Source organism: Sesamum indicum, linkage group LG8, assembly GCF_026168435.1.
Source record: "Sesamum indicum cultivar Baizhima isolate 11 linkage group LG8, ASM2616843v1, whole genome shotgun sequence".
NCBI lineage: Eukaryota > Viridiplantae > Streptophyta > Magnoliopsida > Lamiales > Pedaliaceae > Sesamum > Sesamum indicum.
In genome coordinates this window covers 4,892,733-4,964,821 of record NC_142664.1, presented here as the reverse complement: position 1 = coordinate 4,964,821, position 72,089 = coordinate 4,892,733, and the positions used below count along the sequence as shown (strand labels likewise).

General features: G+C 33.2%; 2 protein-coding genes, 1 long non-coding RNA gene and 2 pseudogenes across 3 annotated transcripts in view; 1 reads left to right on the top strand and 4 right to left on the bottom strand.

The window, feature by feature from the left end:
- LOC105167763 (protein COFACTOR ASSEMBLY OF COMPLEX C SUBUNIT B CCB2, chloroplastic) overlaps positions 1-5,249 on the bottom strand; it is a 14,664-nt gene extending 9,415 nt beyond the window's left edge. Inside the window, exons 1-3 of the long non-coding RNA XR_016066740.1 lie at positions 4,846-5,249; positions 4,633-4,751; positions 4,401-4,471 (exon numbers count right to left, since the gene is read on the bottom strand). This is a non-coding gene — a long non-coding RNA (protein COFACTOR ASSEMBLY OF COMPLEX C SUBUNIT B CCB2, chloroplastic). The remainder of the gene's footprint in view (positions 1-4,400; positions 4,472-4,632; positions 4,752-4,845) is intronic.
- A 9,031-nt stretch (positions 5,250-14,280) lies between these two features.
- On the top strand, positions 14,281-17,533 carry LOC105167792 (dihydrodipicolinate reductase-like protein CRR1, chloroplastic). The gene is made up of 10 exons (XM_011087606.3): positions 14,281-14,319; positions 14,430-14,552; positions 14,877-14,951; positions 15,114-15,179; positions 15,252-15,347; positions 15,498-15,617; positions 16,706-16,798; positions 16,949-17,050; positions 17,131-17,217; positions 17,304-17,533. The coding sequence occupies exons 1-10, from the start codon at positions 14,281-14,283 to the stop codon at positions 17,334-17,336; spliced, it is 834 nt and encodes a 277-aa protein (XP_011085908.1). The 3' UTR covers positions 17,337-17,533.
- Positions 17,534-34,722: 17,189 nt separating this feature from the next.
- LOC105167791 (ethylene-response factor C3) lies at positions 34,723-39,368 on the bottom strand. The gene is made up of 3 exons (XM_020695708.2): positions 39,121-39,368; positions 35,116-35,544; positions 34,723-34,969 (listed from the first exon to the last, which is right to left on the bottom strand). The coding sequence occupies exons 1-3, from the start codon at positions 39,128-39,130 to the stop codon at positions 34,953-34,955; spliced, it is 456 nt and encodes a 151-aa protein (XP_020551367.1). The 5' UTR covers positions 39,131-39,368; the 3' UTR covers positions 34,723-34,952.
- Positions 39,369-45,490: 6,122 nt separating this feature from the next.
- LOC105167789 (ethylene-responsive transcription factor 1B pseudogene) lies at positions 45,491-45,991 on the bottom strand (annotated as a pseudogene).
- Positions 45,992-65,663: 19,672 nt separating this feature from the next.
- LOC105167788 (ethylene-responsive transcription factor 1B pseudogene) lies at positions 65,664-66,265 on the bottom strand (annotated as a pseudogene).
- Positions 66,266-72,089: the final 5,824 nt, after the last annotated feature.

Sequence of the window (72,089 nt, the reverse complement as noted above, 5' to 3'; positions counted from 1 at the left end):
CGGAGCAGCAGTAGTGAATCAACAGCGCAGCAGCACAGAATGAACAATGTAGCAGCAGTGAACGAAACAGCAAAAAATCCGACGAAATTCACAGAAAATCCGACGAATTAAACACTCAGATCAGCCTCCAAACCAATAGAAATCCAGAAACAACAATAGTAATCCAATAGCAACAATAGCGAACCAACAGATGAACAACAACACGCAGCAGCAGAAACTATGAAAGAAATTGACGAAATTCGCAGAAAATTTGACAAATTAGAGAAATTCCATACGAAATTTAGCTTCCAAAACCAAAACCAACAGCAAGCAAACCAAATCTACCAAATTCAGAGATGAAATCCTTCACAAACCCTCGCAAAAATTCAGAAAAAATGCACGACAATCAACACTTGAGCCAACCTCAATTCTTAATGAAAATCCAAATTGAAGGATGGTAAATGTTCCCCATGTGATGGGGAATCGATTGATATAAATGGCAGCCAAAAAATTCGTCGGAACAACGGTGGAATGAACGAGAGAAGTAGCCGGCAAGAAACATGGCAAAAAGCTGCGAACGCCTTTCAACCGCAGATCTACGGCGCATTGCTTCTTCGACAGCCACACGCGCGGCATGGTGGTGACTGTCTTCAGACAGCGGGAAGAAAAAATCCGGCGACCGGCCGGCAGCGGCAGCAGGGCATAATTAATGTAGTGTGTGTGCAAAAAATTGAGAAGGTTTTTTCTATTTTTGGAAGTCAGTATTAGATTTAGATTGTACTCTTTCAGAAAATACTAACACAAGTCTCCTCAGATAGGGTTCAAACACAGCATTCATAAGAGCCTGGAATGTTGAGGGGGCATTGCATAGCCGGAAGGGTATAACCAAGAATTCATAGTGCCTACTGTGTGTAATGAAGCTGGTCTTGGGGATGTGCTCCTTCCTCATTCTAATTTGAAAATAGCCTGACCTGATATCAACTTTAGAGAACTTAGCACCATGTAACACATCCAACAGGTCATCAATTACAAGAATAGGGAAGTTATCTTCCACTATAAGCTTGTTAAGGTACCTATAGTCAAGACACATCTTCCATCCTCCATCTTTTTTCTTTACTAGTAGAACTAGGAAAGCAAAAGAGCTTTGACTAGGCCTTATAATACCACTATCTAGCATTTCCTTGACAATCCTTTCTTTTCTAGTCTTTTGACCATAGGCACACTTATAGGGGTGTAGTTTCTGGGTATTGCCTCTGGAAGTAGCTCAATGCAGTGTTGAATCCTCCTCTCTGGTGGCAATGAATGTGGATCCTGGAATAGAACATCATACAGTTGCAACAATTCCAGCACCTTTGTGTTTTCTGCCTCCCCTTGTGGTGTCCTATGGCTTAGCAACAGTTCCTCTTGTATCTCAGGGCTTTTCCTCCTCATCAGTTGTGCCAGTGAGTGAGTGATAAGGCTTTCCCTCCAGCTTTGTAAGGGAGGGCCTTGAGAATTAACTTGTCTGTGCCTTGACTAAGAGTTACCTTCCCTTGATGGAAATCCAATTATAGTGGATTGTAAATACTAAACCAATCACAACCTAATACCAAGTCATAACCTCCTAGTTTGAGTAAACTGATTGGGTGAGTGAACTTGTAACCCTGAATCTCCCAGTTAAACTTGGGGCAAGTTAGCTGGCTAGTAAGTTTACTGGCATGTGCAACTCTAATTAACATGGGAGTAGTGTTTTCAGGTTTACAACCAAAGATTTCAGTAATCTTTTCATCCAAGAAGTAATGAATGCTGCCACTGTCTATGAGGATGAGGATTTCCTTGTCTCTAACTAGTCCATCAATCTTTAAGGTTCTGCAATTGACCTCACCTCTCATAGCATGTAAGGAAGCATTAAGATCCTCCTCAATTTCAGTTCCTGCCTCAGTGATCTGCTTCCCTTGTTCAGCTTCATCATAGTCCCTTGACTCCTCATCACTTAACAACATGTAAACTTGCCTATACTTTCATTTATGCCCTAGAACATACGGTTTATCACACCTGTAACATAAGTTTTTATCTTGTTTTGCCCTCACTTCAGCTTCATTGAGGAATCTCTTTGCCTGTATAGGTGGTCTGGGTGGGGGGTTTCTATTTGGTGGTTTGAAGGGTGGTTTTGGTTGTAGGTTTCTGTTGGGGTGGTGAGCTCTTTTGAGGAAGGGATTAACAGTTTGTTCTTGTTTCATGGCAATAGTGACAGCTTGATTGAGTGAAGTTAAGTTATAGGTTGACACAAAGGATTTCACTTCTTCCTTAAGTCCACTAATGAACTTCATCATGAAGAATTCCTCCTCTAGATTTCTGTTAAAATAACCATTTGATATTTTAACTCCTCAAATCTTTCCAAATACACATTCACAGTAGTTTCATGGTGGAGTTTATTAAACTCTGTCATAACTCTCTCGTTGTCCAACTCTTCATATCTCTTTAAGACATTAACCATCAGCTCCTCCCAAGATCTGAACTCTTTCTTCTCCACATGTCCCTGGTACCAAAGTTCAGCCTTGCCTTGCATATAGATGGATGCCATAAGCACTTTTTGGTTTTTTGGGACTGGTATTAACTGAAAATACCTTGAGCATCTCCTTATCCAGCTTCTAGCATTCTCCCCATCAAAATAGGGAAATTCTAACCAGTTCAGAGCATTGTAGGCCATTGTGCTCTGTGAACTGCTGTGTTCTTGCCTGAAAGAAATGCTTCCTTCTTGTCTAAGAGGGTTGTGTATGGAAGCCCTTGAGTTAGACCCTTTTTCCTAGTTGCAGCCAAGCCATCTCCCCATATAGATTTATTTTTATTGTTCTGTTGTAATTGCTCGACCACACTCTGAAGTTTTTGTTGAACATTTAGCAGACTATGCTCCACATTCAACATTGATGCTTGAAGATTTTCCTACACTTCCATCATTTGGTCCAAGCGTCTATGGATTTCATCCTCACTTTCCTGTCCTTTTGCCCTCTCATCTATGAACATTATGCTAGTGTTTTTTTGTGCTTCTTGTATTTCTTTCAATCTTGTTCTATCAGCCATGGTTATAGGATTGTGTTTTGTTCTAACGTCCAAGGAAACGATTGCTCTACGGCCAATTTGTAATGAACTGAGTATAAAATGTAGAAATAATTCTTAAGACATCAGCAGAAATGGATATGGGAAGAGAAAAGAAGACTGAGATGAGGAAAAACAGAGATTTTACTAATTCATTATATGGTCTTCCCTTACAACCTTTGAGCTTTTACAAAAAGAATTGCAAAAAAAAGAAAAATATAAGGGAATTAAAGTTGCAATGCCATTAAAACTTCATCGGACTCTGGGTCGCATTTGTCCTTCCTCCACCTGCGACTGGTAGCTTGTTTCTTTGTCTGGAGCTTCAAAAATGAGGACGACAGCCACTGTAACAATAGCTTAAACATCTTTAGCCATACACGTGTCAGTTGTTTGGCCAAATCGAGAGGGGTTAGCTGGCTCAAAATTCCCAATTCCTTCATCTTTGTAATCGCGTCCTAAATGCCTCAAAACGACGTCGCTTTCACTTGAGATTTTAAAATCGCCCCCAATTTCATTAGCGCCCTTGATCTGACGCCTCTCATTCTTCCTGCTCATCCAATGCTCAACATTTAAAGTCGCGTTTTGCCCTTGAAACGCGACAGATATGAATATTTCGAACGAAATGCATAAAATCCCCCTGTGTTTTAAAAAGTATGCAAAATAAACCCTCTTGTTATGAGAATAGGCTAAAAACCCCCCTATATTTTGTAAAACTCAGCTCAATCGCCCCCTCTCCGTTAAATCTAACTAACGGTGTTAATTTTTAAAAAAAATGACTGTTATACCCTTATTTATTATATATTATTTCTTATATTAATGACCGTTGGATCTTTTTTTATCAAATACTAATCGTTAGATCTAATCAATTAATCTCAACCGTTAGATTTTAAAAAAATAAAAGGTCTACCAAACGCAGTAGATGCGCGTCTTCTCCACTTCTTGTTAGTTGCTAATAGACAGAGGGTTTTTTGCTGACTAAAACAAAACAGGAGGGGGTTTTTTAGCCTATTTTGAAAAATAGGAGGATGCTTTTTGCATACTTTCTAAAACACATGGGGTTTTATGAATTTTATCCTTAATATTTCATCATAAATCTATTCTCCAGCCGAGACACAATACTTTATCCACAGAATTACCATTCTACTCGACTGTGTTCCCTATAAATCAAGCTTAGAACAACTCTTTCAAATCAAACAGGATATTAAGAATAGCTAACCTATAGAAACTTATAAGCATTTGAATGGCAATTTGCACCATTAATGCATTCACAATTTTGAAAACTCTAAAACGTACTTACAGCATATCATTTTGTTCCCAACCCTCCAATGAATTAAAAAAGTTGTTACCTTAGAAATTTTCCAAGATACGGAACCACTGCTGAAAATGCAGCTAGACAAAGTCCTAAAACCTCCGTTCTCTACAAAATACCAAGAAAGCATACGTAGTAAAAACATATATTAGGTAAATTACCATGCTTTTAACAAAGGCCCACACAAGAAAAGCAACAGCCAGAGAAACCCAACGACTCAACAGAGCAAGCAAAAAGAGGATTTAAAGACAACCAAGAAAACTCATTACGAGCTGAGCTGGAGTAATGGATGAAGAATTTGATCCCACAAAATGATTCAACTCCAAAAGCGTCCCAAATGCATATCCAATGTATCTCGGCAAGTACAACTCATCCAATCCAGGTTTTCCTAACAAAACTATGAAAAAAGGTGGAAATTCATCAAATAAGTTCCCATAAAACACGAGCAAACACGGACCAACGAGTGAAAAAGGGGATCATACCAAGAGTGAAGCGAAGAACTGAGAGGTTGAGCTGTTGCTGTTCGGGGGTAGTTTTCTGGGAGCAGAAAATTTTGATGGTGAACTTCGAGGGGAAGTTGAATTTGGCGCGAGATGTTAACGGAATTCACGGACTTAGGGGGAGGGCGGCAGTGCCACTGCTCATTTTTGCTTCCACCGTTGCAGATTATGGGAACAAAACCCGAAATTGAGAGCTACACAATAAGAAGGAAAAAGTAAAAATAAAAAACATAGTCGGGTTCACTCAGGTGTGGTGCACGTGACATTTTGGAGACCCGAGCCGAGCTTATTTTTAAAGAACCCGCTATGCTTGAAGAAATTTTTGGTGTCTGTAGCTTCTAAGTAGTTCCAATTCTAATTACCGCCAATATTTAGCAATTAATCATATAAGTATATATGAATACACACAGATTACTCCTAAATGCAACTCTCATATCGACTATTAAAATCAAATAGAAAATATTTGTTTGAAAGTTATCGTTCGTACTAATTGAGCTAACAAAGATTGATAGTTCGTGGAACATATTAGCTGTTTCGATAATTTTTTTTTTTGTAGTGTATTTTAAAAATTTTTGTCTATTTTCATTTGACAAAATATACATGATCGAGTTTCAAAACCATTTTTTTTCCCAAAAATCCCGTCTATTAAGACACCCAATGGATTTTCAAACGTATTAGATATTTTAAGGGAAAAATGCAAGCAATCTCCAGTGATATTACAAATAAATAAATTACATCTTTATAAAAAAAAAAATAGCATCTTACCTCCATATTTTTTCTTTTGGATAATTAAACTCCCCTCCTCTAAAATTTGGTGAAATTACACATAGACCTCTTGTGGTTTAAGAAATTACATCTAGCACCGCTCATATTTGTTTTCGTCTAAAGAATAAGTCCCTCAATTAGTTAAAATTTATCGAATTTGCTGATATTAACAAAAAAATAGAAAAAACAATCTATATTAACCCATGATTGACCTATATCGACTTATTGTATGTCAAATAAATCTTCTTATAACCAAATTACTCTCATATGTTTTCACGCGTTCAAGCATGTGGAAGGTATATCTTCATCGTTATAAGGATAGTTTAGTCGAAAAAAAAGTTATTTGACCTGTAATAAGTCAGTAATCAGTCAATCATGAGTAATATCAACTTTTATTCAATTTTTTTTGTTAATATTAGTAAATTCAGTAAATTTTGACTAATGGGAGGACTTATTTATTAGACGGAGGCAAACTTTAGGAGTGCTAGATGTTTTTCAAACCACAAAGGGTCTATGTGTAATACACCAAAACTTAGAAAAGGAAATTGTAATTTTCCCTTGTTTTTATATAAAGAGTGATTTGTTCATTTATAATATCATAAAGGATAAATTGCTATTCATCCGATATTTTAATGTTGTTCCTGATGCCAATCTGAGGCTGAGAAAATTCATGGTGAATCAAGTACTATAATAAATAATAAATATAATATAGTAATTATCATCTTGACATTTGAGAATAAAACAATATTAAAGGAAATAAATGTTGATTCCCTGCAGTCATATTGGAAAATGCATAACTAATTATTTTATTTCGAAAAATTGGGGCGTAAAATCTTGTATGGTTCTAACTTTTAAAAGTTGGGTTCCCTTTCTCTGTTTTGGTCTATGCAACACATACCCTTATCTTTATCTTTAAACCACGAAACATGCATTAAATTTTATGATTATTTAAGACTTCTATATACAATTAAACCATAGAATAGTCTTTTGCTTTTGCAATTTAATCTTCATCTGCTATAATTTTTAAAACAATATTTTATTATACTTTTTCCTTTTTAACTATATATATCATATTTTAAAATATTATAAAATGTATTTTCGTTTTGGAAATTGAAAAATTATTGAATGGGGAAAAAAAATAAGATTTTCATTTGATCTTTTGGAGTTAATTGTATTTTATCCTCGTGTGAACGCACTAATATGCATAAACCTCCTTTGGGCAATGCTATCCTAAAACTTTTAGAAAGAAGCTCATTGTCTCCTACATTAGAGGGTTACGTTGCCTAATTTTTTAAAAATTTGCATGTTTGGGTCATTTTATTTTGTAGTTTTCAAACTTGTTTTTAAGTGTTTTGGTTGATTTTGTGTATCTATAGCCCAACTGTACATATATAATTAGAAAATATAATTTATTTTAGTCCACTCACAACTAAATAAATTATATGCATATTCATACATATATATATATATATATATATAAGAGACATAATTTGACAATGAACAGTACTTTTTGTCTCCCACTAACTAACATTAAACATACTATACTTATTTTATATTATCTCCAAAAACAAATCCAAAGATATACACTATCTCTAATTTATACTTATTTATTTTTATTTTTCTCTTTCTATCTCCACAAACCACCCCAAAATAAATTAAAAACAAAACCAAACATAATGAGGCTCGAAATATCTTTAGGCAACAGATAGGGGCTTGCTTTGAGGCTTTACACAAAGTTTCTGAAACTCCATGCTAAGGGGCGGAGGAGAGGAGAGAAAGCAGATAGGGAGTGGGAGTGGGAGAGTTTGAAAAGCAAAGGGCACCAGAGAAAGAACAAATATAAGATATGTTAGTGCTTTTGCAACTTTCTATCTTTTGGTAGTGGGGATGAAACAATGACTTTTCCTTCCCCTCCTCTATTTGTTTTCCTACTCTCTCCCCACCCACTAATTCTCTGTGTTGGACACCTACTCAAATTTCGTGTTATCTATTTGCATATATTGAATTATGCGTTATTTGAATAAAACCTCATCTGGATACTATTCTGATATGAGCATACAATTGTAGCTACATTATATATTTATTTTGCCACGTGTTTATTGGAAAAAAATATCTTCTTTTTATTATTAAATACTTGCAAAATATGTGATATTTAGGTTTTGATGAAGTAATTAATAGAGGAAATAGAGCTAAACAAGTGGGACAGGAAAGACAAAATTTTGTAGAAAGAAACAATGTGACAGATTTGCATTTTCACAATTCTAATACATTAGACACAATCGCAAAGGAGGATTTTTGTAGGGCTATCCTCACCTGCTGGTGTTTGTGGGGAGCTAGAAATAGACTCATCCAAGTTTCATCGATGGAGAAGATTAGATGTTACGAAAATGCTCTCAAGAAAAAGAGGTAAAGCATGTTCTGTTTTCCTTAGAGAAGTTGATTTTTTTGAGCGTTGATCCGAATTATGTGTTTTAAGCTCTTTCAATTTTGCAATAATATACTGTCTTTTTCTTAAAAAAAAATAATCAATCTTTTACTAGTTTTTGAATTTTATGATCGATTGATCATATTTATCCTATTAAAGAATTGCTATATTCGTAGAACTTTTATACATATAAATTATAATTAAATTTAATAAATTCCTAACAAGCAAAGAGAAAAGTTAGGAGGAACAACATGTCACACAAAAGAAGCAAAGATTAAGAGCAACATGGCATTCAGCCCAACAATTCACAAGTTATTTTGAAGAGATTGACACGCACGTGATGTTGGGATAACCCCACGTGCACCCTCCATGTAAGCCGCTTTTCTCTCTCCTCCTCTCATCACTTTCCAAAGTTCACGCGCTATTCTTGATAAAAAGTGTAAAATTAGTCCCATAATTTATGATTATTTTATATTTGACCCCAAATTTTATAAAATTTTAAAATTAACTCAAGCTCCATTTGAAACTACAAAAATGAAAATCCAAATTATTGCGAAAAAAAAAAACCCCACATTGGGACAGAAGGGCCTTTTTTTCTTTTCAACTTTTAATGTAATATCGGGATAATTTTAAAATTCTATAAAACGTGGAGTCAAGTAGGAAATAACCCAACTATGGGACTGATCCCAAACCCTAAAGTAGGTACTTCTCTCCGTCTTCTCCCCTTTCCCTCCGCCGGGGCCGACGAATCGGAACCACCACCGAGAAGATGGGTTGCGTCCCAACAAAGACCGTGAAGAAGTCCTCCCAACAAGTGATCGAGCCTTACTACTCGAAGATGACGCTGGATTTCCACACCAACAAGAAGGTTCTAAAAGAAGTCGCCATCATCCCCTTGAAGCTCCTCTGAAACAAGATTGTTGGGTTCTATATGTTGGGAATGAATAATGTAACCATCTTGTCCCACATAGATAGTATAAACACCTTTTCTTCTATATATATTAAACCAACTTGTTACCTTTAAACTGAGAAGTGTGGATAGGTGAATTTTGGAAGAAACACCACATGCGTCTGCCCACCTGATCGGGGCTGGGCTGGGCACGCGAGGTTATATACTTTTTTGGAAAAATTACATTTAAATCCTTCATTCTCCACGTTTTGGAGTCTTAGGAAAATCCTAGCCACTAGCCGATTTTTTTACTTCTGCTGATGAAGAGTCCATTTTTTTAAATTTGGTGAAGAGTCCGAATTTCTCAAACAACCGAGCCTACTCCTCTACAAATTGCCTCAGTCCCTTATGCATTCTACATACAAAAAAAAATATGAACCCCTTCTGTGTGCTCCTCTTACATTTTCTCTCTTCCTCTTCTGAGTGTTCCTCTATTCAATGTTTCAAACTCTCTACTATGAGTGCACTTGTAAGAGAGTTATAGTTGTCTTAACCTTGGGGAGCGAACAGTTTATACTAACTGCACCGCAGTACTACAAAAATTTTACTTTCAAGATAGTGGTTTCTCCACGATGCAGTCGTTAATATTTTCCAACAGTTGAAAGTGAAGTCATTATAATGGTTGTTCCCATTACTAAAATGCTGCTGGATCTCTCCAAGCTACAGCTACTTGATGGGACCAACTACAAACGATGGTGACAGAAGTTACTCATCTTTTTCGAACAATTGGACATGGATTACATGCTATTCCAAAATCCTCCAGAAACTCCAACAAAGGCCTCGTCTCTTGCCATAATTCTTGTAGAGATCTCCACAGTTGGGACGACTGCAAAATTGGAGGATGAGGCAAGACAGAAATACGACAGAGACAATAAAACAGTGAGATGTTCACTTGCATAATCATATGAATAATTCTCTACTCGATTTATTTTTGAATTATAGGAGAGCTAAAGAAATTTGGACTATAATGGAGGCAAGATACATAGGTGATGACACCGGAAGGAAAAAGTACGTCGTAGGTAAATGGCTCCAATTTCAAATGATTAATGAGAAGCCTATAATGGATCAAATCCACAAATATGAGAACCTAGTGGTAGAAGTCCTGAGCGAAGGTATGAAAATATGTGAGATTTGACAAGCCAATGTACTACTTGAAAAATTCCCTCCCACTTGGAGTGAATATCGAAACCATTTGAAGCACAAGAAAAGAGATCTAACTCTCCAAGAATTGATCAGCATATGAGAACGGAAGAAGCAAATCGTTTGAAAGATAAGGAAACTTCTCTCTCTTCTCTTTCTGTTAAAGTTAACCTGGATGAATCTTTTGGATCTAAAGACAGGTTTCACCAAAATAAACGGAAAAAACTCCAAAAGAATAATAAATCAATCAAAGGACCTGACAGTAAGATCCAAAAGAATAAGTTATTGTGCTATTGTTGCGGGAAATCAGGACATAAAGCATACCAATGCTACCAAATAAAGGATCAATAAAAGGCAAACCAAAAACTAGCTACTGCCCAAGTCAACCTAGCCAAAAATGACGCGATCATTGCTGCAGTCGTTGTAGAGGCAAAGCTGGTTGAGAACAAAGACGACTGGATACTAGACACTGGGGTATCCAGGCATTTCTGCTTCAACAAATCCCTACTTCATGAACTTCTTGATGCAACAGATAGTGAGTGTGTCTTCATGGGGACTCCACAACAGCCAGACTCTTGGGTAAAGGAAATATCTTTCTTAAACTTACTTCTGGAACAACAGTAGCTTTGAATGATGTATTATATGTGTCTTCTTTACACAGAAATCTAGTTTCTAGTAGTTTGTTCAATAAAGTTGGTTTGAAAATTATGTTAGAATCTAATAAGGTCATAATCACTAAAAATAATGACTTTGTAGGAAATGGATACTTATTTGATGGGTTATTTGTCTTGAACACTGTTCCCACTATTATTAGTAAAAATTCTTTCAGTTCTGCTTATTTGATGGAATCTATTGATATTTGGCATGGTAGATTAGGACATGTGAACTATTCCTCTATTAAAAGGTTAAAATATATGAATCTTATAAAATTTCTGACACAAATGAATGCTCTAAATGTGGAGTTTGTATAGAGGGAAAGTATATAAAGAAACCTTTTAAACCTGTCACATGTAGAAGCATTGAATTACCAAATTAATTTGGTCGGATCTTAGCTTATTTCAAAAACACATTAAGCAAGGATGGTAAAAAATATTATATCTCCTTCGTGGATAATTTTTCTACATTTAGTAGGATCTATCTATTAAAATAAAAAGACGAAGCTGTTGAAATATTTTTGAAATTCAAGGCTGAAGTTGAAAATCAATTAGATAAGAAGATTAAAAGACTTAGATCTGACACAGGGTGGAGAATACAACACTAAATTCTTGAAGAAATTTTGCGAGATTAATGGAATAATCCATGAAATTAGTGCACCTTACACACCTCAACAAAATGGCATAGCTGAACGAAAAAATTAAACTCTGAAAGAAATGATAAATGCTATGCTTTTAAGCTCAGATATGCTAGATAATATGTGGGGGGAAGCAGCTTTATCTGCATGCTATATCCTTAGTAGAGTCCAACATAAAAAATTGAATAAAATCCCTTATGAGTTATGGAAAGTGTTTGCTCCTAACTTTAAACTTCTTAAGGTGTGGGGTTGTCTAGCTAAAGTGGCATATCCTGAATTTAAAAAAAGAAATATAGGACCTAAGACCTTTTATTGTGTATTTATTGGGTATGCCCAAAATAGTGCTTCATATAGATTCATGTGTTTAAATGATAACTTTCTTTGTGAATCAAGAGATATTGAATTATTTGAACTACTATTTCCATTAAATTAGACTACTAGAACAGGCATAGTCTCTTCCAGCAACAAATCTGTTGTAACTTCCTATAATTCTATTGTGAATGCACCTAGAAGAAGTAAGAGACAAAAAATGGAATATGGTTTTGGACCAGACTTTCTAATTGCTTTCCTAACAGGAGACCAAGGAAGGTTAAGTGAAGACTTTGTTTCGATATTTCTAATTGAAGATGATCCTAAGACATATATGAAAGCAATAACCTCTATAGACTCTAGTTTTAGGAAAGAAGTCATTAGAAACGAATTAGATTCTGTCGTGTTAAATCATAATTGGGATTTAATGGATTTATCTATAAGAAGTAAGCCTATAATGCAAATGGGTTTTCAAGAAGAAAATGAAAACAAATGGGTCAATAGACAAATTTAAGATACGATCAGTGGTTGTGGCTTATACACAAAAGAAATGCATAGACTATTTTGACACATACTCACCTGTGACAAAGATTGCAACTATTAGAACTCTTGTTGCACTGTTAAGCTATTCTTAGCTTAATAATCCATCAAATGGATGTAAAAATAGTCTTTCTAAATGGTGACTTGGAAGAAGAAATATATACGGAACAACCAGAGGGGTTTTTGGTACCTGATCAAGAAAATAAAGTATATAAACTAAAAAAATCACTATATGAATTAAAACAAGCACCCAAATAATGGTATAAAAAGCTTGATCATAGTTTAAAAATTAATGGATACATGACAAATTTATCAGATACATGTATATACTCAAAATTATTTGGAATATAATGTGTTATTATATGTTTATATGTCGACGATATGCTGATTTTTGGAACCGACATAGAAATAGTTGAGAAAACCAAAAGATTCTTATTAATGCAGTTTGACATGAAAGATCTAGGAGAAGCTGATGTAATCCTAGGTGTTAAAATTAGAAAAACTGAAAATGGATTTTCTCTTTGTCAATCACACTACATAAAAAAAATCTTGAATAAATTCAGTGGTTAAAATGAGATACCAGTAAAAACACCTTATGACCCGAGGATAAGTCTGAAAAAGAATAAAGGTGATAGTGTGTCACAAGCTAAGTATGGAAAAATCATAGGGAACGTCATGTTTCTCATGAACTACACTAGATGTGACATAGCTTATGCCGTGAGCAGGCTAAGTCGTTGCACCCATAATCCCAATAATGAACCCTGGAATGCGCTACGACGCTTATTGAGATATCTAAAGGGTACAATAAATCTGAGTTTGCATTTTAATAAATTTTCTGCAGTATTAGAAGGATTTTGTGATGCGAATTGGATAACCGATAATGATGAAGTAAGTTCAACTAGTGGGTATGTGTTTACTTTCGGTAGGGGAGCTATATCGTATAAATTTGCAAAAAAAATTTGTATAGCTCGTTGTACTATGGAATCTGAATTTATAGCTCTTGAATTAGCAGGTCAAAAAGCAGAGTGGCTGAGAAACGTATTGGGAGATGTGCCTTTAAGGGGGCCAACTGTGCAAGTGTCCCTGCACTGTGATTCCGAAACTGCTATTGAAATCCCCATGAACTATGCTTACAATGGCAAAAGGAGTCATATTCGCATCAGACATGAAGCAGTAAAAGAACTCCTGAAAAATGGGATAATCTTCTTGGATTATGTGAGGTCCGAGAGGAACTTGGTAGATCCTCTTACGAAAGGGCTTAAGAAGAGAATTATCTTTGAGTCTTCAAGAGCAATGGGGCTAAAACTCCTTGATTGATGGAATATGGTAATGACCATATAAATCCTTAGCCCTGTGTTTGCGTGGTCTTAATAAGAACTTGATGGATAACCTTGACTTTGTTCAAGAGGATAAACTCATAGCTCAATTGCTGGGCACGCACGGTTATATACTTTTTTAGAAAATTATATTTAAATCCTTCATTCTTCACATTTTGGACTCTTAAGATGACCAAGTTATGGAGGTTGAGGAAAATCCTCCTCACTAGCCGATTTTTTTGCCTCTGCTGATGAAGAGTCTGTTATTTAACTTGGGTGAAGGGTTCGAATTTCTTAAACAACCGAGCCTGCTCCCCTATAAATAGCCTCAGTCCCTTACGCATTCTACGTACAAAAGAAATCTGAGCCCCTTCTGTGTTCTCTTACATTTTCTCTCTTCCTCTTCTAAGTGTTCTTCTATTCATTGTTCCAAGCTCTCTACCATGATTGTGTGTGTAAGAGAGTTATAGCTGTGTTTACCTTTGAGAGCGAACGGTTTATACTTTCTGCACCACAGTAGTACCAAAATTTTCCTTTCAAGACAGTGGTTTGTCCATGGCATAATCTTTAATTTTCCAACACTCTACTCATCTGAGGAAGCGTATCCAGAAGGGGCAGGTTTGTGGAAACTCACTAAAGCTGCAGGTGGAGGAGCATGAGCGCTGCATGGATTTTATGCACGATGAGCTCCATGCAGCAGCTCTCTCAGAACAATATTAAGGTAACATATATATATATACACACACATCAGACGTATGTCCCTATATTTATTTCTATTTTTGTTTTATTAAAAAACTAAGAATTTTGGTGTTCATTGGATGTGGGGAAGAGGTGATCATAAACGGTGCAGCTAAGGAAATTGGTAGGGCAGCTGTGGTTGCTGTGACAAAGGCAAGAGGGATGGAGGTGGCTGGTGCAATTGATTCTTATCTTGTTGGAGAAGACATAGGAAAGGTTCATTCTTTTTTTATGTGAGGGTAAAATTACAACGGGTTCTGATAAGTTTTTTTTACCCTCACATAAAAAAAGATTTTACCCTTATCTGAAATTTTACTATAATTATAAATATGTGAGAAGACATGTTCTTATCTGAAATTTTACTATAATTATAAATACCTATTTAAATTAACGATCGTCTGATAAGTACCTCCTATAATAGACAGTCATCAGAGATATTTGTAATTTTTCAAATAATACCAATCATGTTAATTTTACAATATTCATAAATTTAATTTTTTTTGTTTTAATTTTTTGGGTCGATACAACGATATTGCTTAGGTTTGTGACATGGAAGAGGCTTTGGAAATACCCATCATAAATGACCTAACCATGATTCTAGGGTCTATATCCCAGGTAATCATAATCCTACTTAAAGTTGCATTCTTTATTTAATTTTTATATATAAATTTCATACCGTTTTCGTTTGATTATATGCAAATAAGTATTGCATATCACGGTAGCTTTTTAAAATAAAAAGGAATATAATTAAAGTTTTTGTATGAAAATTTTTGGCAGTCAAAAGCAAGTGCAGTTGTGGTGGAGTTCACCGACCCTTCTACAGTTTATGACAATGTCAAACAGGTTTAGTCCAACATCATTTTTCTCTACATAATTTATTACACTAAGTTAAGGTTAAAGTTAATTAATAATCAGGCAACAGTATTTGGAATGAAGAGTGTAGTTTATGTGCCCCGTCTCAAAGTGGAGACAGTTTCTGCAATATCAGCATTTTGTGAAAAAGCGAGCATGGTGAGCACAGGGTGAGCTGCAATTTCACAACATCATCATCATCACAAATCATATTATTATTGCAATAATCTTTCATTAAGAAATAAATAATTGGATTAATTATTCTAACACGTATGTTTAATTTGTACATTATGATACTGGGTATTTTAGGGTTGTATAGTAGCTCCAACTCTGTCCATTGGATCCATTCTACTTCAACAGGCTGCAATTTCAGCCTCTTTTCATTACAACAATGTCGAGATTGTTGAATCAAGACCTGCTCCTGCTCTCGTAAGTTCTCCTCCATTCTCACTTAATTACCGTAATGGGAGTTCTTAGATCATTATAGAAATTACTCCGAAAAGTAAAATAAATTACAACGACATCCGTTGAAATTTAGTATATTTACGAGTACCCCTTGTTGTGTGAAAACTTATCAATGTCTTCTTAATTTTAACGACTTTCTAGCAATAGCAAAATTCGTTAGGTTTTCATCTATTTTATGGTGAACTGACAAAATGCCCTTGTGGATTAAAAATTATAATTTTATATATTTTTAATTATTTTTTTATGAACTAAGTGAATACTCTTTTTCATAATTTTTAAAATTTTTTCATCCACCCATTTCTTTGTTTTATATATTTTTATTTTTTATTTTTTAAAAATACAATAATGGCAAAGTTGACAATTTCATACCTATATCTAATATTACATAATTTCATCAAACATTAAGAGGGTATTTCTAACTTTTCAAACAATATGGAAATATTTGTAATTATGTCAAATCTCAAATGAGTTGTAATTTATCCTAAATATTAAAATTATCTATAGAAATAAAACCCTCAAAATCTTGTTCTTGTTATTATGGTAGAATCGATAATTATTTTATTACATTAATATTTTAGAAAATTGCGTGATACTTCAATATAATTAAATATTATGAAGCAAAACAATACCCTCACATAAAATAAGACAAACATCCACAAATAAAGTAGGACTCGAACCCATAATTCAAACATATTCATAAAACTCAATCTTAACCACTAAATTAAGGCATTATCGGTTCAAATCTTGTTCTTGTAAACTACTAATTTATAGAAAACTAATTAAGAAATGAGAGGGCTAAATTGGGCCAAAACGTTTAAGGCGCCAAGCTGAAAACTCAAAAGTTGAAAGAAATATCCAATTAAGTTTGAGAATTCTAGAGTCGACACACACCGGCAGTATTTTAGCCAGTCCTGCCGACAATGTATCGGACTCAATATTTTACTACAAATCAAAAAGAGAATAAATCTGTTTTTTGCATAATTCTATGCACAATGCAGTATCAGACCCATAACAAGGGTAATCTAAGCATTCAGTTTATGTTCATGGAACAGGATTTTCCATCGCAAGATGCAATACAAATAGCAAATAACATCACCAACCTCGGTCAAATGTACAACAGAGAAGATATTTTAGTAGACATTCCGGTAAGCTAAATGCAAACTTAGTCACTTTAATATTGCTCTATTCCAATTATACCGAGTGTATATTCAATTGGAAATGTACAAGAACTATTATATTCCTCTAAAACTAATGTGTCACTTTACCCTACAATGTTATCATTCTTGGCATGCCAGGCGAGGGGTCAAGTTGTCGGGGAAGATGGAGTGAGGGTGCACAGTATGGTTCTTCCTGGTCTGCCAGCCAGTACAACAGTCAATTTTTCCCGACCCAGCGAGGTATGCTTGTCTAGAACACTTCATTCTGTTTGACAAGAATCTGCAGGTTTATACTTAATATAATTTGATATTTTGGACAGGTTTACACCTTGAAACATGACATCACAGATGTTCAATCTCTCATGCCAGGACTACTTCTAGCCATCAGAAAAGTTGTGCGCCTCAAGGTAATGGAATTATAAAACTTTCATGATTCTATTTGTCTTAAAAGTTCGTCTTAAACTTAGATGAAGTTTTCTATTTCCCTTTGCAGAGTCTGGTATATGGTTTGGAGAAGTTCTTGTAGAATCTAAGCATCAATGAACTTCAGAGTGCATCAGAATTCTGACTTGTGTTTGAGGCGGGAAAAGCCAATTTTTTATCCTACGTCATGAGGGAAAAATATAGGTGGAGAGCTTGGAGTAGAGAAAATGTTTCTTGCAATAGTCTTTTGAGGAAAATGCAACAAGTTTTTTCCTTTAACAATGTTGTGCAACTATGAAAATCTAGAACAGAATGCTATGGCATGAAGTTAAATACTCGATTTAAGGCTTATCAAATAAAAATATTTTACAGATAAAAAGGTCTAAACATCTGATTCTTCAATGTTTGTTGGCTCGACTGGTAAGAACGATTGCTTTCAAATATTTTAGATTCCCAACAAACATTAATAATTCTTTGAGCAATCTTCCAGAAGGTGCTGAACAAATCTTCATCATGTCACAAGATATTACAGATAACAAGAAGGAAGATTTGGATTGGGGAACTTACGTTCTGCTACATAATACAAACTCAATATCCGTGGTGTGTTGCCACCTTATGCCCTTAACATATTTGAGATTTATTCAGTTAGATGAAATCACCAACAAAAGAATGATTCACATAATTTAAATGTGTGAGCACCTTCTTTATTAAGCATCCTAACCCTGTAAATATTGTAGCTCAACTCAGTTCAAGATGCATTGTGTGTGCTGGCTATTGGTATACAACCAAAGATTTATTAAAAGAAAACACTCCCGATTGGTACAGAGAGTAGATTTAAAAGATTGGATTCTCCTATATGAAAGATACCATGTATTTCAGGCTGAAAGTATAAGCTGGTTATTTACTGTTGTTCATTTATTTTGGTTGTGCTATTGATTCATTTTAACTTTAATTTAAATATCATGATCTTGATAGTTTTATGAACATCTGCCCCCTCAGCTTGTAGTTTACCTTTCTTTATGATATTTAATGCTAGCTGACCACAAATTGCATCAAGAAGATCATAATCATATAACTACCTTATCACTTAGAAACCATTCCTCTACAGCTTTTTCTTTGGGGATTAGTTTCAGATGATATTGCTTGTTATCGACTCTCTTTTTTAGGCACCTTTTCTTTTCATTGGTATAGTCGGAAAAGGGAGAAAATAATGTAAAACTTGCGAATTTTCATTTATTTTTCTTATAACTTCAACTTGATACGACCAATTCTTATGTTATATCAATCTAGAATTCTCGGTGATTAAGTGATTTTAGACTAGGGCAATATGGTTTGAAGATATTTTGACATATCTGATGTGTTATCTCTATGAAATGTATGAACAATTTAGATTCTACACTGAAGAAGATGGTTCCTGGGGCTTATGCAACCTATTACGAGAGCACCAAACCTAAGCTCCAATGAAACAAAGAAGAGCGAGGGTTTTCACCTGTTGGCTTCTAGCATCGATTACGCATATACTGATAAAGACAAGGCATGGATAGGCGCTATTGCAAACAAATTTAGCGTGGGGATGTGCTTTAATATTTACCGCTTCTAGATTATTATCAATCTCATTACGCTATTGTTCATGCTTTTATGGATCTTTTTCACCATTTAACTTCCATGAAAGATATATATATCACTTGGCTATGCATAACTAGCTGTATATATTCTTTAATAGTTAGATTTACCACCTGCAATTGCCATTTCTGAATGTTCCCTATGAACAGAGCGAGCGAGTGGATTGGCCCAGGAACGTGCAAGCGAAGGTGGTAGTTAAAATTCATAAAAAATGAATATAATAAGACCATGATTCCAAGGGGTGTTCCCTTGGAGTTCCCGGCGTTCGATGTAGTTAATAAAATAAAACAATAAAAACTAAATCGGAGCTTATGGTGAAATTAAAATCGAGAAAATCAAGAAACAAAAACAAGGATTACCTCTTGTTTGATTTCCTTCACACCTCCTTTTGTTGATTTGTTCACGTGAGATTCCAACGCAGAAGTCCTCTAAAGACACGTCCATTCCACACCGAAATATAGGAATTCCTTAATTTTCTTTACTAGAAGAGGATAAGGGAGAAAAGCCACACCAAGTGTGTAGAGAGAAGGGGGCAGCCGATAGGCAGTTCTAGGGTAGGAGTATTTTCTTTAGTGTTGTGTAATAATTAGTTATTCCAAATATATAATTAGTATATATACGTACCTTGTATGGATGTACTAGAATGTGTCTAGGTTTATTCCATTATCAATAAGGCAATATATTCTTTATTCCAAATAAAGAATTACCAACATAGCACTTTGCAAAACTGAGAATTGCTAGTTAACTCTTTCCTTTCCTAAAATTATCCAATGTGTTTAATTAGGGGGTGCTTGGCCGATTTATTGGAATAAAAATATAAGGTCCAACTAATTTTAATTACATCTAATTTAATTAAAATCCACCTAATTAAACCCATCATATATTTACTCAAATTAAATACATGAGTCCAGTAATTCTTTATTAATTAATAAGTGAAACTTATTAAATGATAATAGCAAACCCAATATAAATCAATTATATTAACTTCTCCTTGGGCTCCTCCATCCAATGGATCTCTCTCTCGTTTGTAAGTAATCCAATTACTTATGGAATTAATTTCTAATTAATTCCTCGTCCTTTCTCGGTGATTTGTATTTGACTTTTTAGGTTCACCTTTCAGCTAGACTTGGGTTAGTGTCAAACATTATTATTAATCAAATCTAATTTAATTAATAATTCTCGATTAACCATTGATCAAGAAAGCCCATCACTATGGGTGATCGTCTAACAACGGTCCATGATACTAAAGACTAGGCGAATATCCATGTGAACTTTTTAAGCTCTCAAGTCCATACGAGTGCGGTCCTTCCGTCCACCGTCTCCCGACTTTAGTCGAGGGCATGGAATTTAGTGTCAGCTCCCATCTTGGACTAGGCGTTTATTTTTAATACTTGAGATCGCGTTACGCCAAATTGCTTGACATAGGAACCTCTTTCCTTATGTCAAAGTATCTCCAAGTGCATAGGAGATACCTCTATCAAGTATTGACAGTGGACGAATCATCTTCTTCAAACTGACTGTCCTCGCGACATACTTTGACTGCACTGGACAACGCTTATGATGACCATGTATGAGACACGATCAACTTTTGCACAAATCCAAGATACAGTCATCGTACGAACGTGATTGTTGTGATTTCTCAAGTTTAAGGACTACTCTCGTACTATCAAAGTCAGGGATTCAAGTCATACCGACTAAACCTCCAAGGCTTCCATATTACGATCCCTACGAGTAAGTTCAGTCGATTCAACACTTAGCCAATTGACCCACTAAGATCGCATAGACATCCCACGTCCGTCGCCGATGAAACGCGGCACTTATCAAATAAATGTGACTCTTAATGCGAGTCTCCATAGGACAGTCGATGCCCATTCTCGAGGTCCTGGACTTGAAATATTTCGGACCCAACCCTTAGCAATTGATTCCATGACCGTCATCCAATGCGCAAGTCCAACTGTTGCACGGTTGTTAAAGTGGTACATGGGTTTTGTTGTGATGTCTAAAGGAAATGCAAACATATATGATGAGCACAATAAACAAAATGCCAATAGCGAATATTCATTTTATTCACTAAGTAATATTACATGGAATCAAGTTATGGTTAGAATGGATTATAACAATCTCTTACTTGACCTAAAGCCAATCACCCATCGACCTCAAACATATCTTATCTAGATGCTAAGTATGGGCAATTTGCGACATCAACTTAGTAAGTGGATCTGTTGTGCTTTTTGCTGAGCTGACTCGGCCCATTCTGATGTCACCTTTGCTCACCATCTCTCTAAGCAGATGATAGCATCTAAGAATGTGTTTAAAATGGTAATAAGATCTCGGAACCTTTACTTGTGCTATCGCCCTGTTGTTATCGCAAAAGACAACTACGGCCTTAGCAATGCTATGTACCACACCCAACTCTTGGATTAGTTTTCATCAAAACCACTTCCTTAGCTTCTTCTGAAGCTGCTACGAATTCAGCTTCCGTGGTGGGATCCACTATGCTATCCTAATCGGAACTTTCCCAGCAACCACACCACCATTTAGCTTGAATACAAAACCTGATTGACTAGGCATCATCATTGTCCGACTGGAAGCTAGCGTCACTATAGCCTTCCAGTATCAATTCTCCACCACCGTAAATCAAGAACATATCTTTAGTCCTCTTTAGGTACTTAAGTATGGTTTTGACTGAGCTTTAGTGCACCTTACCGGCGCATGCCTGATATCTGCTTGTTACGCTCAAAGCGTACGCAACATCGGGCCTGTTGCACCAGACAATATATTGAATGCTGCCTACGGTTGTAGCATAGGAGATGTCCAATGTCCTTTTAAGCTACTCATTGGTCTTGGGAGACTGTTTCATAGACATCTTAATCCCATGCCTCAATGGAAGGAATCTTCGTTTTGTGTTCTCCATCATGAATCTCTTCACTACTTTCTCAATACACGAGGATTGGATCAATCCTAACATCCTTCAGGATCTATCCCTATAGATCTTGATGCCAAGGATGTAAGAGGTCTCATCCATATCCTTCATGAAAAATTGTGTAGACAATCATGCTTTAATGTCACCCAACATCTTGACATCATTCCCAATGAGCAAGATATCGTCTAAATAAAGCACACGGTATGAAACCGTGTTCCCACTTATCTTCTTGCATACGTAAGGATCGAAGTTATTTTTTATGAAATCATAACCCCGTATAACTTCATCAAAACGTGTGTTCCAGCTTCAGGAAGCTTGTCTGAGGCCATAAATAGACCTTTGGAGATGATAAACCTTATGTTATTCTCCAATAGAAGTGAACCCTTCGACTGATCCAAGTAGATCTCTTCCTCAATGAAACTGTTGAGAAAAGCCGTTTTCATATCCATCTGCTATATCTTATAGTCATACCATGCTGCTATGGCAAGTAAAATCCAAATGGACTTAACCATGGCTACGGGTAAATAGTTTTCCTCAAAATCAATCCCATGTCGTTAAGTGTATCCTTTTGCCATAAGCCTAGCTTTGAAGGCTGTAGCCTCCCGTTCAGCTCCAAGCATACGTTTGTAGACCCATTTGCATCCAACAGGTTTGACAACTTTAGGTGGGTCTACGAGGGTCCAAACTCGATTTGAACCTATCGAGTCCATTTCGGGTCTCATGGCCTCAATCCACTTATCCGGATCAATGTCTAACATTGCTTCTCCGTATATCTTTGGATCATTTTGCAATTGACCAGTTAGTCACAAGAATCCATATCTATAAGGCGATCGTGATTTCCTAGTGGATCTACGGAGGACTGGAACACTACAATGGAAACTATAGGTTCAAATAATATTCCATCATTCTGTTGAGGTGCCTCACTTGTTTGCTCAAGTAGCACCTCATCGCGTCGGTTATCCATAGAAAAACCCTTTTCCAAGAATACTACGTTTCTCGAAATCAAAATTTTTTGCTCGGACGGATCATAGAAGTGGTATCCCACAGTTTTTTTTGAATATCCGACGAACTTGCACATGCTAGACCTTGAATTTAGTTTGTCTCCCACTAGTCTCTTGACATATGCGGGACTACCCCATACTCTCAAGTACTTGTAGGATGCAAGCTTGTCTTGCCAGATCTCATATGGCATTTGGGGCACCGTCTTAGATGGCGCCATATTAAACAATTTGGCCGCCGTCTCAAGAGCGTGACCTTAGAAAGAGGGGGACAATTCTGTAAAACTCATCATGGATCGAACTATGTCCAATAGGGTTCGATTCCCCTTCCAGCCACGCCATTAAGTTGTGGTATTCCAGGGGGAGTCCATTGAGAGAGAATTCCATTCTCTTCTAAGTAATCAATGAATTCACCACTCAAATACTCTCCACCTCGATCTGACCAAAGGTTTTTAAGTTTACCGCCAGTTTGATTCTTAACTTCAAGTCTGTACTTCTTGAACCTTCCAAAGGCCTCAAATTTATACCTTATTAGGTAAACATAACCATACCGTGAGTGATCATCGATGAAGGTTACGAAATACGAGTATCCTCCTCTAGTCCAACTATTTAATGGTCCACAGACATCCATATGGATCAAATCCAAAAGACCACTGGCAGGCGCATTTTGTCCAACAAAAGGCTTCTTGGTCATTTTTCCTTTCAAACAGGATTCATAAGCTGGTAGGTTTTCCAAATCGTCTACCTCTAGACTTTTTGAGCCTACCAACTTCTACATTCTATCCTTTGAGATATGGCCTAACCTTGCGTGTCATTACTGTAAGTTCTCATGATTATCTAATTTTTATTTATGTTGGATAGTCATAATTCAATTAGACCATTGGAGAATATAAAGACCATTGACTAATGTACCAAGCAGATGAGAGTTATTATCAATCATCAAATAAAAACTATTTTTATCGATCGCAAATTTATAACCATCACTCTCTCAAACAAGAATGGAATAATATTCTTAAATCATGTTCAATACATAATAACAGTCTTTTAATTCTATCCAAATATGATCACTAATAACTATGTTGATAGATCCAACGGCTTACGCAGTGTCGGTCTTCCCATCGCCTAGCCTTAGAATCATCTCGTCCTTGCTTAGTCTTCTGCTTCTTTCCAGCACCTACAAGTTATACAGTTGTGAGCTCCACAGCTGGTATCCGATACCCGAGAAGCAGAATTAGTTATAATATTCACTTCAATCACAAACATACCTATGTTGGAGATAAGCTGCGGGCACTCTCTCTTCTAATACCCCTTTTCTTGGCAATACATGCAGACATCAATTTCCTTTGACTGTTGAGAACCGCCAACCTTCCTTTTCCCTTTGCCCATTTCCACGGGAGCAGTGGGGCGCTCGGAGTGCTAGCAGTAGCTGCGACAGCTTTTCCCTTGCCCTTCTTCCTCTTCTAGCTTCCAACCCTCTTGTCTTTCACTTTGGAGGTTGAAGCCTCTCCTATCATTACCACTGGTATAGACTTGTAGGTCGTTGCCTGATATTGGTCCAGCATATTAGTTAACTCATGATTAGAATTATCAAGTCCATTCATATTGTAGTTAATAATAAATAGGCCGTAGGACATAGGAAGTGTCAAAGGATCACGTCAATGTACATATCATTGTCAAGTCCAGCTTTGAGGTCTTCGAGCTTCTCCACTAGGGATAGCATCTTAACCCTATGACTTTATACAGACGATCATTGAGCCATCTTGGTCCCGAAGAATACTTTTGAGGCAGGATATCTAATATCCTTGTTCCTGCATAAATTTCCTTTATGCGGAACATTATCGAGGAAACATCATCCAGCTTATCATAATGCTTTCGTATGTCATCGGACATCAAAGCAAATTTGATACAATAGACCTTGCGGTTGTCCTCAAGTAACTTCTCGAACGTGACACGCTCTTTGGGCGAGGACCCTTCCAGCAAAGCTGTCGGGAGTGGCTTGTCCAAGATATATCTTTGGTTCTCGAAATCTAGGACAATCCTCAGATTTCATTACCAGTTGTTATAATCCATGCCATTGAATTTGTTAGTGTCCATAATCATGGTTAAAGAGTTCTTAGACATTTTCTAGAAAATAAAAAATAAACAGAAATCTACAAATGATTTGTAATATTATGAATAAGCTTAAAAACTTGGTCTTTGGTCTTTAACTCTCCACTACTTATACGAAATCCCACCACTCTCAAGTGGGGTTTCGGGAATAATATATCTAGTGGGCTTGGGATCCACAAGCGAATTTGCCATATGTCGCTTTTACAATTCAAATGGCAAAAGCCTCATGGGAGGAGTATATAGTGGGGAGGAGAGCAAGCCTTATAATTTGAAGGCACAAAACGAGAGAGAGGAGAAAAAGAAACTACAAGGGCACACGGGCCTACCCAATAAAATTAAAAGATATACATGCGTCTAGGGCTCTGTGGTATCCAACCACATTCAACCATCACATAATATCAATTCATCATGCTAGACATGAGAATTAATATCCCAAGAAAGGACAACGTGAAATCCAATATAACAAAATCCAATTATATACAGAAAACAACAAGCTTAAAATTCACAATTTAAAAGGATGATAAAGTTCCGTGCATCCAATGCACACAAACAAACCAAATTAATTAAAGCAATTTCTAGAAAAAATTCAATTTTATCTAATATTAAATCAACAAAATTAATATCCTTAAGAAAATATGCAGAAATCAGAAAATCCAATTTTTCAGAAGAAACGACGAAAAAATGGTTTCCAGCCGTCGATCGTCAGCAGCATCCCAGTGGCCACACTTTATTTCCAGCGAGCGCATGTTGTGCACTGCTGCTCGGCAGTGCACAACTATAGTACCAAATTTTTTTTCTTTTTTTTATTTCTACACAATAAACTGAAAGCAAAAACAAGTATAGTTGTTCATTTATCTTGATTGTGCTATTGATTCATTTTAACTTTAATTTAAATATGATGATCTTGATAGTTTTATTAACATTAACCCCCTCAACTTGTAGTTTACCTTTGTTTATGATATTTAATGCTAGCTGACAACAAATTGCATAAGGAAGATCATAATCATATAACTACCTTATTAGTTAGAAACCGTTCCTCTATAGGTTTTTTTCTGGGGATTAGTTTCAGATGATATTGTTTGTTATCGAATCTCTTCCTTAGGTACCTTTTCTTTTCATTGGTAAAGTCAGAAAAAGGAGAAAATAATGTAAAACTTGTGAATTTTCATTTATTTTCCTTATATCTTCAACTCATACGCACATTTCTTCTGTTATATCAAGTCTAGAATTCTCGGTCATTAAGTGATTTTAGCCTAGGGCAATATGGTTTTAAGATATTTTGACATTTCTGATGTGTTACCTCTATGAAATGTATGAACAATTTAGATTCTAAACTGAAGGAGATGGTTCCTGAGAGAATGAGGTCTCTCCTTATGCCTCCTATTATAGGAGCACCAAACCTAAGTTTCAATCAAATAGAGAAGAGCAAGGGTTTTCTCCGTTGGCTTCTTGCATCAATTACGTATATACAGATAAAGATAAGGCATAGATAGGTGCTACTACAAACAAATTTAGCAGAAGGGATGTGCTTTAATATTTACCGCTTCTAGATTATTATTAATTTTATTAAGCTATTGTTTATGCTTTTAATATTTACCGCTTCTAGATTATTATCAATTTCATTAAGCTATTGTTTATGCTTTTATGGATCTTTTTCATCATTTAACTTGCATGATAGATATGTTAACTTGGCTATGCATAACTAGCTTCTTATATTCTTTAATAGTTAGATTTACCACCTGCAATTGCCATGTCTGAATGTTCCCTATTAAGGGAGCAACCGAGTGGATCGGCCCAAAAATTCGCAATCAGAACCGGTAATTAGAATTCACAAAAAACAAATATAATAACACCATGATTCCAAAGGGTGTACCCTTGTAGTTCCACGGCATTCGATGTAGTTAATAAAATAAACAATAAAAACTAAATTGAGGTTTATGATGAAATTAAAATCGAGGAGCGCAAGAAACGTAAATCAAGGATTACCTCTTGTTTGATTTCCTTCTCACCTCTTTTGTTGATTTGTTCACGTGAGACTCCAATATAAAAGTCCTCTAAAGATAAGTACACACCACACCGGAATATAAGGATCCCTTAATTCCCTTTCCTAGAAGAGAATAAGGGAGTAAACACACCAAATGTGTAGAGAGAAGGGGATGGCCGATTGGGAGTTCTAGGAGTATTTTTTTTGTGTGTGTTGTGTAATAATTATTTATTACAAATAACTAACTCGAATAAATATATACCTTGTATGGATGTACTAGAATGTGTTTAGGTTCATTCCATTATCCATAAGACAATATATTCTTTATTCCAAATAAAGAATGACTATTTCATTTCCTAGAATTATCAAATGTGTTTAATTAGGGGATGCTTGGCCCATTTTATTTGAATAACAATATAAGGCCGAACTAATTTTAGTTAAATTTAATTTAATTAAAATCCACCTAATTAAGCCCATCATATATTTAATCCAATTAAATACATGAGCATAATAAGTCTTTATTAATCAATAAGTGCAACTTGTGAATAATAAGGGCAAGCCCAATATAAAGCAATCCTATAATTTATCCTTGGGCTCCTCCATCCAATGGATCTCTCTCATTTGTAAGTAATCTAATTACTCATGGAACTAAGTCCCAATTAATTCCTCATCCCTTCTCAGTAATTTGTGTGTAACTCGTTAGGTTCACCTTTCATTAGACTCGGGCTAGCATCAAATATTATTATTAATTAAATCTAATTTAATTAACAATTCTCGATCAACCCTTGATCAAGGAAACCCAACGGAACTTCCTCTACTGGTGAAACTATCTTCAGGGGATACCTTTTATGTGTACTTATTAGCCACCCCCAAGTTGTCCGCTTCGTCCTCATTCACGAAGATAATGGGAAATAAATGCCAATTTACTACGTCAGCAAAGTACTCAATGGAGCAGAGAGACGATAAACCTTTATTGAAAAAATGGCCCTTGCGTTCGTCATCACTCGTAGAAGACTATGACCCTATTTTCTTTCGCGTCCCATTAGTGTAAAAACTAATTTGCTTCTGAAGCGAACACAGGGTAAGCCAGATACATCAGCACAACTGGTAAAATAGGCAGTAGAATTAAATGCGGGCATAGTCATCACTTCACCTCAATGGGAGGATTTAAAATTTGCCGTCAAGTTCGGATTTAAGGCCTCCAACAATGAAGCTGAATACGAAATGCTCGTAACAGGCCTCAAAATGGCATGAGAAATGGGAGCTAAACACTTGCTGGCTTATTCAGATTCGCAGCTAATAATGAAACAAGCAGAAGGCTCATATGAAGCTAAAGAAGAAAAATGATACAATACCTACAGTAGATAGCAGAGTTAAAGGCAGGATTCATAGAGTTTTCACCTTATTAAAATCCCAAGGGAGGAGAATGTCAAGGCCGACTGCCTCTCGAATTTTGCTAGTGCTTTACAAGATTATAGGACGAGGCATATTACCAAAGAATTCCTCCTCAAATCAAGATCCCCAATTTATATTCTAGCCATATCTTCCTCAAGAGATCAGCGGACACCATTATCCAGTGGTTCGAAGAGGGAATAATAGTTTGTAGGCAGCAAGCTCAAGGCTCGGGCTTCTCGTTTTCTTCTCCAAGATGGGATCCTCTACAAGAAGTCTTCCACACACCCTTTAATTTGGTGTTTATCGCAGCAAGAGGGGTATATACTCTTAAAGAAATATATAGTGGCTATTGTGGAGCGCATGTAGGGACATGGATCCTCACAACGATGCTCTCACCTTGTCCTTTCTGCACAATGGGGAATGGATATTATGGGACCTTTCCCCTTAGCTCTTGGTTAAAGAAAATTTCTTTTAGTAGTTGTCGACTACTTCACCAAGTGGGTAGAAGCCGAACCACTGGCTCGTATCACGGAAACATAAGTGATGAAATTTATATGGAAGACTATCATATGCCATTTTGGGCTCCTTCGAGAAATAATCTTAGATAATGGCCAACAGTTTCAAGATCATAAAATACAAGATTGGTGCAAAGGTTTGCATATCAAGCAAAGATTTACATCGGTGGCACACTCCAGTCTAATGGACAAGTGGAGGTCACTAACCGAATCCTAATGCAAGGAATGAAATGGAAACTTGAACGAGCTGGTGGAAACTGGACGGGGGAACTAACCAGCGTCTTATTGGCATACCGCACAACCCCTCAAGGGTTTACGGGAGAAAGCCCCTTAACATTGGTTTATGGGACTGAGGCTATCATCCCAGTGGAATTGGGAGTACCCTCCAACAAAATTTTACACTTCTCTTAAGAAAACAATACAGAGTTACTAAAAGAAAATATGGATTTATTGAAGAATTAAGAGAGAAAGCTTTCACTCACATCAACAGTTACAAAAACATTATGATGGATGCCCACAACAGAAGAGTGAAATACAAAGCTTTCAAGTCGAAGATTTAGTGCTACGAAGGATGGATACCTTAAAGCCAGTCGGGAAGCTAGATCCCACTGGGGAAGGTCCCTCATAGGGGCATCATTCTGGTTATCATTTTGAGACCAAAAAGCCGGCTTGGCGAAATCGAAAACCATCATCTCCATCCATCCATCCGGACCGCATCACCTTATGAGAAAGGGGAGTTTGCTTCTCCTGCAAAGGAGCCGTGGTGGCTGCCTTAGATACTCCTTTAATCTCTCATCGTCATGAGAAATCCAATTATAATAGTCCGGCATAAAACTTTTTATATACAAGTTCAAAATTTACCTCATTCGGGATTTTGAAAACTTTGTTTATGTACTTTCGACAAGGACACTTAATTTTCTCAATGTCCATATATGCATTTTGAGAATTGACCCATTCAATAAATATAACAATACTATCCTCAAACTCCAAAGTAAGATCCGCCCTATTCGCCATGTTCTTCTCATACATCGACCTTCTCAACTGTCCTAATAGGATAAATCCTACAAAAACACACACACATATATATTATTATAATATTAAAATTAATTGACAAAATTACAACAAATATAATCAATTGAGAAATAAAGGGTTAAAGTTGTTACCTGATAAAAACTTCAAATATCAACCAAAATTCGAGAAAGATTGACGAACATAAGTATAAAAATATTAGTGGGATAGTGAGAGATCAAGAAAATTTGAAAGAGGTTGAGGAAATAGAGAGAAAATAAAAAGAATGAAAGAAGATAGTGAGATTAAATGGAAAGAGAGGAACATATATATATAGAAAATATTAGAACCGGTACAAGAACACATATTTAGTCGTTAAAATGTAGCCATTACTTTACAACCTACAACGGTAATAGGACCTTTCTTAGGAACATTTCTTTTGTCTGTTGAGTAGCCGGTTGTACTTTCTTTGCAACGATTTTAGTAATACAATCTTAATGAAATAACAAAAATGGTTCCAACTTGTACCGATTTTAGCTATGGTCATTGTAACACATTCCATCTTAAGTAAAAGTCATACTTAGGAACGGGTTTTTGCATAATTGATTACCTACATATTCAAAATCATTCTAAATTATACCTTATTTTGAAATACATTTACTAACTGTCATCTTTTGGACATCAATTGTCTCACATATAAGAACGATCAACACAAGACATTCTTAATTTTAATAATGTGTTCCAAACAATTTTCAATCATTTACCATAACTATTTTCACATGGTCTTTGAGGCGAACCTTATAGCTGTTATTTTGGAACATGTTTTTGGGATGGTTTTGCCGTGCCAAAACAATAACCCATTAAAAATGAAGATCATAACGTCATATACCAAATCCCGTTCCTCATGAGTGCCAATACCTGACCCAATATGGAACAGGTTTTGGAAGGATCAAAAGATTCATGCCAAATCCCCCTTTTTTATAGTGTAAGTACCTTCGTTAATTAAAATTTTTTGAATTTGTTGATATTAATAAAAAATTTGAATGAAAATTTATATTTACCCTCAATTGACTTATTTATGACTTATTGTTGGTTAGTAAAAAAAAAAATCTGACTAAACTTCCTTATAAAGGTGGAGATATACCTCATCACATGCATTGACGTGCGAAAATGTCTAAGGGTAATTTGGTTATAAATAGATTTATTTGACCTACAATAAATCAAGAACAAGTCAATTAAGAGTAAATAAAGATTTTTATCTAATTTTTTTATTTTATTAATAATATAAATTTGGTGAAATTTGACTAAATTTATTTGTTAGACAATAGCAAATCTCGGGAATACTAAATGTAATTTTTTAAATCACTAAAAGTTTACGTGTGATTATTCAAATCTCAAAAAATAGGAGTGTAATTTTTTCTATTTATATTTATTTCACATGTAGATTATATCAATAATTTCTTATTCAAATACATTTAGAATTAATTTTTCTATTAGTTTTCATTGAGTTATTCATTTAATTAAATAATTTTAAAAAGAAAAATTGTACACGCGGATTCACTGTTTCTTTTATTAAAATCATCAAAATTATATTTATTAGTATTTTTTCTCAATGAATTGCTCTAATACATCATTACATGAAAAAAAAATCAATCATTAGTACAGTGATAAAAGTTTTAGCTTTGAGAATCTCATCCTTATTACTGACGTATTGTTGACTTATTACTGACGTATTGTTGCTCAAACAAATCTCTTATGTACAAACTACCCTTAGACATATCCATACATGATAATGCATGTGAGGAGTTATATCTTCACCCTTATAAAGATAATTTGATAAAAAAAAAAAATTATTTGATCTGCAATAAATGAGTTATAAGTCAATTAGAGGTAAATATGTGTGTATTTCTTCAATTTTTTTTTCTTAATATTAATAAATTTTGTGAATTTTGACTAATGAATAGAACTATTTGCTTGAAAGAATAATTTTTCAAATTGCAAAAAGTTTATTTATAATTATACCAAATTTTAAAAAAGGACTGTATAATTAAACCTAACTTTATTTAAAAATTAAAAATCATTATGAAATTGTTGTCCAACTTTTTCTACTAACTGCCCACTTTTTTTCTCAAAGTGATTGAGTGATTATTATCCTTGGTCACTATTATTATTAATAATTTGTAATTATATTTTTTTGTTAAAACTTATTTCTCTTATTTATTGAAAAAAGAAAAATTCTACCCCTGATAATAGCATAAGAGCCACCAAAAATTTCATGCACCTCAAATAAATCCCTTGAGATTTGGCAAACTTTTTTTTTTCTAATTCAAAGCTATTTATTATGTTAGAAAGTTAAAACATTTAATTATCTCAAATATTTATCACAAAGATTGTTTTGATAGCTTTTTTATAATTACTATGAATATAACTATAATAGTTATATATTAAAAAATTATATATAAAAGATATATGTACGTCGAAAAAAGCAATATAGTAAATCCCTAGTCGACAACGTGCAAACTCAAGTAAACTTTTCATTACGACGATTTTACTCCAATAAAATAAATTACACGGTTAGTGAAATGCATTGATTACTGTCAAAACATCTAGGGTTAATGATATTTAGACTCTTTTTTTAAAAAAAACAAAACTTTCAAAGTACGAAATTACACTTTTTTGCAAAAATATTTTAAAATTACACTTGAGATCCCTCCGAGAATTTTTCATTTATAATTGTGCATCTTCCACTAAATTTGGACCGAAAATGCCCCCATCAATAAAAAAATATTTATGTAAAACTTTTATTTTGACCTCTCATTCATCATTATCCTTTTATATTTATATACTTGTCGGTTAAATATAATAGGCATATAATTAAAAAGAGTATAATTATAAAAAAATTATTATTCCTGAATTATGAAAATTAGATAAAAGAAACTGTGAATGGATGGAAAAATTAATCATTTCATTATTTTTTTTTTCTTGCTTCATACAAATGAGGTGGGGGTTAACCCTACAAAAACATGATTAGCTTTTTTGGAGAAATGTATAATTTTATATTTTTAAAGAGATATATTATATCAAACCCTAACATTTATTATGTCAATAGTCAAATCAAATAATATCCCAAATAAAAAATAAAAAAATTCCAAAGTTACCCATAAAAAGCAATAAGAAAAAAGAAGAGTAACTTGTAAACATCAATGCAGAAAGGTAAAATTCATTTTAGTCTCCCACGTTTTATTGCAATATTAAAATAGTTTCTATCTTTTCAATTAACTTCAAATTAATCTCTCTAGCAGTTAATTTTCCTATATTATCCCTATCAAACCTATTTTTTAAACAAAAAATTATTTTAGTGCGTCACTTTCTATTGTTTTATTGCAAGTTGGTCCCTCATACATTAGCTTAGAAAATAATAATTATTTTAATTAAAAGAAATTATCATTAAATGTTTATTTAGATGTTTGTGTATATTCAAATTTTAACATACATTTTAGATAATACTTATTGTTTTAGAAATATTAAAAAGTAGAAGAAAGTTATGAGAAATTATTGAAAAAAAGAGTGGGAGAAGAAAAAGAGAAATAGAAATTCAGAAGAATAAAGCACAAATTAATAAAATAATTTTTAAAATAAAAAATAACAAACAAAAAAAATAAAGACAGCAAAATAGTGATATTCAATTATATAGAAGTACAGATAATAATTTGATTAATGACATATAAACATAATTATCATGAATTTATTGACCTTCTGAAAATTTTTATATAAAAGAATGCCTGAATGAATTAAAGAGTTTTATATACCCCCATTCGTCAATATCTTAACTAACATATTTATTTTCTTAATTTTTTCTCTAATTTTAAAAGTTTTTTATTTAAATATTTTTATCTATTTTTTAATCAAACTATTTTCTCCAATTTATTTATTTATTTGTTTTTATTTTAAAAATTCAATAAGTTCATTAAATTCACAATAATTATATTAATGTATCATTAGACAAGTTATTATTTGAGGATCAACAATAAATTATTTTAATTTAAATGGTTATATTTTTCTAAGTTTAAAAATAAAAGTGCCAAATTGTAATTAAAAAATATAAAATTAATGCATGATTTTATATAAAGAAAAAAAAAAGAGGCTCATAAGGGTAATATAGAAAAACTATTTATTGGAGGGACTAATTTAGAGCGAATTGAAAAAGTAGGAACTATTTTAAAATTAAAATAAAAAATCAGGAATTAAAATATATTTTACCCATATATATAGTGCGTATACAAATATATGGGGGTGAGATATATATATTATATTAGAATCAATATTCTCAAATTCATAATACATAACCATATTTATAAATATTTTAATATATTCTTTTAAAGGCATTTATTATAAATTAAAATGACACATATATGTGTCTCTTTTAAGTTTTAGAGACACATATATAAGTACCTTCAAAAGTCATATATTAGATCTTCTGACATTTTGTTTGGATAATTACAAATGTCCAATTATGTTTTCCTGAGAGATTTAACCGTCCTCTACATGTTTTAAAGCACAAATAAAGTGTTAGAGAGTTCATTATTTTTATTTTGATTTTGATATAGGGACAATAGCTTGTTTGTGTCTCGTAAATCTATCAATACAACATATGTAAATGTCCTAATAGCAAGAGCATAATATAGAGCTTGCGCCCCAAATTTTCTCATGGAACCAATATATGTAACAAAAATTATAAGCAAACGAATATGTGCCATATTGGGACACTTTTTTGTGTCTGAACAGATATTTTTATGATGTAGTAATCCTGGAAAAATTAAATCCAAGGAGAAATGAACTGATTAGCAAATGTATCCTTAATTTATGCCACAATCATGTCTTTCACTTGCCAAGGATCAACTACTTTGAGAAAGACTGATGCAGTACACCGATCATAAAATTGATCTTAGTATCCCAATATATACCAAAAGGAAATAATCGTGGGATCACTATACATAATAGAAATTATTTTCAGTAAGTTTTACAGCTTAATATTATTTTCACTATACAGACTTAGAGGCTGACAAGAGGTGAACAAATCATTGATCAGCTCTTACCATGGAAAATTAAACCAACCTTACATTGAGTTAAATTTCTCGAAAAATTTCTAATTTCACTCCCTAATTTAATTGAGACAGAGATCTGGAAAACAAGAAACCAGGAGAAATTTATAATTAGGCATAATAAGAGAGAAATTAATGAAAGAAGCCCGAAAAAAGAGAAAAAATAAAGGAAGTGGCAAGATTTATTCACAAAACAAATTGAAAAAAATGATGATATTTACTCACTATATGAGCTTTCAGACAGGAGCTCATCCAGCAAATCAGATCCCAAGTCCTCAAAAACCACGATACCATCTTCGGTCACTTGTTTCATCTTACTACTCTTTAGCATCTTGTGAGACTCCTTTATGGCTTTAGCAGGTGATGAGCCCTCCTTGCAGCTATACTTCATCTTTTGAAGAGATTCCGCAACTTTCTCTAATGGAAAATTGAGTGAAACCAAAGGGCCTCTCGTTGCGAATGCAGCTTGATCATACGCCAAGGCGGCCTCTTCTTCTGTGTCGAACGTTCCAAGCCAAACCCTCTTCCCGTTCCTTGTCGAATCCCTTATTTCTGCTGCGTATTTCCCCCACGGCCGTCTTCTTACACCGATGTAACGTTTTTCCCGTCTAGGGTCCTGTCCATTTCTAAGGTTGGAGGATTCAGCTACTTCAACTGCAGATGTTTGAAATGATGAGAAGCTGTGATCCATCTTTTGTTTTTTGACCTAAAAGTGAAATAACAAGAAAGTCCTACGGTGGGGAAGAGAGGAGGACTACAACAAGGGTTAGATTTTATATTAGAGAATAAGAGCTTAGATTCTAGGACAACTAGTGACTTGACTTCATTATCAAAATGTTTTTAAGATATTTTTAGGACAATGATTATAAGAATATTGAATATATACAATCAATTATGGTCAGATTAATTAAATTATTTTTCATTCGATTCCCAGCTATCTATACGCTGTAATTAAAGAAGAGGGTCATGAGGAAATTAAGGTTTATAAGACTTTCTAACTAAATACTAAAATGTTTGAGGTGATGTTTATTCATTTGAATTCGTATTTATTTTCGTCTTTCTTTGTTCAATTTTTTCCATTTATATAGAAAGTCAGTTTGGGAAGTTCATAAATTTGCATATGATTTTATTATTATGAAGAATTAAATAGATGTAGGCAAGCCAATCTTGACGATGTTTTCTTATAAAGACCTATTTCTATTCAAATACAATAATTGATGGATTTGGTCAGTGTTCTTTAAGTATGAACCAATCCTATATCAAGAATATATATTCTATTTCTTTTTTGAATAACTTAAACCAACTTGAACTGGATCTGACAGACAGAAAGTTATAATTTAATCATAGTATTGGAATCCGTTGAACAATGTCAATCAGGGGCAAATTTATATTTTTAGCTCCATAGGTAGGGAGTTCAACACATTTAGTCCTCTACTTTATGAGATTTTTAAAATGGTCCCAAATTATTAAAATTCAGCATATATATATAGTCCTTTGCTTTATAGAATTTTCAAAATGGTCTCAAATTGAGAAAACTCGAGACATTTAGTCCTTTACTTTATAGAATTTATGGGACTATAGTGTCGAGTTTTTTCAATTAAAAATTGCATTAAGCATAGGAACAAATGTGTTTGAGTTTTTTCAATTTCACGACTATTTTGATAATTTCGTAAAACGGAGGACTAAAGCTATTGAATCTTCCATGGCACTAATAGTATAATTTCGACATAAATAAGAAAAATCAATTTATACTTAACAAATCACATTACCCCAAATGTTCTATCATAATATCAGTTCGATGCCACTGTAGTTTCTCTCTTTAATTATATCAATTCACCTGAAGACCTCAGAAGGTTAAATTAATCTTTTAATTTATGAAGTCCAATTCTTTGTGTAATAATTTGAGGTTAGCCCTACCCTTTGTCTTCTTCCGTCGGCGGTGGGTATCTGAATTGCTTTTTTGGGTATGAGACAACGAAAAAAATAATATTACACATGTGTTACATATAATAGTGTTGTAATAAATTCAATTCTTTAATCTAACAACGTTAAGGGAGTGGGGTTCACTTCCTAGACATATGTAATAAAATATCTTCGACTTCTTCAGTGGAATACGATCGATGGGGTCTGTTTTCTTTTTTATGTTTGAAATTTTGGAAAGAGGAACAAAGTTTACTATATGTCTTTTGACGAAATATACCTTAACTACATATAAGTTTCTAGGGGTTTGAAATATATAATACTTGACATGTTTTAGTATAACTGAATAAATACTCTGCACATGGAGTCCGAAATTTATTGTGCGCTAGTGATTGCAAGTAATAGAAGAAATATATTTTTCGCTAAAGTTAATTATTATGGTTAAAAAAAAAAAAACTATGGCGAATATGAATTAATCATGACTTCTGCAACAGTCATTAGCCGTCGTTTCTGCTAGTAAGGTCAAAACATTAGTTATGGTTGAAATTATGGCAAATGTTTTGATTATTGTTGAAAATCATGGCAAATATTGCTTAACCGTAGTAAAAATTTAAATTTTCACATTGATTTTTTATTTTATCATGGTTAATAGTATTGATTTACCATGATTTTTAAGTTGTAGTCATTTATATATAGTGTAACAAAAAATTAATTATTTTATAGTGAAGAACGAAAAAAGGATATAGCATCATCTGGACTGGATTTTCTACTCCAACTCCTTTTGCATCTTCTATTCGGATTAACATATACACGCCACGTATATAATATTTTGTAAATAAAATAAAATACATAATCTTTATATATACACTTGAGTGATATATACTAATTGGAATAAAAGATTATAACAAAATGTGGGATAGAAGATCCACTCTTATTAGTCAAATAGTAGCTATAACAGATGAGTTGATCTCTTGAAGCATCATATGCATTGCCTGAGAAATAAAGGAATTGTTTTTCCATAGAGGTGACAGTTCAGTGTAGTGGCATCATTATTTGCAATATGTTGTGGTAAAGTCTTGTAAGTGTCACAATGTTAATTACCCTCAATAAGTGAATAGGGCAAAAAGAACCCCAAAAGAAAAGAAACCTTGAATTACCCTTCTCTCTATAAAAAAATGTTCAAAGTATCCCTTCTTGTAGGAGGTGTTTAATGTGCATTTATTGTGCAATTTTGCTTGATTTTTAAATAAAAATAATATTTATATCCTTAATTTTTAAATTATTGATCTTATTTAATGTATGTCAATGGTCTATATTTCAGATGGTTTGATTTTGTCTTACTTATTAATGATATTGATGGTCAACTGAATCCGGTCGGCCAAGGAGGGCGGAGAAGACCGCAATGGGAAGGTGGAGGCACAAGTGGTGTTAGGAAGAGGGAGGTGCAGTGTGGAACTAGACAAGAGGCACGGGTGTGGGGTTGGGGGCACGACAAGGAGGAGAGAGGTGGCCATCGGCGCAAGGGAGGCTGGGCTATTGTAGGTTAGGCGACGAAGGGAAGATGGGGAGGGTTCATAGGACGGTATAATTTAAATTAAAAAAAAAGAAATTATTTTAAATTTTTACTTTATTCATCATTGATATATGAAAATGAATATGGATCTTGAGATTAAAAATAAGATAATGTTGACCATTATTATTGATTCCCATGAAATACTCCAGGCCCGTTGATTTTCTTCAGTCAAAATTTGGACCGTTCATCAATTCAAAAGAAGATCCAACAATTTCTAAATGAGGGTATAAATATATTTTTTTAATTAAATAAAAAACAACGATAATGTGTGTTATACAGTTTACTTTAAACGATATTTTACACTTTTTTTTTAAAAAGATCATGAAAGAGTGATGAGTTAAACTTTTCCTTTTTTTAATGTTCACAAGAAATCTTTTAATTTTCACATTTAACTTGTCAAATGTAGGTAGTTTGCAATTCATAGGGATACAAAAGGAGTTCAATATAACAAAACGAAAGTCAAATTGAATTTTTTGTTCCAAATTATATATATTATAATATATTCAATTTAATATATACACGCTTATAAAATATATCCTTAAATAAATAAACGACATAATTTTTATCTATATGTATGACGTGTATATATTATTAAATAAAATAAAAAAAAATACAATAAAATCTAGAATTGAGAATCCAATCCGATGCAAAGCGATGGCCAAAGAATTGACTAAACATCAAATGCTTGAACATGGCACAACAAATCTGGAATTTAGTAATGAAATTTCCAATCATACCTCCATGCATGAAATGTCCTCTCTGATGACTGAAAAACAGCTTGCTGGCCGGATCGAGCACACTTGAAACATATATAGGCTGTCGGATGCATACTAGATTACTACGTATGACTGCTGTTACAGCTCTCGCCTTTCTTTCCCCACTGTTCTTTCATTTTCTTACATGTTGGAAGTGAAATTTACGAGAATGCTCATTGACATGACTCAAAGTCTGAAGTCTAATAAGGGATGAGCAGAGTTTCTTTACGTTTACGTTTACAAGGTTATTTATAAAGTCATATATATATATATATATATATATATTCTAACAGTGGGGAAATGAATTAGGTTATTATACAATGAAGGAAGCATAGTTTTGAGAGACCTCTTTGTCGTCGTCTGTCGGCGGATTCCACATGAGACATTCACTTACTACTTAGGTGAATAATATTGACATTAATTGTTCCTCCATGCTTGTTCATTATTAAATAAATAATTAAAGACAGAGCCATCTTACCACTAGCAACACTCGTTGTCCCAGTGTAAATATATACCTTTTTGTAATGAATTAAGACAAAAAATTAACATACGAATATTAATTACATAGGAGGATAGAAAATAGTCTGTGAGAGAATTAAATAATAGAGTAAATTACAATCACTTTTTCATAAATTTTGACATAGTTATAAATACATTTTTCTTGTTTAGAAATTACAATTACTCTCTTTGTTATTAGTGTTCGTCTAACAACGAGAGAGTTATGTTAGCTTCCGTTAGATTTCAATTGAATTTTATGGTGAACTGATCATAATACCCTTTTGGATTATAAATAATAATTTTATAAAATATTTTTATGAGCTATTAATATATGCCTTATGAATTATTTACTTTACCCACTTTAAATTTTTTTCAAATATTTTGATTTACAAAAAAAAAAAATCAACAAAAGTAAAGTAGTGATTTCCACCTCACTATTTAAGAACTACATAATTATTTTTCATTTAATGAGAGTGTTTATAGCTTTTGGGATGGTAATAAAATATTTATAATTATATCATAATTTAAAAGAGGAAGCTGTAATTTATCCTATTAGGTTGCAGAGAGAAACGAAATAAAAAAAAAAATAGGAACCCAAGAAAAATAAAGAAATTATCTGATAAGGTAATTTATTGACAAATCAAAATACCAAAAATACAGTGAACAAAATAAAGCGAGCAACAAACCTTATGGCGAATTTCAAAGTAATGAACCTTCAAAAGTATGCCATCGACTTAGTTTTTGCTTTCACTTTTTCCCAAAAAAAAAGAATTATATATAAAATCTTTCAAAGTTCTTACATGGTTGTTTGTCTTGTTCCGTCGGCGGTTGGTCCACATGTCTTTTCCACTTTCATCTGGGGTTGGTAGCACCCGAATTCGAAACGGGTCAAGAATATTAATAACCATTTTTAGTCTTCTTGATTATAGATCTTGAGATGACATCAAGTTTGGTCGTATTTTTAATCTTGTAGTTATAATAATTTAGCACTTTAGTCTTATACTTTGTTAGAATTGTAAAATAGTCTTTTTATTTGTTTTAATTAGGAATATTGTAATTTTATTGGTGTTATTTAGGGAGTGGCATTTCTGGTTCTGTATAAATGATTTTTATAATTTATTCTTGTAATTACTTTATAATTTTATAATTTTAGTTATTTTTCAGCTAATCCCACTGAAAAATTTGCACGTGAGTTGCACAGGATCCTATTAAATTATAATTTTAGTCATGTAAATCAATTCCTGCACAATCAAAAATGCTAACTCCTTTAAATTACAGGAATATAAAATATTAACGGTCCTTAAGTTACAGGACTAAAAATGCAATTTAATTGAGTCGTGTGTAAGTCATATTTAATTTTTTTCATAGCAATTGGCTGGAAAATGATGAAAATTGCCAAAATTTTAAAATTACAGGACGAAATTATGAAAATTAATTCGTGCAAGATCAAAAACACTACCCCCATAAATTACAGGGCTAGAGTTAGTTTTTTTCTTTTTTATTTCTTAAATTTAGGACAAAATTGATTGAAATTTTCAAAGTTGGCCCTAATTATATACGATGTTACCAACGTTGAAAGTTTCATTTAATTTTATCCTAAAATTGGGAAATTAAAAAAAGAGGTGAAGGTTTATGTTATAACCCTAAGAAACTATAATATTAAACTGTTAAAAGAATATAATTACAGGACCAAAAATACGATTAAGTCTAAACAATTAGCTGATAAGTATTTAAAAAATCTATCTTTTATTTTTTCAATAATATTTTGAAATGAAAATATTCAAGAGCATAAATTAGTTCGTGTTTCTAAACATAGGAAAGTATTTATTTTTATTTATGGATTAAACATAGGAAAGTTTAATATTAATAAAGATGATAAGAAAGGAACTCCAAGATCATTTCTTAAATATTCTATAGTACTTGAAAAGCCGTCATGTACTAGTCCAAAGATCAATCATTGGTACATATATATATATATATTATATAAAATAATAATTGAAGTTAAAGATTAATATAACATAAAAACTAAATACATCATTAATTACAAAAGCAAACAAATGTGTCAAGTATATGTATCTGAGCAATGATCGAAGATAAACTAAGAAATAAGCAATTTCTCATACCATAATGTCATAATTTCTTTTAAGTGATGATGACATACATTGATTACTTCAACCTCTTAATAAATTAAGAAATATATCAATTTAATTAATACATCAATATGATAAAAAATAATATATAAATAAATTATATCACCTTACATAAAGTGAGACAAATAATACTCATATTAGGTGAGATAAAAAGTACTCATATCCGCATGTCCGATGAACTTGAATTTATAATTTCGAATTTATTCATAAAATTCAACTTTAATAATTAAATTAAAATATCATTGATCTTAACGTCATAATTAAATACATAATAATTACTCAATGAGGACTTGTTGGATGGGAGCGTTTTATCTAAGCCAAGAAATCTATATATACCCTACACATTCCTGATTTGCAACATGATTTTGATTTTCTTTTTTTTGGATAAACAATATATTATAAATTGATAAAGTTGGGAAAAATAATTTTTTAGTCTCATAAAATAAATAAAAAAATTTTTGGTACACAACTATGACAAATGATACTTTTAGTTCCATAAAACTCAAAATAACATTTTTGTTTTAATCCAAAAAAGTATAATTTTTGACTTTTTTAGTTCCAAAATATTTACAATATCTTTTTAGTCTAAAAACAACAACGCATGTGACTTTTTGGAACTGCAAATGCGTAATTATGAGTTTTATGGGACTAAAAGTGACACCTATCATAATTGTGATATCAAAACAAATTATGTTCTTATTATGCGATTAAAAAAGTATTTTGCCCAATACAGTTTGAGATATTGACTTTTAATTATGCATGTCTTGTGTCCTTATCACCAGAGAGTTATGATCAATCATCTTTTTCACTTTCATAATATAATATATATATATATCTTATAGGACGACAAAAAACAGAAACTACTAGCAATAAAAATATAAAGTGAGTTTTATAATTTTTATAATAACAATTATTGCGTAAAAGTTGCTATTATAACCTAATAAAAATAAATAACAAAAAAATTGTATATAAAATTATCTTAAAAACACTACCCTAATGATACATATATAATAGCAATCTAATTGGTCCATTTTTGTCAACTTGGACAAAAAATTAAAAAGAATGGGGTGACACATAATTTATTCCAACAACGTTTGAAAAATTCAGTACCAAAAGAACCAAAATTGTAAAATATTAAAATACTATGGGACTATTTTGCAATCATAAAAAGATAAAGGATAAAAATGTCAAAAAGCTTACCGAACCAAAAATATTTTTAATCATGATTAATTATCATAATTAATAAACAGTAACAACGACTAATTATTGACTATAATTTTCTTTTTGTTTTTATCCCATTATTATTAGATCACCATATTGTGCTTCCCTTGGCTTTAAAAATTTTGTAACTTTAGTCCAAAATCAAGACTTGACGGTTTGTCAGAAATTTAATGAAATTAGGTTTTGGGACTAAAATTATAAAGTATTTGGAGTTATATATGGGATGCAATTTTGTGAGTTGAAAAAACGACCGGATAAAAAAAGATCGTAATTAAAAGTCATAACTCAAGTTGGATATAAAATGCAATTTTTTCCTTCTAAAGGATGGGAAAAAATTGCAACGTTAATGTTGTAATAGGTAACAACTTCAGTCTTATACGAATTTACTTTGATTGCAATTGTAATTTTAAACATTGAGGACAAAATTGGCTGGAAAAAAGTCCACATGACCAACTTAATTAGATTACTTTTCCAATCATTTTTGTTCTTAGCATGCAAAATTTTTAAAATTATAGGATAAAATTATCAAAATAAACTCATATGAAACTAAAATTGTCACAACCCTATTCTTACCAAACAAAAATTACAATAAACAGACCATAGCTAGGCATACAATTAACCAGCTGTTTCCTACATATGCTAGTAACAATAAACAACCCCAACTCAAAGAAAAAGGACAGGGAGACTAGAGTACATCATAAAAAATCCAACATTTAATCATGGTTAAAAATAAAATAGTTGTAGTAAATAGTCATTAATCGCGGTCATTAAATAGTTATTGGCCATGGTGTTTGTCAGAGTGGCTAAAACATTTACCATGGCAAATATCTTTTTCATAGTGAAAAATTTATATTTTTGCATCAGTTTTATTTAGCCGTGGTTAATAAAAATTATTTACTACGACATTTTAGTTCATAAATATTAAAAATGCAGTTAATAGTTATTTTTTTCTAGTCGTAATAGAGTTATGAAAAGTAGTGCATCAAATAAAAACCTACATAAAAATGAGTATATACTTGAATCAAAAGGTAAAATACTTTTTTAATCTTATAAAATAAAGATAGATTTTTTTTTTGTATCCCAATTATGGTAGGTGACGCTTTAATCCCATAAACTATAAAATTATGTCTTTTTAGTCCCAAAAAATGTAATTTTGGGCCTTTTCTAATCCCAAAATTACAACGTCTTTTTAGTACCAAAACCACAACATATGTTACTGTTTTGAGACTAAAAATACATGATTATGAATTTATGAGACTAAAAGCGACGCCTGTCAAAAATTGTGGTACCAAAACAAATATCAATTTCACAAGTTGAGGATGAACTCTAACAAGAAAAAATCTGTATAAGTCATTTCTATTTCTTGATCATATATATGCATTTCTCAAGGATGATGAATCAAAATTTTCGAAAGTACATACAAGAAGAGTTGGCAGCAAATAAACTCAAATGACAAGGGATGCATGATCCGGTGAAGCAGACTAACACAGTCAAAACTTAAGGTTGTCCCCCTGCAGTTAGAACTGTCTTCTGATACAACCAAAAAGCCATTTTGCTATAGCCATAAAAACCTATATCATAGTGAAGTAGGGGCTGTTGAAACGCGTCCTCAATCGCAAAGATTTACGCCATTTCATCGACCAAAAGAAGCATCGATTGAATGCTGAATTTATTATCCACAATTTTAGCAACTCAGAACTCATGAAATGTACCAAAACAGCATACCTATGTAGTAATTTCAAGAAAGAAAATCACTTTATATAATTGTTCTTTGAGCTTAATTAAGCCATTGATTTGGATTCTCTACTCAAACAAACGAACCAATTAACATCGACAACTTCTACGAATAACGTTCGATGTATATGACTGAGGTATTTGCTCTTCATCGGCACATGCAAAAGCAAAAGACATAGAGAGCAAAAAGATTGAAAAGAGCATCGATCTCAAACCAACTTCCGACACAACACAATGTTGAAGTATGATTTACTTATAACTATTTCAAAGAATTAAGGTGACTCCACTGCATGCTTTGCTTAATTATTTGCTACTTATGAATTTATAAATAGAATCGGCGTAGTCCCTTAGTTGTTATATCGTTATCGTTAATTACATCGTCCGATGAGAATTTCAGCTATGGAAGTCAGAAATGTTAGAAGGCAGCTGAGAAAAGTCTAATTCAGATAGAGGCTCGGCTGGGGAAGGGGGAAGTAGAAAAGTTGATTTTGTATGAAGAGTTTGGGCCTGAAATTGATACTGTGTATCGAAAAATCAACTCCATATTGAGTTGAATTTTCTCTGAATTTCAAATTCCACTCCACAATTCAATTTGATAGAAACAGTGAGAGATGGATGGGTAGAGATCTAGGGTTTTAAAGAACTGAAGAACAAAAAATGATGAGAAATTAATTAAAATCAGCCCAAGAAAAGGCATAAAAGAACAAGACTTACTCACAAAACCAGTAGAAAAGTTAACCCTTTGCAGTTCAGTCACCAGTTGAACTCTCAGACAAGAGCTCATCCAGCAAATCAGACCCCAAGTCTTCAAGAACCAATACATCCTCTTCATTAGCTTGTTTCTTTTTATTACTTGTTCGTGTCGTCGATGCGCTCAGCCTCTTATGTGAATCCTTTAGGGTTTTAGCAGGTGATGAGCCCTCCTTGCAGCTGTAATTCATTTCTCTAAGAGATTCCACAACTTTTTCCAAGGGAAAATTGAGGGGAACCGAAGGGCCTCGCATGGCGAATGCAGCTTGATCATACGCCAACGCTGCCTCTTCTTCCGTGTTGAACGTTCCAAGCCAAACCCTCCTTCCGTTCCTTGTCGAATCCCTTATTTCTGCTGCGTATTTCCCCCACGGCCGTTTCCTTACACCGATGTAGTGCTTGTTATGAGCTAAATGATCTGACTCCTTTGCATTACTGTTTGATGAAAAGCTCCGATCAGCTTCTCCATGCTTGAAAGGTGAAGAGAAATCCAAATCCATTCGTTTTCTTCACTGGATCCAACCCTTTTGGCAAAGATAGAACATGGATGAGAGGAGTCTTTTAATGTTTGATTTTTGGATGATAATAACAACCAAGATTCTTGGACAAATTAGATGCCTTGGCTTCATTATAAAAGTTTTGTTGGATTTTGTATTATTTATATACATATATATATATATATATATATTTTCGTTATGAAATAATATCAGTGAAGAAGAAGTAGATATTTTGACTGGAGAGCTTGCAGCAGCAAACATTTGATCTTTTTCTAAGCTTCCTATGTGTTCCGCTAAGAAGGTTTGGTGTTGAATGTTCAAATTTTGATTGATGATTATTAACAGCTTTAAATAGAAAGGTAAAAATTTCAATCATGACTTGTAATATTGAAGATGTTTCTTTAATTTTTTTTATTTTTTCTTTTTTATCGAAGTGAAAAAGCAGTGAGGCGTCCCATAAATAAGCTAAGATGCATTACATGTGTTGGTCAAAAAATTTCCTACAACTAATTTAACATCATCAAGAATCAAAATCTAATCATATTGAGCTCAATACACTGCTCAAAACATATATTTAGTCCCATAAATTAAATATTTTAGCAAAAATTTGAATTCACGTTGTGAATGTGGTAACTTTTTACTTTACCCACTAGAGTACAAGGGTTTATGTTTTTTTATGATGTTTTCTATATCTAGTCTGAAAGTAGTGTTGTATGGTTTCATTAATTACTTCTTATATATATATATATACACATATATATATATATATTATTGAAGTGGGATCGATATGTAAACCATTGATTTATTCTTATTTTCTGACATAATCATAAAATTTATTGGGTATTCAGCTAATTATTATATATATACATATATGTATATATATAATAATTTACAGATTGAATTAAACAGTATTGAAGTTGATAGTATTGAGTTATCCCGTTGAAAAAATATAGTTTGTATACCCCAAGTGCATGCGCAATTCCGAGCTTGACCCTATCTTTTGTCGTTTCCGTCGGCGGTTGCTTTCTTAGGAATGGGATCCAATTAGGGCACATAAAGATATTATTAAAAACATCAACATAATATTGTTTATGCATATTAGTACATCAGGAGGGTAAGCGTCGTATCCTAGGCAAAACTGAAATATCACTGTTCTCACATTACAATAATCTTTAACTGTATCACTACGTAAAAAGGAAAAATGCAATTTAGCCCCATCAGGAGAATTTTTTATGAAAATAAAATAGCAATTTATATTTTGAAAAACAAAGTAAATTGATTTGGATAGAGAATAATTCGCTTAATTTTTTAAAATATAGAGGAGTAATTTTTTAATTCTTTTTTTATAAAAGTTTATTTACTCATTTCATATATAACGGGATAAATTGCATATAACCCGTATGTAAAATGACAATAATTAATTCGATAAGTAGATATCCCATTCTTTGTGGGTTGGATTAAATTTGAGTTGGAAATTTGGTAAAGAAATTTTATTAGGATCACTGGCAATTAATTAAACTATGGAGAAATGTTAATTCTACAGCTATTTGTCCCTCAAAAAAACCTTGTTGGAAGTCTCCTTACGTTGAAAACAATCAAGCTTGGAAATATCTCACAACAAAAAAATTATTTTATTGGAACGATATTTGTAATGGATTTTAAATTAATTTGCAACGACTTTTTCATTTGTATCAGTTGTTGTAACGGAAAAGGGCTTTCCGTGGCTAAACGAGGCATTACAAACTATTTATAACGATTTGTCAAAAAGCCGTTATAATTTATAACGGTCTTTGTGATGGCTGCATGTAGCTGTTACAAACCTAGCGACATAAAAAAAAATTAATTTGAAACAACTTTTGTAACAACTTGATTGAATTTGATATAATTGATATTGTAACAGCTTTTGTAACACATTTAGGTATGACTTTGATAGATATTTAGAATGGTTTTTGTAATATTCTTTGTAACTATTTTTTGAATTACATTGTATCTGTTTTTGCCAATGGATTTGTAACTTCTTTTGATACTGCTTTTGTAACGGTCTTTCTGACGGCCCATTTCAAAATTAATAACTATTTTTGGCACATTCTTTATAATTGCCTGATGATTTTATCTGTTATTGGTGTATTACAAAAGTCGTTACAAATGTAATTAAAAAAATTATTTTTAATATATTTTAATATTTATTTTATTTGATATATTTTAATATTTATTTTTATAAAATTAACTAAATGAATTTATATAAAAAACATATAATATAACCAAAAAAATAATAATTTAATTAAAAATAAAAATATTATTAAAAAATTATTTTTTTACAAAATAAAAAAACATCCTAATCAATATTATCCCCAGCTACCGCGTGGTTGTCGTCATCATCGGGTGCCGAGGGATTACTGGAGGCTCAGGCGGTAGATAATTGACCCAGTTGGGATCCACACGTCTGATGTGGCGCTCGAACGGCAACACCTGATCATATATGTCGGGGCGCTGCAACTATGGTGGCGAGGGCGAGGGAGCAGTTGAATGTGTCCCCTGTGATGATCCAGCAATAGAGTGGTGGGCCTCGAAGCCGAGACCGAATACTCGGCCCCTCTTATAGTGGTGGGCCTCGAAGCCGCCAGCTGCTGACATCCAGACCTGCTGCTCGTCCTGGGCCATGGAGCCTTGAGAGGACAATGGAAGTTCGTCATTGATGTTGTGCTACCTCTAGTGTTCCTCCATCATCCTCAAGAATATCTCCTGCTAACATGTTAAATAATTAGATTAAAAAATAATTTAAATTAAAAGAATAAATTATGTATATTTTTGTAATTACTTAACGGGACCTCCTCCACTCTTGGACCGCTCCACTAGCCGTCCTCCTTCTTTTTGTAGACCTTCTTGAACACCTCCATATAAGTATGGGGCATACGAGTTGTGTCTCCTGTTCAAAAATCAATTTGAAAATTGATTAGAAATATAAAAGACTAAATGAAACTACTAGTATGAGTTAAAATACTTATCATCTTCCGCTTATGCGCCCTAATGGATGACGACACCCCGCAGTAGACGATCGCAGCTGCTTTTGGGTTGGTTGTCTGATTGACCTTATTCTTGGCCGACTGTGCCTGGAATTCTGGGCTCGACCAGAATTCCAAGAGCTGGCGCTAGATCTCCTCAGCCAGCCATAGTGGTCGGGCCAACTGGTCCCGTGCGTCAGCGAACTGCTTTCGCAGAAATTTTCCCGCCTGCAACTTGAAGAGTTTGAACATCGACTCGTCGTTGTAGTCCCACTAGTACTACATCTGAAAAATTGACAAAAAAATATATAAATATTTAATTTAAAAAATATAAACATTGCTTAAAATAAAATAATATTATTATAACCTTCAATTTTTGGAACCAGAATAATTAGTGCTCCTATGGGATCTGCGATATGTTGGCCCAGGGATGCAGATAATACTCTTTGACCACATTATTGATGACCATGTAAAAAACGGTCGGACTTATAAATAATAATTAAATATTAAAATCAATTCAAAAATAAAAATATTAAATTAATTAACTAAATTATTCTACGTACCTCACATCCTGGAGGTTAATGAAATGCCTCGGGCCACTGGGGAGGCAGTAGGGCTGGTGGTGGTGCATCCACAGCCTCGCCGGGGCCTGTGTATTGCTAGCCCTCGCCGCCGCATCTGAGCCTATTGCGAGGGAGTTTGCAAGTGCCGACGGGGGCTGGGACACTCCCTCCAAAAATGGGGTGGCCGGAGGTGCATTCGTTGCCTCATCCTGGGGAGGCTGTGAGGGCCCCGGCCGCAGGCGCGACCACGATACCGGCCCCGACCACGACCTCGTCCAGGGGGTGGCGAAGTACAGATCGTCATTATCTATCATTGAAAAATTATGAACATTAAAAAAATATAATTGTATTTTATTATTGATAAAATTATATTTTTGTTTTGTAAATTTCCTACTATTTGCATTAAAGTCAACTTTATCCTTAAAATTATATTAAAGCCCTAATTTTTTCCTTAAAATATTTAAAAAACTTTATTAAACTCTATTATTTTCTAAAAGAGAAAATTGAATAATAGCCCTTGTGTTATGCTAAAATTGTAGAAAACTTATCTGTGTTAAATAAATAGCCATAACAAATCCTGTCAATTTTGAAACCTTGCAAAAAAGACCCCCTCCATCCAAAACTGATGGAAGGTGTTGTACACGTGGTGGCAATGGGAGTAGGGGCCTTTTTTATCCTATTTCAGCTTTTTGATAGTGCAATGTCCAAAATACCCTTCTCCTCCACTATATATAACTTAACATCATCCCACAAACATACCATACAAAAATAGAATTTTAAATTGGCATGTCCAATTTGTCCCTTTTGTTTGAATGTAAATAAAAATCACTTATAATATTATACATTATTAATTAAATTAAATTACTATTTAATTTAAATATATTTTTTAATATTTATTTATAAAATATACTAAATCAATATAACAATACCTAAAAGTTCTATCAATTTTTTTAGCTTATATAAAATGTTATATTAAAATTATTAATATATATTTAAATTAAACATTTAATATTTTTATTATTTTTAAATTTTGTTAAATTAAATAATTTCGTTTGAATATAAATAAGAATCGCTTATAATATTCTATATTACTAATTAAGTTAAATTATTATTTAATTTAAATATATTTTAATATTTATTTATCAAATATAATAAATAAATATAAAAATACCTAAAAATTATATCAATTTTTTAACTTATATAAAATATTATATTAAAACTATTAATATATATTTACATTAAAAATTTAATATTTTTTTATTATTTTTTTGAATTTTATTAAATTAAATAATTTTACTAAATTTTTATTTAGTTTAAACATATTTTAATATTTATTTATAAAATATACTAAAAAAATATAAAAAATACTTAAACTAAAAATATTTAAATTAAATACTTCTTCTCCATCGTCTTGCAGCTTGACCTCGTTAGAATCGTTTGGACGAGAGGAGTCGAACGATGGTTAATGACAAGAAACTTCATGACAAATGAATTTAAAATTTTTGGATCTCAGCAAAAACTTGATAAAAATGAGCAAGGTTGGTCTCATTCGGATCTTCAGGTCAAGGCTAGTCTAGTGGTGGTGGTCCCAGGCCGAAATTCATCCAGACGGCGACAAATTGAAGCCAAGAAGCTTGATGGTCGTGCTCAGAGCGTACTCTCTCCGATCAATGAAAATTCAAATTGATGGTATGGATATGTTCACCTTAAGGAGAGGATTCGAATGGTATAAGCCATGACCGAAAATTCTTTCAGACGACGCCGGAATCTTAGAGAGAAGATTTCGGAGAAATAGTATATTACGTTTGTGTATAATGTATATATAAATATATAAATAAAAAATATACTTAAATTACTTAAAATTTGGACCGTTTATTTTTTACGTTCAAATATCAATAGTTGTTATACGAAGGGTATAACGGTCAATTCAGCAAAATTTAACGCCGTTAGGGCTTACCTAACGGAAGGGGAGAGTATGCAATATTTTCGAAAACACAGAGTTTTTCTGCCTCCTTGTTTTAGCACAGGAGGTTTTTAGCTAAATTTTAAAAATACAGGGGGTTTTATGCAATTTTCCCTTTCTAAAATTGGCATTAATTATATAAGGTCCATTAATTAATTTGCTAAAAATTGCATTTAATTAGATAAAGGTTCAAATATTTCCTGCTAATTGCATTAATGTCTAAATTATATTAAGGTCCAATTTTTTCCGCCTAATATGCAATTCTCCTACAAATTGCATTTAGGTCCAAATTTTACCTAATATTACATTAATGACCAATTTTTTATTAAAATGCACAATTTTCCTTATTATTGTATTTTAGGTCCAAATTTTGCGTTAAATTATATTAAGGTCCAAATTTCACCTAAAATTATATTAAGATTCAATTTTTTCCATCTAATACATAATTCTCCTAGAAATTGCATTTATGTCCAAAATTTGCCTAATATTACACTAATGACCAATTTTTTCCTCAAATGCATAATTTTCCTTATTATTGTATTTAGGTCCAAATATTGCAGTAAATTACATTTAGGTTCAAATTTCACCTAAATTTACATTATGTTATACTTTTTCCTACAAATTGCATTCAGATCCATATTTTTTCTAAAACTACAGAAATAAAAAAAAATTCAGAAATTATACAAAAAAATTTAAAATTTTTATCATTTTCTAAGTTGACTTACTACATGTCGATGTTCGATTCACAAATTATGAATTTCTTTATATGGATGTAGGAGTTGCACGGCTCTGATACCATTCAGTACCAGAATATTACAAACCAAGATAAATTTGAATAGGACAACCATTGTTGAAATCATATAAGGAATATAAAGATCTTAACAAATAATGATTATAGCAGTTATATAAATAGAAATTGTAACAAGAATAATATATGAAGTAGGAATTAAAGATAATTATAGTTGAAAGAAAATTTACTGGATTTCAGAATTTGTGTACAATGAGTTTTACAGAATAATTGAATGTACAAAAATATTAATTATCAAAGACATCAGATTTCTGTATTCTAGAAGAAGAATTGGGAAAAGAACTAGATGAAGAACTAGAAGAACAACTTGTGATAAGATGCAAATGCTAGAGTAGTGAGGGCGTGTGAAAAATGCTCTCAAATGAGTTAAAATTTTTATCCTTCAATTGCTTCTATTTTAAGAAGTGGATGATCCTCCTTTTCTTCATGTGCTTGAGTAATTTTGTTGATCATTGTTGTCATTCAAGTTTCAATAATGCAGCTAGTGGGCTACAAAAGCTGATTTTTGAATATTTTATTTTTTATTATTTATTTATTTATTTACATCATCATTATATCATTATTACATCATCATCAATTTCTATAGATTGGGCTAAATATTCCATAGCAATCATCCTTATTTTTATCTTCAATGTTGATAGGCGATGGAGAGTATTCCCTGCACTTTGTATTTCTTCAAGAATTTTTTGCATTTCCTCAGTAGAAATTGTTCCTGCTCTGAATTGATCTCTTTTTCACGAATTGTTGATGCTTTACACATTATGGGATTTTACGGGAACAATTCAAGAATTGCTGTCCATTTAAAAGTTTCTGTATTCATTTTGTTCCACCATTTGACACAATATTTCTTCCTCAAAGAAAATATGATTGTGTCTTCGTCAATTTTAAAAGGTTTAAATTGAGGTTCAAATTTCAGTATCCAGGTGAGATTGAATTGAATGTAAAATTTGAGATAAAATTGGGAAGGTGTTGTCCTGGAAACATACTGATTTTTAGGTTCTCTGAAAAGAATTTGAAGGCTTCTTGAATTGATTTTGGGAGAATATGTGGTTCTGGTCTAAAATATTGTCACCATCTAACAAACTAATTTGTAATTTTTTCAGGGGTAATTTTGGTACCAAAAAAAAAAATAAAAAGACATGGTATTTTTCTCGTTCTGTTTGAGGAGAAAATGTTGGAAAGGTTTGATATAATCCCAATAAGAAATCAATGGATATTTTTTATTTCGGATATTTTTAAGCTCATTTGGATTTTTTCTCCAATCGGACAATGAGAATAGAACTTATGAAGATTTTTCGGTACCCAATTTGTGAGGAGTTGGTTAGGGCTCCTTTGGGAGACATATTTTTCATGAAAATCGATCTGATTGACAGAAGAATGTCCTCATAGAATTGCTGAGTTTTGAGGGGATCTTCATAAATTCTATTATGATTTTCATCAAGGATCATATTTGTCATTTGAACTGGAGCATCTTGAGTTTGTTTATTAATCCATTCATCCTCAATTACACATCCTCAACAACAATTTTTTAATTCTATCTGAATATGATCACTAATAGCTAAGTTGAGAGATCCTACAGCTTCTGCAGCAACGGCCTTTCCATCACCAAGCCTTAGGACCATCTTGTCCTTAGGTAGCCTTCTACTTTTTTCCAGCACGTGCAAATCATTGCATATGTGAGCTCCGTAGCTGGTATCCAATACCCAAGAAGCAGAATTGTTATCATATTTACTTCAAGCACAAACATACTTGGATTGGAGAGGAGTTGTGGGTACTCCATATTTCAATGCCCCTTTTCATGGCAATGAATGCAGACATCATTTGTCCTTGACCGCTGTGAACCGCCATTCTTCCCTTTCTCTTTGCCCTTTCCCACCAGAGTAATAGGGTCGCTTGTAGTATCTGCGACAGCTTTTCCCTTTTCCTTCTTCCTCTTCCAGCGTTCGGCCCTCTTGCCTTCCGCTTTGGAGGTTGAAGCCTCTCTTATCAATACCGCAGGCGTAGATTTGTGGGTCATTGCCTCGTATTGGACCAGTATATTAATTAACTCATGAATAGACTTCTCAAGTCATGTTATAGTTAATAATAAACGGGTTGTAGGACAGGGGAAGTGATTGGAAGATCACATAGATGTACGTATTATTATCAAACTCAGTTTTGATATCTTCGAGCTTATCCACAAGGGCTAGCATCTTGACCCCATGACTTTGCAAAGAGGATCCCGCAGTCATCTTGGTCCCGAAAAATGCTTTTATAGCGGCATATTTAATATGCCTATCAGGAACCGCATAAACCTCTTTCATGCGGAGCATTATCAAGGTAACATCTTCCATCCTATCATATTGCTTCTGAATATCGTTGGTTATAGAAGCCAATATGATACTACAGACCTTGCGATTGTCTTCATTCCACTTCTTGAACGTCACACGTTCTTCTCCCGAGGATGTCCATTACACAGTCCTGGTTCTCGAAATTTAGGACAGTCCTTAGATTCCGCAGCCAGTAATTTATTAGTCTCAATTATCAGGGTTACATTCTTAGACATTTTCTAGATAATAGAATTAAACAGAAATCAACAGGTGATAGTAATATTATTGATAAGTTCAAGACATGGTCTTTAGTCTTTAACTCTCCCACTATTTATATGAAAGCCCACCTTTCTCAAGTGTGGATCAACAAAAATAGTTTATCATGCCTCACTTTTACTGTTAACATGGAAAAAGCCTTATGGGAGGCAACCAATGCCATTCTCATCCCATGAGATTCCCAAGATGTTTTGCCTCACCTCTTCATATGATCTCGAGGACTCCAGAAGAATCAGGTTACTAGTGTTAGGCCCAACCCATTAACCAAATCACACCTCAGCCATCTCCCGCCACAACTTATGAGCCAGGGAAACGCTGAGCGTGTTTCTTTTTTCACAACAATGATGCAGGTTTCCTCTATTCCATGTGTGCTACGACTCGTGAGGCCACACTTGGGTAGTGGCAATTTTCTCACCACATTGCTGAGGATGGAAGGTTTGGATAGATCAAGACAATCTTGATCCAAGGCCATTTTGGGCCTAATATTTAACTTGGTCCAATCAAGTGAGAGTTATGTTTGAGTACTTGACCGAGATCTCATCACATAATTATATTGCATGCTTCCTCCGTGGGCTTGCTTTGTAAAATTAAAATTTCTCACCAAAAACCTATTCTACTCATTAAAATTTAAAAAAACACTCCGATCAGTAGTCGGGGGGAGTACATAATGGAGAGTATAGCAAGTCTTATTATTCCAAGGACGAGAGGGAGATAGAATAAAAAATTATAAAGGCATACTAGCCCAACCATAAAGATATTGTATAAGTAAAGGTCTAGGGCTTCGTGATCATCCTTTATCATTCATTCAAGTAATCATACATACCATGTACAATCCAAACCATGATATCCAATATTAAAGAATCAATTATAGGAGAAAACAAAAGTTCGAAATTTGCAACCAAAAGAATGACCAAAAATCATGTGCATCCAATGCACATAATAAATCCAATTATTTATGTAATTTTAATTTTAGAAAAGAAATATCGAATATTATTCTAAAAATTATTACAATAGCATAATTAATAATTTAGAAAAGTCTAGAAAATCAAATTTTCAAAAAAACGATGAAAACACAACCCAGCCGTTGGCCTACAACGCGCGCTGCCATTCCCGCCCACGCTCCCTCTGGACCTTGCCAGCATGAGCGCACGCGTTGGCTTTTTCCCGCGCACACTATGCGGCAGCAGTGGCAGTGCATAACAAAGATCAAGCATTATATATAAAAATTCTAAATTTTCAAATGCTTGAATCATCCAATTAATTTTAAAAAATCAAACGAGCAATTTTTTATCATATAATTACCAAAAAAAAAAAAAAAAGGAACATGCTTGAAAAGTCATAAAGAACACGTCAACATGCTTATTACACACAATCATCAGCCCCTACATCGAACCGAGCTTTGATACCACTTGAAAGATATCGTGGTTCGCCTAGGAACACTCAAATGGAAGCGGTAGCGTAAAACGCATACAATAATTAAAATTAAATCGCAAAATAAACGAATACAATGGATGTACCCTTGGACTTTTCAGATGTTTAATCTAGTATTAACAATAAATTATAACATAAAGGGCTGAAATATTATAAAGAAATCAAAAGGAATCAAAGGATGAAATTTTACCTTCATCAGAATCCGCATACTTCAAGCGTCCACGCGAGGTTTCAATGCAGGAACCCTCTAAGTCGTCCACACCAATCGATACTAGAATCCCAATGCTTCCTTTGCTAGGAGAAAGCAAGAAAAAAAGAACTTCAAGAAGTTGGAAAGAAAGAGGGGCAGCCAAGTGAGAGAGAAACTAGGGAGGAAATTATTTTGTGTTATTGTTATTTTGTAATATTATTATTCTAATATATTATGTACAATATATATATACCTGGTATAGATGTACATAAATGTGTCTAGGTACATTTATTCATCTATTAGGTAAGTCTTCTTAATTCCAAATCAAGAAGATGATTAAAATTGCACTTTCCAAAATTACAATATTCTAGCCAATAATTTTCTAGAATTTTCACGTGTGAGCTCAGAACTCACCGTCCTCACTACATACTCCGACTACACTCGACACAATCACCTCCGCCACACATCCAAGATACATTCATCGTATGCACATTACTGCCGTGATTCCTCAAGTCTGAGGACTACTCCCGTACTATCAGAACCAGATATTTAAGTGATATCGACCTAGCCTCCAAAGCTTTCATATGACGATCCCCACGAGTCAGTTCAATTGATTTGACACCTAATCAATCAACCCACCAAGATCATATAGATGCTCCACGTCTGTCATTGATGAAACACGGTACTCACTAATTGAATGCGACTCCCAGTTCAAGTCTCCATAGGACTCTCAATGCCCAATCTCGAGATCCTTGACTAGAAAAGTTTCAGACCCACCTTTTTTATAATTGATTTCATGACCGCCATCCAATGTGTGGCCCAAGCACACAGTTGTCGATTGGTCTATGGGCTTTGTTGTGATGTTCAAGTGGATGCAAACATACAAAATGAGCATAATAAAGTAAATTTCAAATAAGCGAATAAGTAAATTTCAAATAATATTACATAATATCGATTAATTATCAGAATAGAATACATCCAGACAATCTAATTGACTTTTTGGTCATCTATCCTAACAACTGGCACGCTGATGGTGTGAGGACTGCTGATGGTGGTGGTGGTGGAGCAACTACTGGTGTGGCAGACACTGTATCGATTCATCAACTATTGGTGCAACTCCAAATGGCCCAGCATCATCTGGAGTCAATTAGGTAGGAGACGGAGCGGTCGTGTCAAGTAGTGGGGACGGTCAAAAGACTACTTTCCCAACTTGGGAAGCATCCGATGGTGCTGCTGGAAGTGGCGGGGCATGACCGCGCCCATGACCACGACCACGATCATGACCACGTGGTATAGGAGGCATACCACAAGACGTGATCTAAACAAATTATTGAGAAGCATTAATCTAAATTTTGTAATTATCGATATTAATATGTAAATAAAAAAAAGAATATACTAATTCTTACAAATCGAAAATATTATCATGAAGTTATGATTATTGTACTCATTAATTATGGTAAAATTTATAATTCTCTTGTGCACATATACAAACGGGACAAGCAATGCTTTAAGCTTGTTTATCTGATGACATAAACTTTTTGTTATAGTACTACTTAAGTTTATCCATTTTTTTCTATGAATATTGTATTTTATTGACAGATGAAGATGGATAAACCTAACTTGTTCTACTAGCAAAATTCACTTGATGGCCTAAACAAGTTTAAAGACATGCGTAATTTGTTTGTACGTGGTTATAAAGGAACTATATATTTTTAAATAATTATTAATTGTTGAAAATATTGCCCTCAATTTATTTTCTATTTCTAATGATTATGTAATTGTATTTTAATTTATAATATTACGTTAATATTGTTATTTCTTGACATTATTTTGTAAACAACATTATTATTGGGATTATATATTGGTCTAATTTTTGTGATTATTTACATTATTATTGGGAATATTGGTCTAATATTTCTTATTATTTGTATTAATATTTAAATAATATTATTATTTGGATTATATATTGGTCTAATTTTTGTGATTATTTGCATTTACATTATGATGTAAAATATGATATTATTGGGAATATTAGTCTAAAATTTTTATTATTTACATTATTATTTAAATAATGTTCTTATTGAGATTATATGTTTGTCTAATATTTGTGATTATTTACATTATGATGTAAAAATATTATTACTGGGAATATTGGTCTAGTATTTTTTATATTTATATTATTATTTAAATAATGTTATTATTGGGATCACATATTGGTCTAATTTTTGTGATTATTTATATTATGATGTAAAAATATTATTATTGAGAATATTGATCTAATATTTTTTATTGTTTAAATAATGTTATTATTGGGATTATATATTGGTTTAATTTTTGTGATTATTTACATTATGATGTAAAAATATTATTGTTTGAAATATTGGTCCAATATTTTTTATTATTTACATTATCATTTTAAATTATATTATTATTGGGATTATATACTGGTTTAATTTTTGTGATTATTTACATAATGATGTAAATATATTATTATTGGGAATATTTGTCTAATATTTTATATTATTTATATTATTATTTAAGTAATGTTAATATTGGGATTATATATTGGTCTAATTTTTGTGATTATTTGTATTATGATATATATGTTATATTGGGAATATTAGTCTAATATTTTTGGTTATTGACATTATTATTTAAATAACATTATTTTTGGGTTATATATTAGTCTAATTTTGATTATTTACATTATGATGTAAAAATGTTATTATTGGGAATATTGATCTAATATTTTTATTATTATTTATATTATTTTTTCAATAATGTTATTATTGGGATTATATATTGGTCTAATTTTTGTGATTACTTACATTATGATGTAAAAATATTATTATTGGAAATATTGGTCTAATATTTTTTATTATTTACATTATTATTTAAATAATATTATTATTGGAATTATATATTGGTCTAATTTTTGTGATTATTTACTTTATGATGTAAAAATATTATTATTAGGAATATTGGTCTGATATTTTTTATTATTTAAATAATAGTATTATTGGGATTATATATTGGTCCAATTTTAGTTGAAAACAGACTGTTGGATACAAGTGTCGTTCAGACAGATGTCGTCATTTCTGCGTGCCTGTCCCGTTTGCAAAGAATCTGGGGCTCAAAGTAGTTGGAAGTGAATTGGCCGATTTCTTCTACAAGGTAAGCTTCTACAATTGACGCCTTGACATGTGCTTTATTTTTCACCTTCATTTTCAAGTCCCGAAGAAACCTAATAACCAAATATTTATTAGAAACATAATGGCACTAGAACTATTTCAAAAACCTAGAATAACTCATGTGTTAATTACCTCTCAAATGGATACATCCGCCTATATTGTACAAGCCTTCACACTCGCGCTTCATATGGCAGGTGAACAATTACATACTCCATTGACTCGAAGAAAGTTGGCGGAAGTAATTTCTCGAGGTTGCACAAGATGGTTGTGGCAGTAGCCTCCAATTCCTGAAACTTGTTTACATCGAGTGTCGTTGAACATAGAATTTAGAATAGAAGGTTGACCTCTATCAATGCACTCCACATAGGCTCAGGAAGCATTTCACGAAAGGCAATCGGGATCAACTTCTGCATGAGTACGTGACAATCAGGACTCTTAATGCCGTGAAGCCTCAGCTCCTTCATGTCGACACAACGGGCCGAATTAGATGCGTAACCATAAAAAACCTTCAGATGAATAATCTATTCATATATCCTCCTATTCTGTTCCTTGGTTAGGGTATATACGAATTTGGCATCACATCTGGCCTCTTTTCATCCACCTCAAACTCCAATTGATTACATATGATCTTCAAGTCTTTTTGTGTATTCAGATTATCCTTTGTTTTTTCCTTTATATCCATAACAATATTGAATATATTGTTAAACATATTCTTCTCAATGTGCATAACATGAAATTATGTTTGCTTTCCTTTGTCGACCAGTACTCGAGCTCCTAGAAGATGCTTTTCTTTGTCAATTTATGCTCGCTACCGTACCCGTCCGGGAGTGACAATGGCACTTGAACTGCAAGAACTCTTCAACCCATTCACGAATATATTGTCTCGTCAATCTTGGTCATGCAACATTTCCTTCTACTCAGTTCTTCGTGAATGCTTTCTTGTCCTACGATACGAATGGACCAAGGGGAGGAATTGTCTATGACAGTCAAAGTAGTACGCCTTCCTACCATTCTGCAAGTAGAATGCCCGTATATCTTCCATACAAACCGAACACTCCATAGCACTAGCCGAACTCAATCCAGACGCCATCCCATAAGTGGGTAGGTCATTCACAGCCCATATCAATATGGCATGAATTAGGAATGTCTAGTTTTTTGCATTGTAGAGCGTTAGTACACCCACATGCCACAAATTCTACAACTCCTCGATCAGCGGCTCCAGGTAAACATCGATGAGATGTTTCAGATTGAAGGACCGAGGATTACCATCATCAAGAACATATACTCAAAACTCATGCACATTACTGGTGGAAAATTGTATGGTGTAAGTATAACGGGCCAACATGAGTATGTACGATCGTACTGCCTGTGCGGTGCGACCCTATCTGTGCACAAACTCATTCTAACACTATGAAACTCTACTGAAAAATAGGGATATATTTGGTCAAAATGCCTCCACACCTATCCATCAGACGGATGGCACATGGATCCCTCCTCTGTATGATAGTTGGCATGCCATGTTATTTTCTCGGTAGTCGCTTCTGAAGCATACAACCTCTGCAGGCAAGGATTAATCTGCAGGTACCTAAGAATAACATACGAAGTCTTCTTGCGATTAGCGATTAGGATTTCGTTCCCTGATCGGCTTGTACCTAGCTTATCCACAAAACTTGCACTAGTCCAGATCAATGTCATCCTTCCAGTATAGCATGCAACCATTCTTACACACATCAATCTTCTTAATAGGTAAACTCAAGCTTCTTATCAAATTCTTCATAGTATAGTAATCCTAGGGCAGGGTGTGGCCGCGGGGCAATATATGATCAGCCCATTCGGATATTCGATCATATATATGTTGAGAAATATGGCCCTCGATCTTGATATTCACCAACTTAGCAATAGCCCTCAATTGAGATTAGGTGCAACTGTTCCACAACGGCTGCTTGGTAGCATGCTCTACATCGTGAAACCAATCTGCCAGCCCACACATATAATCATAAGGGCCTCACTGCAATATGAACTAGGTCCTGCATTAGTAGGGCATGACCCTGTATTATCATCAGGCATATCATCCTAGTTATAATTAGAAGACCAAACAATCGTCCCAGCGGCATAAAAAACCATCCTCTGCGCCTAATTTGTGCCGCATCACTCCAAGGCGTACTAGTAACCTCCATAACATGACAAACGAGAGTTTGCTCCTCTTGCACCCTCTCCTCACCATGAAAAGTCGAATTATAATACTTCGGTATAAAACCTTTGATATATAAGTCAAAATTTACCTCATTCGTGATTTTAAAAACTTCATTTTTGCACTTTCGGCAATGGTACTTAATTTTCTCACATATGCATATTTAGACGTGGCCAATTCTATAAATGTAGCAACACCATCCTCAAACTTCGGAGTAAGACCCGCTCTATTTGAAAGGTTATTCTCATACATCCATCTGCTCAAGTGTCTTAACATGATGATGAGTCCTACACACACACATACACATATATTATACCATTAAATTTAATTGACAAAATTATAATAAATATAATCAATTGACAAATAAAGGGTTAAAGTTGTTACCTGATCAAAATAACTCAAATATCAATGAACCTTCGAGAGAAATCGAAGAACAAGAGTATAAAAATATTAGTGGAATAGTGAGAGATCAAAAAAATTCTAGAGAGATTGAAGAAATAGAGAGAAAATAAGAAGAATGGAAGAAGATAGTGAGATTAAATGGAATGAGTGGAACACATTTATATAGAAAAACTTGGAACGATCTATTGAAATGGGTACAGGAACACATATTTACGCCTTAAAAAAGAGCCGGTTATTTAGATTTTGAAACGGTCATTGGGAAGGCTTTAGGCACGATTTTTTTTACCCTTGAAATATAGTCACTGTATTTTATTTGGAACGGTCTCAGTAATACTAAATAAATAATACAAAGAAACCGTTCTAATTTGTACCGAATTTTGGAATGGTTATTGAAACACATTACTTCTTAAATAAAACTAATAATTTGGAAAAAAATTTCGCATAATTGATTAAGGGCGTTCAAATTGTCATTTTTTGGACCTCATTTTGGAATACATTTCTAACTGTCATCTTTTGTACATCCATAGTCACACATATAGGAAAGGTCACTGCAAAACCGTTTCTAATTATAATAATTTATTCCAAATAGAGTTCTGACCCACAACCATTACTATTTTGAAATGGTTTTTGGAACGGTATTTGTAACTGTTTCTTTGAAACTTATGTTGGAACGGTTTGGTCATCCCAAAATTATAACCCAAGAAAAATATGGATCATGACGTCATCTATCAATATCACTTTCTTATGTGTTTCAAAACCCGTTTCAAATGGAACGGAATTTAGAACGATTGCCTTGACCGTGTCAAATCCCACCTTTTTTTTGTAATATAGCTTCCACCAAGATTGATGATCAATTTACAATTCAATTTTCGAAAAAGCAACTGGCATAAAAATTCAAAAGAAACAAACTCAAAATAAAGGGGATGGTTGTTCGTCTTAGGGTGATTGGCGATATGGATGCTCTAAAATACTCTTAGTATGTATTTGGATTTGAATGAAGAATTTGAAAAAAAAAAATTAGTGACTTTATTTGAAAGGAATTTGAAATACATTCATATTAATCAAAACATAATTCAAAATTAGAATTAAAGGATTTGAAATTCTTTAAATTTAAGATTATATATCCAAACATACACAAAGAATTTGTTATTAATCCTTCAATCCAATACAACCTTAAGAGTGTTTGTTTACTTCAATAATTAAACATCCTTTTATTATTAATTTTGATCAATTATTTATTATATCTTTTTTTTTCTTTATCATCCAATTAAAAATTATTATGAATAGATAACTCTTCCTTTGACAAAAAAAATTACAATAAACATTTGAATTATGCGCACATTAAAGGAAAAAATGCAAGTAAATTCCCTGTAATATTATAAATGATTTTGTATGCCTGCAATTACATTGTTCGATCTCTTGATACTTGCAATGCTGTGGAATAATTCTATTTTCAGTCATATCCTCATTCAGGTAGCTGTCATAACATTCTGAGCTTGATTATCTAAATGCATGGCAGAACCACCTCCCTAAAAGAGGTAATGGCTGAATATAATTTAATCAAACTAACTCACACAAACAAACACACACACACATATATATGTATAATGTAGCAATTGAGCATTAATGATGAGATGTACCATAAAAATTATATTAACAATAATAATAATAATATTCCACTTTAATACTTCTTCTAGAGTTAAGCCTTCGATTATTTTATAACCAACCCTCCCCTCAAAAGAAAAAGAAAAAATTATGTTTTTGGTCCTAATTTAGTTCTAAACACCTTATATTTGGTTTTTTTTGATAAATTTAATCCTGTATTGATAATTTTGGTCCTAACGATCAATAGTTACAAGAACAAAAAAAAGAGATCTACTACAGTATGAGGAGAATTGTCAAAATAGAATTAAATTTGCCCAAAAAAAGACTAAATGCGATATGTTTAAAACTAAATTCATCCAAAATTTATTAAATGTGTCAATAGAGTAAATCACAAGACCAAATATGCTAATGGCCTAAAATTACTGGACCGAAAATATAATTTTACCCACAAAAAAAAAAAAAAAAAAGATAGTAAGGTTGAATACTTAAATGAACAACGATTTAAGATGGATATTGCTAATATTTATTTGGTGGGCGGCGGGGGAGGGGGATATGCATGTAGAACAAGAAAATAGAAAATATCATCACTCAATCCACCAAAAATAATATTAACAATTATTAACAAATAATAACAATTTCTTCTTCCAGATTAAGCCCTCGATTATCTTATAACCAACCCTGCCCTAACGCTGGGGGGGGGGGGTTTAAAAAAATATGCATGGAGAACAAAAAAAAATAAAAAGCATATATCACTCAATCCACCACTATATTTGGTCAATACCGGTGCTGAATAAACGTTATTCGATCAAATTAATACGTACTTATGATAAGCTATGCAAATAATTGAAGCGAGTCCATTAACGCATATTGTCATTAATTACTTACGAATTACAATCATCAGACCCCTTAATTAATAGTTGTATATGGAATTCAGCTTTTGAAACTTAAACCAAGTAATCTTTTGAGGAAAGTCGAAATGAGAGAGGGCAGCATAAACGGGATCGAAAAGGCGATACAATTACAGACCTTCAAGAATCTACAAAAGTTGGGGGCTAATATCTAAATGCATGATCATCAAGAGGATAAACCGTAATATAATGGTCAAACAGGAGACAATTTTCAATGATTTTATGGCTTATTAATATAGAGAAAGCCATTATTTCTCTTTTTGTTGTTCTTATAATTTGTTGAAAATATTTAGTTACACTAGGAAAAGAATTACTATTCGCTATAATATTAAGTACTGCTATGATTTAAAAATTATAATAAATAATTATTATTAAATAAATTGATACAAAAAATTAATTGTTTCATCATGAAAAAATTATTTGTCAGCAAAATCTACGAAACAATCATTGCCTGGTTATGATCAATAATTATTTGTAATTAGGACTATTTATTAATTGTCATGTTTAAATGTTATATATATTTCTTATAGTTTTAGATTCACTTGAAGCGAAGGGGAGAGAAAAACATCTGTTTAATTTCTATAAACAATATGTGGTATGAAACTTGAAACTCATGACAAATATCAACTCTACTTTGAGTTGAATTTTCTCTAAAGTTCCTAATTTAATTTGACCAAAAAAACACTGGGAGATGGGCTGGTGAGATCTAGGGTTTAGAGGAGCTGTAAACCAAGAAATAAAGAGAAAGATGCAGCTATACCCCAGTAAGAGAGACTATATTAAATTTTAAAAAAGACCAAAAAAAAAAAAAAAAAAGGACCAAGATTACTCACAAAAACCAGAAACCTGTTGCTGTTCACTCACTAATTGAGCTTTCAGACAAGAGCTCATCCAACAAATCAGATCCCAAGTCCTCAAGAACCAAAACATCCTCTTTCCTTTTACTACTCCTTAGCATCTTGTGCGACTCCTTTAGGGCTTTAGCAGGCGAGGAGCCCTCCTTGCAGCTGTAATTCATCTTTCTAAGCGATTCCACTACTCTTTCTACTGGAAAATTGAGGGGAATCGAAGGGCCTCGTGTTGCGAATGCAGCTTGATCATATGCCAGTGCTGCCTCTTCCTCTGTGTTGAATGTTCCAAGCCAAACCCTCTTCCCGTTCCTTGTCGAATCCCTTATTTCCGCTGCGTACTTCCCCCACGGCCGTTTCCTTACACCGATGTATCGTTTTTTGTTAGCGTTGTGATCTTCTTCTTTTGAATAACTGCTGAATGAAAGGCTCGTGGAAGAGTACTCCATATGTTTTCCTTACAACTGCTGCAACGTCAACCCTTTTAGCATATATATATGTCGATTTACATATATAGAGGAGGTGAGTGTAATAATAGGGTTAGATTCTTGGATTATAATGACAGCCAAGATTCTTGGACAAATGAGATGCCTCGGCTTCATTACAGAAGTCCCTGGGATTTTTATAAGCATGTGATGAGGGCTGGAATATGATTGTACCAGTATTATATTTCAACCTGAAATAATCAGTGACGAAAAATTCCTGAGTACTGGAGCTGGCGTGCAGCAAAAAGCATTTGAATTATTTTTTGTCTATGTTCTTTATTGCATTAATTCGCTGATGAAATTGTTGGTTTTTTATTATTCAAACTGTATAAACAGCTAGACATGGAATGGATTCTATGAAGCGCTAACTAAAATAATTCAACTGTGACTTCTTTTAATGAAGTGCTAACTAAAATAATGAAGCGCTAAATAAATCTTAGCACTATTAATCACAATTAAATAAAATAAAAAAAATTAAAATTTTTACCACGATTAATCAATATTTACCATGTTTTTAACCATACCCAAAACATTTACCATGATTTTGGCATGGCTAATGTTTTGGCAATACCTGTAGAAACCGTGGCTCATGGTCATTGCGAAGCCCTATCTGATTTGTATTTGCCATAATTTTCTTCTTTTGGTTATGGTAACTAACCATAGCAGAAAATCATATTATTTCTAGTGATTGGTCATTTTTTCTGAGTTGTACACCAATCACATGACAAGTATATTTTACCTGCAACATAATTAGTACAAATTTGACCGAGTTTGATCCAAACTAGAATTTTCCGTTGTTATATATATGGTCCCCATTTATTTTTCTATAAATTCCATACGTCAGTTTTTAATTCTTTATTTTTCGGTCAATTCACGAAGACCTCAAGAAAGACTTATAAGATGCCAATATTTATAAGTGGTCAATAACATCCATATATACCGCCCCGAGGTTTTGGTTTTTGACATCTGCCACCCCTGAGAACTTATTTTTTACGAATACCTCCTCTGTTATAGTTTTAACTAGCTAGAGACTGATCAAATCTATAACCTAACCTAATATATATATATAATCTCTAAGAAGTATATATTAATTTCTATCCTATAAAAATAATCATAAATATATAATTAAGAATTGTTAAAAAAAATTCTTGAAATTCAAAATAAAATGAAGTAAAAGGTTATGCTGCATTCAAAGAATAATCATCCTTAATATATATAATAGGGAAAATTGCAAAATTAATCCCGTAACTAAGGGGTTGGCGTTCTTGGTCTTATAACTTTAGCACTGGCAATTTTAGTCCCGTAAGTTTCAAAAGGGTCGCAATTTTAGTCCTTCGCACGGATTGGCCGATTTTGGATGATTTTACCCTTTCTTAGCTTTAAAATGAGCATTTTAGTCAATTTTAAATTATTTTGCATTCTAATGTATTTTCTTGCATATGCTCGGCTAGAATGGCATCAGACCCTAGGTTTATTAAAGAAATATTTGTTTATATTGTATTTAAATAGTTTTTTCACTAACTAAGGAGACTCTATTATAGAATGGAACCGAACAAAAGTTCGAGTTACAATAGGATATACTTTCAGATTCTAAAAGATCGAAATGGAATTTCTTTGTGGAAATTCTGGAAAAGGGAGAAGATTATCTCCAAACACCAAACGAGGGTTCGAGTGACAACCAGGATTATCTCCTGATCTTGAAAAATAGAGAAAGAATTTCATCCTAGGAATTCTTAAAAAGGCCACAAAGTCGGATACTGAACCTCTTACTGAGGAGGAACAAGAAGAATGGTGGAGAATTCACTAGATCAAAAAGGTGTTACCAAGAAATACGGTGAAATACATGTACGTAACCGAAGTCCATGATAGATTACCAGCAAGGAGAAACGAAATGAGTAATTTCCTTCAGTAGTACAATTTTATAAATTATGATTAAATGAGGTAATTGGAAAGAACTCGAGCCAGATACCTCAAAGATCTCGCAAGACTTGAGAGAAATTAAAAAGATAGTTCAAGACTATGAACATAGATTAATTCATATACCTATAAAAATAAAAACATTGAGCCAAAAGGTTGACGAGATCCTTTCAGATCTACACAAGGATCTAACAGATCTGAAGTCAGAAATTGCAGATCTAAAGAGAAACCAAAGGGAGAGCTTGAGACATCTAAATCCAGACAAGAGCGAATTAGAGACGCCCTTGGAACAGTATCTCTTTTGCATTAGAAAGGAAAGGCATTTCAAAGCCAAAGACCAGAGAAGATATGATCTTCACTTCCGTCAGATCAATAAAGTAATGGAGTTAACAAGAGCAGATCTATTAGATTTATAAGAATTGGCGGAATCATTTTCCTAACTTGGGATTGTGGACTTAGTCAATGTTCAAACCAATGAAATCACTCCAGCACTACCACCACCGAAGGAAAGTACATGTTCCAATGATCCTCCACAAGATCATCCAACGAGAGAGTGCGGATTTCCACTCCAACATTTTTGGGTACCAAGCTAAAAGGAAATCAAGGAAGAAAATTCAAGAAGAGTCCAGAAAAATACACCTTGAGCAAGAACCATGCTCCAGTCCTTGCATCCATAAGGCACTATACTTAACTTGAATGTTATCGATTTTTGAAATATCGAGAAATTGATAGATGAATGGTTTGCACCTATAAAGATAACAACAACTACTTTAGAACTCTACAAGGAAAACTTAATAAAACTAGTGAAGTTAAGTTTGGAGGGTCTTGTGAAGATCAGATGGCATAATCCCATACCAAAGCCAGCATCCTCGCCAAAGATTTGAAAGGAGCGATAGTCAAGATACACGTCATCAGAGATAGTTACTTCGAAGGAAGTAGAATTGAAAAAGATAGAGAATATGCACAAGCTCTCTTTAGCCTTGAATTAACGAGTATTTGCACAATAGATGAATATATATATTGGTTTCGCAAGTATTTCTTCTAGAGTGGAGTACAATAGAAGTAGCAGCTCCAACGTTCTTTGCAAAGATATGCAGTCCATGGAGGGAAATATTGATCCAATTGTACAAAGTACCTGAAGGATAGCTAGATTCAGTTGTAAGAAGGATGTTTTTCCTTAAAGACAAACTAGAGGATTTGTATTATCAAGCATCCATGCAGAAAAATGTGAAGAGGCTGAGAGGTAAGATCAAATAGACCCCTCTCTATTGTGATAATAATGATTTTTCAACTATTATAGGAGAATCGAGTGAGCCAAGGAAGAGGAGGAAGCAAAATAGTTTGTTACTCTACCCTAGGAGTTCCAAAAGAACCTCTTTCGGATGAAGATCATGATGGTCGAAGTCAAAAGTCATATCATACAAATTTTGATAGAAAACGGGAACAACAAGGGCTTTATCCCAAGTATCTAAACGAACAAAAGTAAGATGCACAAGAAGAACCCCTACAAGGAAAATTTTTAGACGGGCCCATACCTAAGCCAATGAAAGTTTCAAATACTGCAATTGTTGGACCTGCGGAGCAAGAGGTCATATCTCTCCTGACTGCCCGCAGAAACGTGGTGAATTACAAAAAATTGAAGCAAAAAATGACATCTTAAATGCAATATGGCGATTTGGTACCCATTTACCAATTTGAAAACCTTCCTTCAGACAAAAGAGTCTATGAGGAGAAGATAGAGACAAACTCGGATGAGTCTTCAACCGACTCAGAATAACTACAACGAGGAGATAGGCTTAACCTCTAAAAGCCTACCCTGAATCTTTTCCAGAACGACGATGTCAAAAAATCATGGAAAGAATCATATGCTCAACATTCCAACCTTAGCCCATACGATGGATTTAGGATTGAAGGAATCGGTAAAGTCCTCAACCAAATAGGGCTAAATTAGAGGGAATATCACATAATCACCACATAATCTAGGTAACAATTTCATTCAAACATTTGCAAGATATATGCAGGATAATAAGAGGAATCTGTTAATCTTTACTACTAACTGTAGTAGTGAGATACAGGTTTTGCGAAGAGAAAACGCATTTAAGAGGCCTATAAATTCTCGCAATAAACGTGGTGATTTCAATGCCAGATTAACTCATCTGAAAATGCAAGATAAGAGAAAATTTGGTAAAGTTCTTTTGTCTTTCAGGCTATAGGGATTCACTAATAGAAGTAGCTTATGGGGAATTTGAGGAAGAAATTAAGAACCTCAAGGAAGCATTGCAGGAGATAAAGTCGCTTAGCGAAGAAAGCAAGTTCTCTCTTAAAAACATCAAGAGACTTATTTAGAGAAATTTCAGCGAAAGCCCTCTGGCCTGGTGGGATAGAAACAAAATCAAAGCAACTCCGAAAATTAAAGAAGAATGCAAGTACGAGTATGTTCGATACAAATCTATCCAAATGAACATTGATGATAAGAATAATGCGTAGATGATTATCAAAGAGCATATCAATCTTGAACTCATCAAGCCTGCAATCTCTACTCACTGTAAGCTTGGATTTTTGGTAAGAAACTATGGTGAGATGAATAGAGGTAAACCCAAGCTGGTAATCAACTATCAAGGCATATATTAATAAAATATTAGAATTTGATGGTTGTTACATTCCTAGTAGAGCACTTAATTGATTGTATTAAAGGTGCAAAAGTATTTTCTAAATTCGATTGCAAATCTGATTTTTATCAGATTAAGATGGAGAGTGAATCAAAAAAATTTACTGCATTTTTCACACCACAAGGACAATATATATGGAATGTGCTTCCAATGGGTTTAGCTAAGGTACACTAGATATTTCAAAGAAAAATTGATAATCTTTTGAAAGATTATTTTGAGTTCATATTTATCTACATTGACAACATATTGATTGCATCCAAAAATATGAAAGATCATAATCAACATGTTGAAATATTTTGTGATGCATGCAATAAAGAGGGATTAGTGCTTTTTAAAAAGAAAGCTACTGTAGCTATCAATAAAATTGGACTTTTAGGAATTTTTATTCATGAAACAGGTATCAAGTTAAAGATCATATTGTGGAGAAAATTCAAAATTTTTTAGACGTACTCAAAGATAAGAAGCATTTATAGAGCTTCTTAGGAGTTGTTAATTTTGCAGGTATCTTTACTAAGGATCTTGCGAAATTCAAAAAGAATTTTTTACCACTCATGAAGCAAACAGAAATCTAAAAGTGGAAATAACAGGAAATTCATACTCAAAGGGTTCACGAACTGAAACACGTATGCAGTAACCTGCTAAAGCTTGTCATACCACATGACGAGGACGAATTAGTAGTCTACACGGATGTCAATGACTATCGATGGGCAGCAGTGCTCATAAAAAAGACTGCTACAAGGGAAGAACCTTGTAGATATACAGGAGAGTTGTTCTCAAAACAACAAGGCTAAGTTTGGCACATAACGAGAAAGAGTTCTTTGCAATCTGAAAGGCTTTTAAGAAATGGCCTTTATTTTTACTTGTTAAAGAATTCATTTTAAAAGTTATAATACTAATGTTAAATTAATTTTAGGATAAATTGCAACAACCTCCCCTAAGGTTTAGCAGAATTATGAATACCTCTCGTTGTTTGAAAAGTTACCAATACCCCCTGATATTAACGGTTGTCTAACTATTAGCTCATTTCATTAGTCTCTATTATATTTTCTTTCATTTTTTTGTGGTGAACTGACACTAAGTGGATAATATTTTTATAATTTTTTAAATTTTTTCATCCACCTGCTTTGATTTTTTTTTATAGAATTTTAGTTTTAAGAAAAACAAAAAAAAAATGCAGTAAAGATATAGTTGATAATTTCATGCCTCCATCCAAGGATTACATAATTTCATCAATATTATGGGGTATTTGTAATTCAAACAACGACGGGATATTTGTAAGTATGCGAAACCTCAGGGGAGGTTGTTGTAATTTACCCTAGAATTAATTAATATGTGGTTGTCTT

What these genes read in the sequence shown, in the direction of transcription:
- LOC105167792 (XM_011087606.3), top strand. Translation starts at nt 14,281, where the DNA reads ATGAGCTCCATGCAGCAGCTCTCTCAGAACAATATTAAG. An exon ending in CAAGACCTGCTCCTGCTCTC is followed by an intron (nt 15,618 to 16,705) that starts GTAAGTTCTCCT and finishes TTCATGGAACAG; the next exon opens with GATTTTCCATCGCAAGATGC. An exon ending in GAAAAGTTGTGCGCCTCAAG is followed by an intron (nt 17,218 to 17,303) that starts GTAATGGAATTA and finishes TTCCCTTTGCAG; the next exon opens with AGTCTGGTATATGGTTTGGA.